The sequence below is a fragment of the Nuphar pumila genome, chromosome 4 (assembly GCF_984573655.1).
Source record: "Nuphar pumila chromosome 4, dmNupPumi1.hap1.1, whole genome shotgun sequence".
NCBI lineage: Eukaryota > Viridiplantae > Streptophyta > Magnoliopsida > Nymphaeales > Nymphaeaceae > Nuphar > Nuphar pumila.
In genome coordinates this window covers 141,531,283-141,593,845 of record NC_143252.1, presented here as the reverse complement: position 1 = coordinate 141,593,845, position 62,563 = coordinate 141,531,283, and the positions used below count along the sequence as shown (strand labels likewise).

General features: G+C 39.8%; 4 protein-coding genes across 7 annotated transcripts in view; 1 reads left to right on the top strand and 3 right to left on the bottom strand.

Moving 5' to 3' along the window:
* The window catches only part of LOC149841376 (UDP-glucose 4-epimerase GEPI48-like), a 9,621-nt gene extending 8,458 nt beyond the window's left edge, over window positions 1-1,163 (bottom strand). For 2 of the 3 annotated variants that reach the window (XM_090003788.1, XM_090003790.1), the window contains exon 1: window positions 796-1,161. In XM_090003788.1, the coding sequence (XP_089859914.1) occupies window positions 796-978 (183 nt within the window). In that variant the 5' untranslated portion in view covers window positions 979-1,161. Of the gene's footprint in view, window positions 1-795 lie in introns of all 3 variants that reach the window. The other variant, XM_090003789.1, reaches the window with a different exon arrangement.
* A 4,738-nt stretch (window positions 1,164-5,901) lies between these two features.
* LOC149841375 (uncharacterized) lies at window positions 5,902-14,277 on the bottom strand. The gene is made up of 8 exons (XM_090003802.1): window positions 13,972-14,277; window positions 13,669-13,873; window positions 13,434-13,524; window positions 12,587-12,735; window positions 8,371-8,614; window positions 7,156-7,443; window positions 6,878-7,076; window positions 5,902-6,551 (listed from the first exon to the last, which is right to left on the bottom strand). The coding sequence occupies exons 1-8, from the start codon at window positions 14,207-14,209 to the stop codon at window positions 6,025-6,027; spliced, it is 1,941 nt and encodes a 646-aa protein (XP_089859928.1). The 5' UTR covers window positions 14,210-14,277; the 3' UTR covers window positions 5,902-6,024.
* A 16,407-nt stretch (window positions 14,278-30,684) lies between these two features.
* Window positions 30,685-42,138, top strand: LOC149841374 (disease resistance-like protein DSC1). Its single transcript, XM_090005251.1, has 4 exons — window positions 30,685-31,205; window positions 32,019-33,123; window positions 40,537-40,848; window positions 40,906-42,138. Exons 1-4 carry the CDS (start codon window positions 30,685-30,687, stop codon window positions 42,136-42,138), a joined length of 3,171 nt encoding a protein of 1,056 aa, XP_089861377.1.
* Window positions 42,139-44,999: 2,861 nt separating this feature from the next.
* On the bottom strand, window positions 45,000-54,444 carry LOC149841373 (uncharacterized). Of its 2 annotated transcripts, XM_090003800.1 has the most exons (8): window positions 54,225-54,444; window positions 52,106-53,628; window positions 49,929-51,300; window positions 49,467-49,746; window positions 47,918-48,025; window positions 47,537-47,815; window positions 46,156-46,299; window positions 45,000-45,599 (listed from the first exon to the last, which is right to left on the bottom strand). In XM_090003800.1, exons 2-8 carry the CDS (start codon window positions 53,493-53,495, stop codon window positions 45,411-45,413), a joined length of 3,762 nt encoding a protein of 1,253 aa, XP_089859926.1. In that variant the 5' UTR covers window positions 53,496-53,628; window positions 54,225-54,444; the 3' UTR covers window positions 45,000-45,410. The 2 variants fall into 2 exon arrangements, with proteins under 2 accessions (XP_089859926.1, XP_089859927.1); XM_090003801.1 differs by lacking the exons at window positions 45,000-45,599; window positions 46,156-46,299 and having other exon boundaries at window positions 47,612-47,829; window positions 54,225-54,443.
* Between the last annotated feature and the right edge of the window lie 8,119 nt (window positions 54,445-62,563).

The window sequence follows — 62,563 nt, the reverse complement described above, 5'->3', positions numbered from 1 at the left end:
TCACTATTTCCTAGCCAAAATAGAATGCTGACGAGCAAACTAGAAAAAATAACAAAACACTGTTCTGAAACTCCAAAACAAAGCAGAACTTGCAGAGATATTGATCAGCCGCTTGATGAACTTAACATTCAAGAGAATCGCAAACGTTAAAAGAATAACAAAAATAGTCTTTGGATTTTCCAATGAAAAAGGAAGCTACATAGAATTATTGAACTGCAACACGGCCATTAAAATTTTCAAAGTCCGTTAATAAAATCAGATAAGTGAAGAAACACTCTTAGGGAACTTATTCTAGAAGATGAAATTACACAGAACGCCCAAAAAAATCAACCGTGTAAGCAAAAACAGAAAGCCAATGGAACAGTCTTTTGAAAGTTCTAATGAAAGAGAATTTTATGCAGAAATACTGTTCCGCGGCTTGACGAACCAAAAGTTTAAGTAATATCCCGTTCCTTTACTAGGATAAAGCCCAGAACCAGATCAAACAGAACGCACTCCATGAAAGCTTCACCCGAATCAAATACTATAATATAATCACCTGAAATTCTGCATAGGCGAAAACGCCAAGTGTGCGTTCTCATCCAGAAACATGAAATAAAAAGCCCTAACTACACAACCTCATCCAGGAGTACCAAAACGGCAAACCACAAGAAACCTAGAACCCGTGCATCCGTCCAACTCCGATCAAAGAACACATCCGAAAGAAACTCCAAGGGATCAAACTCTCACTAAGTCATTCCGGAATCGAGCATAACGCAAACTCATAATCGTTTCAAATAGGAAAAAAAAAATCACCTTATGAAACGTTAGATTCCCGCCGAATTCCCCTGCGAGCTCAGCCACTCTGGGTATGACGGCTTCCGACGAATTGTCGAGGTTGTCGACGACGACGACCTTGAATCCTCCAAGAAGAAGCTGAAGTACGGTGTGGCTGCCGATGTAGCCCGCTCCACCGGTCACCAGAACGTTCTTGTCCATCCCTTTTGAGATAAGAGTACCCGGGAGTCTTACCAGATCCGAGTTGCAGAGAAAAACGAAGAAGAAGAATAAGATGAAGGAGAAGAAGAGAAAAGGGGGAAAGGAGGGAGAGAAACGTGAATCTCAAGAGAAAGGAGGGACTCGGAACGCGGGAAGGGGAGCGTTGAACAACTGCACGGGACGAGTAGCGGTTTAACTGTTACTTATAAGATCACGGAGGGAGGGAGGGAGGAAGAAAGAGGGGGGCGGGACGACTATAACGGACGGTTCATAATTCATATCATATGCGCCACCTCACCATCTTCTTTTTCTGGAAAATTTTCAAAACGGATCCTTATGTAACCTATACTTAATCAGTTGCCACCCTTGCTTTCTAAAAATCTCAAAGACAGACCCAACGTTTGGTGCAAAAGGCTGTAAAAAAGAGAACGTTTTCTTTGGAAAAAAGAAATAAAATTCTTATTAAAAGAATAAGGCCTGTTTGGAATACCGGGGTTGGGATGGGCGTTTATGCATTTGGTAAAAATCTTGGTCAAACTGCTTTGGTGGTCCTATTTGGAACCTGGGCGCTGGGATAAGAAGTGAGAACCTTTTTTCCTTTGTATTTACACTAAATCATGAATTAGGCAGTTGCCACTTCTTCAAATGCATAAACTCCGTAAACTCATATCCCAGCTACAACTACAACTACAGATTCCAAACAGGCGCTAAGAGAATGAGAGAAGAAACTCGTAGAACTTGAAAACGTAGGAAAAAAAAAACAAAGTTAGGGTTTCTTTTTTTTTGGGAGCTTGTTAGATGGAGGTTGAGGATTTGGATTTGGGTTTGGTTAAGATACTAAGTCCATGTTTGAAAACTGCAAGTTGGTGCCTCGGCCAAGGATACAAATACGGAATCCCCAAAATGTGTGGTTTTAGCAACTCCCCATAGTTGTTTGGGATAAGTGAAACAGTTTAGTTGAGAATTTACCGTACTATCGTTGTATAAAACTCATGAGTCATACTCTGAAACTTTGGAAGAGGGTGATTGAGTATAGGTTGAGGAAGGTTGTCATGATATTGGAGAATCAATTTGGTTTTATGCTTGGAAGATCAACTATGGAAGCTATACATCTTCTTAGACAACTTATTGAGAGATACAAAGAGGGGAACAAAGATTTGCATATTGTTTTTATTGATTTGGAGAAGGCATACGATAGAGTACCTAAGGATGTTCTTTGGTGGACAATGATGAAGAAAAGTATCTCTCTCAAGTACATTAGTTGTTGTTGTTGTACTTGTGCAGCTGTTTGGAACACAACTGAAAAGCTGAAAGCATAATATTGGAAAATCATTGAGAAGGCGGTCACCGGTGTGCTGTTATTACCACCTAATCCAGGTGAAAAGTGAAACAAGGAATTGGAGTTATCAAATAGCACTCCAATTCCCTTATTTCTTACAATCGCATTTAATCCCAAGCCACTTTGGTGCTGAGTATTCTCCACTTTCTACTCCAGTTACCTCTAACTGCTAGTTTTCAAACAGGATCTAATCTTGAGACTTGGGAGCTGGTGGGTCGGATTCGGGTTTAGATTTGGTCAAGCTACTATGCTGGTGGCAGTGGTAGTTTGGAGGAACTGGGTTGAAAAAGATAAGTTATAAAACCCCAAAAAGGTCAACAAAGGGGGTTTAGCATACTGAGAAGGGGCCTTGGCCGCTAGATTGGCTGTTTAGGTTTCAAATCCCACGGGCATCAGCCCCTTGCATTATTATGTGGAACTGTGGAAGCAAAGCAACCGTAGTTTGTTAGTCTTAAAAAAGAGGAAAGGAAAAAGGTGAGATTTTTTGTTTTTTAGAGGATTTGGGTTAAATTTTTTTTTTCTGAAAGGCAAGCTGGGGTTAGGCAGACACCTACCCGTTATACAACTATACCATTGGGTTTTGAACCTGCAACGTCGTGACATGCAGTAGCTGCTCCTATTTGGGTTTGGATTTGGTCAAAGCTACTGTGGTGGTGAGATGGCTTCCCCTGGAATTAATAACTACCACCTCTTAAAAGGTCAAGGTCGTGGCTTCCAAACTATTGACTTCCATTTTTTTTTAAATCCATAAAATCTCTGGGATTCCCAGTTTCCAAACAGGGTATTTATGTGGGAGGATGCATTTTATATGATATAATTACATGTTGACATGTTACTAACACATTTGGGAAGTTTGGTGTGTCCACAGAAATAGCTGAAACAATTGGAGCTACATTGGGAATTTTTTTTGGATAATAACAAAACAAGTGATAGGTGGACCTATTTGTTCATTATTTGTGATAAAATGTTTGGATTTGTTCCATGGGGTTTGTCCCATCAGCATCAAACGTACAATATCAACTTTAAGTGATGAAATTTCAATGGAAACACAGTAAGATGAAGACAAGAAAAGATGGAGCCCTTTATAACGTTTCATCTTTCTTTGTAATTATCAAAAGAAAGCTCTCCTTTCTGCAAAGGCAGCCGTGCCTAATTCTGGTTTGAGAAAACGATAGGCGGACAAAAAAGGTGAATTATTGGGGGCAGAAATAGAGAAAAGCTGGGGCTAAGTGCGCGTGAAGGACATAGTGACAAACCATTCAAAAATATCATGAGAAGTTACCCGGAAGTCAAAAACATAAAATATTGCATTTTAAACAAGCTATTTATGTTTTTATCTGCAATTTATCGTGAAAAAACTCTGTGGTTTTTAGTTTTACATATTATTTATTTATTTTTTCTTATAAAAATAATTTTATTGCCAATGTTTTCCCAAAAAAAGACAATTTAAAAAAAAATCAATTTCTTGTGAGTTTTTGGTTGATATTTTGTTGTTTTTAACTTTTGTCACTATGGGGAAGAAAAAGAGAGAATCCCAATTAGGGGGCAATTTTTTATTTTAATTTAAAAAAATATGAAAAAATAATCATACTGTACAAAAAATATGACCTGTTTTAAAAAATGTCATGTAATTTTTGTTATTCTCCTGATGTTAAAAATTGCAAATACCCAACTTCACTATCATCTTTTTAACCATAGCATATGTGAAACTGTTCGCATGATACATCGCTTCACTCTTGAGTAACACAAACACTCACTTAAAAGAAGTTTTGCACATTTTTTCTTGCGGACATCATGAAGGTCGCATAAAATTTATGTGCAGACTTCTTGTTAATCTTGAACTTTAGAACATCTCACATATTTTTTGAAGTTCGCATATATGCTACAGAGTTCATAAATAATTTTATGTGAACCTCATTTTACTCTCAATCTTCAGAACATCGCAAAAAAAAAATCATAAATTTTACACATATTTCATGAAGTTTGTAAATAATTTATGTGTGTACTTTGCTAAAACTTTGAAACATCGCAAAAACTCACGAAGTTTGCACATATTTCATAAAGTTCACAAATAATTTAAGTGCGAACACGTGAATATAAAAACGGAAACATCACAACCTAAAATCTTTTCGTAAATTTTTTTTGAGTTATCTGCGATTCTCAACCTGCTCCCTGATGGTAACTTTTTCGGCAACTATTCCTTCAACAACACCAATAATTTAAAATAATATTTGATTAATACATAGAAATAAATACTTCCAACAACACTAACATCCCCGTCATATTTTTTCTTTTACTCCTCGCATAACTCAAACTTGCATACATGCGTGCAAGTAAGGTTGCTCCCAATGTATAGATCCAAGTCTTGCAAAAACTGCATGGATCGACTTTCCACCAATGTCGATAAATAAGTATGTCCCAAAAAAATAAAACAAGAATGTTGTTACTTCATTATTCAACTTACTACCCGTCTTTTCTCCTATGATAACTTATCTTTTTTGCCCTCACGCCTCTTTTCTGGAGACAAAAAGGTTCTTAAGTCATGACAACTTAATCATTTCTCTGTTGAACACATCCTCCTTCGCAATAGAAAGCAGGTTAGGGAACGCAGATAACCCTAAATTTTTTTGCAAAAAGATTATGAGTTGTAGTGTTTTGGTTTTTATATTTTCAACGTTCGCACATAAATTATTTGCGAACTTCGTAAAATATGTGTAAATTTCATGATTTTTTTTGAGATATTATGAAGATTGAGAGTATGAGGTTCACAAAAAGTTATTGGCGAACTTCGTGACATTTGTGCGATGTTTTGAAGTTTGAGATTAACAAAAAGTTGCACGTGAATTTTATGCGACCTTGGTGATGTTGGCAAGAAAAAATGTGTGGATGTTCTTTTAAGTAGTTGTTTGTGTTACCCGAGGAGCAGAACGATATATTGTGCGAACTTCATCAGTTTTGCACATGTGAGAATTAAGAAGGTCATAGTGAAGTTGGGTATTTGCGGTTCCACTAATATTCACCAGAAAATTTTCAGTTGTTTTTGAATTTCTTGTATTTAGGTTGTGTTTGGGAGCCTGATTTGAGCCGGAGATAGAGTTTTAACTAGTCTTCTATGCTCCAAAATTTTAGAGATGAGAGTGGGGATGGCATCTAATCTCTCCATTTCAACTACAGACACCCTGATCACCTTTTTTTTTTTACTTGAAGAAACTGCCCCAAGCACACAGGCCTAATTGCGCTGGACTTATGGTCTCTGTCCATGTCGGTGTAAAACTGCCCTCGACCCCAATAAATCGCCGAGCTTAGGCTTACACACGCGCCTATGAAATTTTAACGTATACTGCACGTCAAACGATCTAGGCCCCATCCCACCCATTTTTTGTCACCCCTTTCATCATTCATTTGTCTTTGCTCTGATCCCTAAGGGAATCTATGGATCGCTTAAACGACACCTCAGCAAATCACACGACAGCAATCATGGGTCTCACTACAACAAAATGCAGCACCTCTCATAATGAGATGAGTGTCACTTAAGAGATCCATGGATCCCAAGTTTTCCCATCACCCCCAAACATAGCTTTAGCTTTAGTGGAAGTGGAATCTCATAGCTGATATATAACAAAAACACCATTAAAAGATGATATCTATAACATCACTGTTCTTCATGCAAAAGAATAAGAAGGAACCTAAGACGACGATGTCGTCGACTAAGAAGTGGAGATGGGTCGTGAGGACGACCTCCCGGGTCGGGCCAGTAGGTTCATACTGAGCCCGAACCCGAAGGGAAAGAGCGGGTCGTAGTGCGGGTCGCCGACGTTCATGGGCAGCTGGTCGACCCGGCGGAACCACGTCCTGGGTAACCTCCCCTGGAAGTCGTACTTCCCGAAGATGACGTCCGCGATCCCGGTCCCCGCCTCGCTGCCGGGCAGCCAGGCGGCCACCAGCGCGTCGACCAAGTCCAGGTACGGCTCGATGACCAGGGGCCGGCCCGAGACCAGGACGACCAGACACCGCGTTCTGGAGCACACGTCCTCGATTATCTGACCGCCCCCGAGCGGCACCACCAGGTCCTGGTCGTCGCCGTCCGTCTCGGCGTAGGGGGGTTCCCCCACCACCACGACGGCGTAGGAGAAGTTGCCGTTCCTCCGGAAGAATGACTTGTCCGGCCGCTGCTCGTAGACCACCTGCGTCTGCTTGCTCACCCCGGCCTTTATTCCCTCCAGGATGGTCGTCCCTGCAATTGGACAAAGGTGACCAATATGAGCACCAACGAAGGAAGAGACACGAACACGAGGGCACGTAATGCGGGTTCGACCAGCAAGTTTTGAAAAAATTTCAAGAAAACAGGACACGAGAACACACTACTTTTTGGGTTTTTTAAAATCAATAAAAACCTATTTTCTTAATAATTTAACTGCAAAATGCATTTTATTTAAATGAAATTTAAAAAATTAATAAAATATCACTAAACATATCGTTGCATGTACGTGTCCGCGTCATCGTGTCCTAAGGTGTTCTGTCGTGTCACACCAGATGGGAGCCGGGAGGGAGGAATCTTACCAGTTGTGGTGTTGCCGCTGCTGCCCTGCCAGGAGACCGTCCACCCACCGCACTGATGTCCCACGTCATGGGCGTGCGTGCCTGCAACCAAGATCCTTGGGGCCTTAGTGCTGAGGGGCAGCAGGGGCATCCTATTCTTCCCGTTCTTCAGCAAGACCAGGCTCTTCCTTACTGCCTCTCTAGCCAATTCCCTATGATCCTGCACAATTGCGTAGAAAAAAAAATGAACCAAATGATCTTTCTGGATTTTCTAAAAGGGAGGATGCTTTGGCGCTCACCTTGTGACCCACTAGGCTCAAGAGGTTCCGGTTCGCCAGGGGCTGCTCGAACAGCCCGGCCACAAACTTGACCCTGAGTATCCGGCTGACCGCATCGTCGATCCGGGTCATCGTGATCCGACCCTTGGTCACCAGGTCCGTGAGATCTCTGATGAACCGCTGGTAATCGTAGGGAACCATCACCATGTCGATCCCGGCGTTGATGGCTGCAAGGACACTGTTCCTGTAGTCGCGACCCGGTGGGCTGGTTATCCTGTCCACGCCTTTCCAGTCCGAGATCAGCAACCCCTGACACGCATCAGAACATTTTCAACACAATGTGACCGCCCCCCCACAAAATCTAAAAGTCAAGGCAACACTATCAAGTCAACACTGTGGTGCCAAGAAGACATGAGCATGAAAGAACAAAAACTGACCCTTGCATTTTTTTTAAAGGCAATCTGGGGTTAGAGGGATTCGAACCTGGGCCTTCAGCTTGGCACAAGACCCCGCTTACCATATGGGATACCACCTCGGTGGTCACCCTTGCATCTTGCTATGTTCTATTTCTACTGTTTCTATATGCTAAGACTGACCAACGTAATGATCTAGTGCATTTTACAAGTTATTTTTAATTTATACAGTTAATTGTTATTACTTTGAAAATAAATCTTACAATGTCACTGCACTAAGTAGATAACCTACGCCAGACATATCTGAAATATTCCGTGGCTAGACTCTGATGCAAACAAATTTTTTTTTTTTTAATTTATACCCAGCACGAAGACCCGGTTGCGCTGGCTCAGCCTGCCATACTTACGGTCATCGTGCCAGCAGCGTAAAACTCTGAGGCTAGGACCCCCTATGCTATGCATTGGCTTGGGCAGAGACGCCCAAGAAAATCGAACCTTGACTGTCCGTCTAGCAGACAAGGCCTCACCGCCACTACGCCAACCCCCCTTGGGGCAACTCTGATGCAAACATGCTAAATTGATTTTTGAAAGTCTTTTCAATTTATTTTTTAAATTCTAACCATACAGATGTGATATACATACTCAATTTTATAGGGATCAACTTTTGGAACGTTCAATTCTGATACATGTGTGGGTTTTTATAAGATTCTACAGTCCAAAATCTTTGTAAATTCTCGAGGCTCCAAAATATTGTTTTTTCATAAAAAAAAAAAAACACGATCCTGGACCCTGGTGAGCTTGTTAGAGAGAGAAAGAGTATAACCTGAAAACCCATTTCTTGTTTGAGGAGGCTGGTGAGGAGGTAGGGATTGGCATGCATCTTGATGCCATTCCAGCTTGAGTACGAGACCATGACGGTGGATACACCCATGGCAAGGGCATCGAGGTACGGCCTTATGTGAACGTGAAAGAGCTCCGGGTAGCTCGCAATTGTGTTATTCTCGTTGATGCCGCTCACCGTCCCACCATCACCTGTGAAATGTTTAGCGCATGCCACAACGTTGTTGCTGCCAAAACCCATTTCCTCAACATTAGAATGTTTTTTTTTGTGACGAAGGAAAACCTTCACCCAGAACCGGGTCACTTAATGGACCCACCTCTCTGCAAGGTAAAACTCCAGGATGAGAACACGACCCAACCATGATAAAACAATGGCAGCCTCCATGCGCCATTAATTTCAACATCATATATGATTCACAAATAAGGGATGCAACAGTCGGGTTTGGGTCTGAGTCCCAACCGAATCCGAGTCCATTTAATCAGATCCAGGATAGAATGCCAAGTCTGATTACCAGTCCCATATTTGGTTTCAATAGGAATTGTAGACAAATTCTCAAATATAAATCTCAGACCGTTGTTAGGTACCTCACTCAATTAGCTAAGGGGGGACGTACATAAAATGGAAAGATCGATTGGTTCTCCCTTTAAGAGGGTGATGATACATTGACAATATGAAGTTTTCATTTTAAAATCTATATAGAAAATGATCTTATTGTACAACAAATATAATGCATTTCTTGAAATACTCATAATTTTCGTTATTCTCTAATGTCCAAAATTATAAATATCTGATTTTAAAAAGGCCTTTTTACTTTTGTTACAAAAAATTTTCTAAATATATGTGAATTTTCTCTCAAATATGTGGCTGTTTTTTGCAGAACAGTCTATATTATCAATTTTGTATATCTTTGATCTTACGTTAAACATTTATATTTTTATAGTCAGTGAAAAGCTTAGGCATAGGCCTATAACTTTTCTGTTTTGAGTCAAAACCAAAAACTTCTCTAGAGTTTCTATTTGTAGATTCTAAAACTAGAATAGAAGCATGTTTTATAGATTGAAACAAGCACGACTGCACGTTTTCTTTTCTTATGCTATTTTCTACTGACATGCATTAAAAATTGAGAAAAAAAAAAGCAAAGATAGAGACATTAGCTTTCCAACGCCATCAAGATCACATTGATTTGATGAGTGATTGGGGAGAAACACTATCTGAAAGTTAGACTGCTCGATTGTTTTAAACTGTAGAGCATGCTCCTGTTCTAGTTTTGAATCTAAAAAACGGAAACCCTAGAGGGATTTTCAACTTTGACTTAAAACAATAAAGTTATATGCTTATATCTCAGCTTTCTAATGAATGTAAAAATAGAGGTCTTTGATGTCAGAGCGAAGAGATATAAACTTGAGAACAAAGACTATTCAGCAGAAAATACATATATATGATTTTTGCATATATTTTTTGTGATTTTCTCTTAAATATATGTAGAGTTCCTTCTATATATGCAATTTTCTCTCATATATTAGATTTTTCAACTAAATAAGCGATTTTCTACTAAATATATATGATTTTTCTCTTATAAATGATTTTCTTCATAAATATATGAAATTTTTTGCCTTTACATGTGATTTTTTCTTAATTATATATGTTTTCATGAATAAAAATTTGTATATATATAGGAGAAACTCTAAATACATTTAGAAAAAAAATTATATATATATATATATAAGATAAAAATCACATATATAAGAGGAACTTCACATATTTTTAAGAGAAAATCACATATATAAGAGTAACATACGATTATGATGCCTAAGTAGGTTTTTCAGGTCTTTATAATTCAAGATTTCAAAATGTATCAAAATTTCAGACACTACTGTATAGGAGTGGCAATCGGGTTGGGTTGGCGGGTTGGTGGGTCAGCATACCCTAACACGAACCCGACTCGTTTATTAAACGGGTCAACTATGGCAAACACGAACCCGACCCATTTATTAAACGGGTAACCCGACACGACATGGTTAACCCATTTAATAAATAGGTTGGGTCGGGTAAATGGGTTGGTGGGTTAGTGGGTCGGGTTCGGATTCACTATTGATGCCTGAATGGAACGTACTGAAGAAAAAAAATGCACATTATTTTAGACGCCGTCTGTAATGTGGAATGAGATTGACGCCGTCCAAAATACACACTACGTCATTAATGTGGATTGAGATTGACGCTGTCCGGATAGCAAACCAACAGTCTAGATGCGATCCAGACCATCGATCCCCCTTCTTTTAAGAATGAAGGTTGATTTGGCACGTCAATCAGAATGCTTCTGTCTCCTTTTTTACACCCACAGTTATTATTCAATCGTACCATTGGGGACAAAGGTAGTAGTAGGTCCAGACCATCAAAATTGGAAATCGAACCGTCTAGATGCAAAGTTGTCATAATTTTTAATGGATTGTTTTACAGAAATGCAATACCTAAACGGGTTGGTGGGTCGGATTCGGGTAAATGGGTTGACCCGCCTGCCTAACCCGTCGGGTCAGCCGGGTTGGCGGGTTGGCATACCCCTAACACGAACCCGACCCGTTTAATAAACGGGTTAGGTGGGTCGACCCGTTTATTAAATGGGTTAGTTTAAGCCAAACCTGAACCCGCCTAAGAGGCGGGTTGGCGGGTGGTGTCAGGTTTTGCCACCCTTACTACTGTAGATAGCAACAGGTATTATTTGTTTGGATAAGCAAGCTGGGGTTAGGCAGACCCCTACCAGAATACAAGGCTATGCAAAATACATATCAAGAAATTAAGGATACTAATCTGGTGGTTTTATCAGATATTTGTAAAGGAAACATAATACCAGATATTTTCCCTATACGAACTGTTTGTACGTCACACACATAATTAAGAGTGTCAATGAGTCCAACCGGTACTAAACCCTGTGGGATCAGGTTCGGGTTTAGTGATAAAAAAAGGAGGTCCTATTAGAAACTAGATCTGACCCAAAAGGTCTAATTAGTATTTGGATCCGAGTATGGTTTGTAATTTTTTTAAAACAGATCCAGGTCTGACCCGAATTTCAATTAAGACCCATGATTTTTAATATTAAAAGATAAAAAAAATATATTGGGTATGGACCGGATCTAGTTTCTATAATCCGTATAAGGTTTGGGTATGGTTTTTCTTATAGCAGACCCATAAGATCTGGGTCTGGAACCGGTACCCACACCTCAAAACAGATCTGAGTTCGGACTCACCTCGGTCTGAACAAGATCCGATCCACACACACCCCTACACATAATATGGGAAACTGTTTGTACGTCACAAAGGGGGGGACACACATCCTATAAAAACATGATTTTTGTGCCATGTGATGGCACGTGATCCGGACTCTCCACAAAGGGGAAGCAGATCAGGTCATGCTGAAAATGAGCGTTTTTGCTCATGCGGACATCGTGGCCGTCTGTTTGCATTTTGGATGAATGCCACGTGGTTTTGTTGACTTTTGAGCTTTTTAAAATGCAAATCGGATGGCCACGATGTGAGCATGAGCAAAAACGCTCATTTTCAGCATGACCTAATCTGCTTCCCCACAAAGGGGGCTTGGGAAATGATGGTGAAAGGACTCGCTTGGTTGGTACCATCTACAGTTTCGATTTGTTAAGTGGCCAACTTGGCCAAAGTACTATGTCTGTCAATCAATTGGGGTGGTTTTCCTGTTCTTATAGGGAAAAAATGCCAAGTATCGAGCAAAAATTCCAGAGTACAAACCGGACCCATATATCACTCAACTTGGGATCTAGTGAATCCGATTTTGGGTCAGGTTAAGTACCCGACACATTGACAGTCATACCCAACGTAGAGTCACCAGACTCTCTTTCAGGGTCTGTTGTCTGATGCTTGGCCAAGAATCGCCGGATCGACCCATCTCCAAAACCGGCCAACCTGATCCAAGCCAAGCCTTCCGAACTGATTCGGCTCATATTAACTTGGGATCTCTTAACTGATCCCCTTATGTGACCCAGACAACCACATGACAGCATTTTGACTGTTGTTGTGAGGGCCCATGGAATTATGTCATGTGATTGGCTGGGGGCACATAAGAGATCAGTATAAAGACCCCAGCAGAATCCCCCTCTAGGCTCTATCTCATCTTAGCCATCAATGAACAACATCATTTCACAGATGGGTAAGAGTGCAGAAAATATCATACCCTCCTTGAGCTACAAAGGGGTAACCCCTGGGGTGGCCCGGTGGTGGGGACCCTTGCAAGCCAATTATTATCTCGGCCATGCTCCTCACTACCTCCGTATCCTCGCTGTAGCTTTCGTAGCACCGTCCCCATCTCGGGTCCCTGCACACCTGTGGCGGGGGAGCAAATCAACAACCAAATCGCCCACTCATCATTTGTTAATCTTTCTAAACAGTTCTAGTGAAAGAAGATATCCAGATAATGACTATTCCCATGGTTTTGGTGACGGGCCAACGTTTTATTTCTTGAGAAAAATGTGGCAATCATTGAGAGACATGTAAAGCGATCCTTCTTTTTAAGGTTTTTGCTTTACGAAAGCAAGTTAATGATTGTACCGGTGAAAAGCGACAGCTTGGGAAAATTGATGAAAATCACAGTGGGAGCATTGGAAATAATCCAAACCCTTTTGAAGAAGGATGGATTTAACCATTTAATAATCTTCTCGTCCACGTGTGAAGGAAGAAACCCAAAGACACGAGCTTCTTGTTTCACAATTCAACCAATTTATTTGTCCTTGGCTTCTGATCAATATTCCAATCCTCTCCAGTTTCTCTTCAACTCCTAATTCTAAAGACAAGAAAAAGAAGGTGAAAACAAACAAACAAACAAATAGCAAGAGGCCCTCCAAACTTGTAAAAATGCGGAGCAGATCAGATTTTGGGGGGAAAAAAGAACCGCATGGAAGTATTTTTTAAAGGTTCTTGATTCACGGGAGCTCTTCGTGTATTCAAATAAAAATCGAAACTCAACCTTTTATTTGATTTTTGGCTTCTACTTGGAATTAAAGGATTCTCAAGAAAACTCTTACTGCAAGGCAAGGGGCGAAGGTGTACGGGATTCCGGTGGCCCGGACTTCAAGCGCCGTCGCGATTCCGATCCGTCTCACGAGGTCTTTATCCCTGAGACGGGGAAGAAACTTGGATTACAAAAACGCCCTTGGAGAGGTGGACCGATATGACAACGACTTTTTGTCGGTAATAGTGTATGTATGTAAGGACGATAGTGGAAATATCGGTACGATTCTTTCTCGCGCCGCGACTCACCTGGTCGCGCCGAGGCCGATGTTGTGGGGGAAGACGGTGGCGCCGACGACGTTGTTGTGGCCGTGAACAGCGTCGGTGCCGTAGATGACGGGGATCCCGAGGCGAGTGGCCATCGCGGAGGCCTGGAAGCCGTCGATCATGTCCGCCCACATTTCGGGAGTCGCGTCCGGCGCCGGGGTGCTCCCTCCCCCGTTCAGCACGCTCCCTGGTCGAAGAGGATGAGTGTTAACAAAACACGCAAGAAAGATCAACGCCCAATCTCCGGCGACGATCTTCATCAAGAGAGAGAGAGAGAGAGAGAACCGATGAAGAGGGAGCGGAGGACGGCCGGAGAGGCGACGGAACGGTCGATCTGAGTCATCTGGCCGATCTTCTCTGCCAGAGTCATCCGAGAGAGGAGGTCGGAGACGCGGGCTTCGACGGGGAGGGCTGGGTCTTTGTACGGTGGTGGCGGGTTCGTGATTTCTGCGAATGCTGGGGTTGGTGATAAGAGTGAGAGGAGGAGGAGGAGGAGGAGGAGATGGTGGTTGTTGGCACCCATGCTTTTTCTTTGTTTCAGTGGTTACCTGAGAGAGGGAGGGAAAGTGAAAGAAAGAAGAAGAGTGGTTGAGACTGGAGAGTAGGGAGAACACGCGCTTAAATAGAGAAACCGGGCTTTGTATTTTTGTGTACCCAAATTGCCCTTGATCATCGGATTTTGGTTTCCATCATGCCATCTGCGTGTTGCCCGCACGTAACGTCAAGAACGAACGGTGGATCTTGGTGGAAATTCGAATTCTTTTGGCAGCTGCGGTTTCCCATAGAAAGCCAAAATTCATGGATTTGGCATTTCTCGCATTATTTGTTTGGAATGGTTTCATCATTCCTTTCCCTTTTTTTTCCCAATGAAGGGTGTTTGAGTAGGGGTGTCAACGGGCCTGGTTTACCCATCCTATGGGGTCCGGGTATGATGATAAATAAGAAGACCCGATTAAGATCCGGGTCAGCATCCGAAGGTCCGATTAATACATGGACTTGGGTATAGTTTGTGAAATTTAATACAAGACTCGGGTCCGACCCGAGTTTCAATTAAGACCCGCAAGTTTTCAATGTAAAAATGACAAAAAATATGGTTTTACCAGGTATGGTATGGGTTTGGTTCTTGTAGTTCTCATCGGGTCTAGGTATTTTTTTTCTTATAATAGACCCGAATCCAAACCCAATACCATACCTGAAAATCTGGTCCAAGTCTGGTTTCATCTGGGTCCGAACCAAACCCTACCCATTGACACTATGTTTGAGTAGGAGTGTCAATGGGTGGGGTTTGACCTGGACCTGTGCCATACCTTATAGGTCAAGATTTGGTGATAGACAAGAAGGTCCGATTAGAATCTGGGTTGAATATATAGATTCAAGTATGATTTGTGAAATTTCATGCCAGATCCGGTATTGACCCAAGTCCGGACTAAGATCCAGAATTTTTCAATGTAAAAAAAGATAAAAAATGTAAAAAATGTATTATATTATCGGGTTTGGTTCATGAAATCGTTATAAGATCCAGGTATGCTTTCTCTTATGGTGACTGGTGAGTTAGATTAGACCCGTGATCTGGACTTGGTAACATAATTTCATATCAGGTCTGGGTTTGGTTTCACCTGAGTCCAAACCCGTTCCATTGACACCCTTAATTTGAGAGAAGAGAGACAGTCAATTGATGCACTCTTAAAATTGAACTACGTGGTAGTTAAAACCACCTCTTTGGTAGTTGATTTAGGGTACGTTTGCATGTCACGGAAGAAGTCTTGGAACCTTCTTCAGCGGTTTCCTTTTCTGCGGAAACAGAATCGGATCCCTCCCTTCACGAGAATGCTTTTCGCAGAAAAGGAGGGTCCAATGTTGAAAATGGCCACATTTTCCACGGGAAAAATGGTTTGCAGTGTTTCTTTTGTTACTGTGGGCCCTGCAGAAAACACACGCCCGTCAATGCGTTTTCGCAAAAAACGGCCCACTTTCCATGACATGCAAACGGGCCTTTAAGGATTTGGAGGTGGCATTTCCTACGCCAACACCCTGATGGTGCTTTGACGGTGGGCTCCCAAAAAGAGGCTTATATTTCTTGCATTTTTGTTTTAAAAAATATATATATATATATTGGCAGAAAAAGTTTATTAAACTTAAAGAAATATATACAAAATAAAAATAAATTTAATTTTTTTTTAATTCTCTAACCTGTTCTGCCACGTGTCATGGGTCCCAGCTTCCCCAGGATGATGGTCGATCGGTCATGGAGAAGGGTAGGTCCCACGATGGTTAGGGCGCACCCTCCCTAGAACGGAAGCAGATCAGGTCATGCTGAACTATGAGCATTTTTGCTCATGCCCACATCGTGGCCATCCTATTTGCATTTTAAAAAGCTCAAAAGTCAACAAAACCACGTGGCATTCATCCAAAATGCAAACAGACGGTCATGATGTGGGCATGAGCAAAAACGCTGATATTCATCCCTGATCCAAACAGAACGGAGAACGGGCCCGTTTCCTCCCCGCTGCCATCCCTAACTACAGGTCAGCATGATTAGGTTGTGACTCATCGTCGTCATCATCATCATCATCGAGGTTGTTAATCCGTTAACCGTACGTGTGGTATGGAAGTTTATCCATACATTCATATTCCACACCATCATCATGGTCATCGTCAACATTCATACATTACTGCCTATGGTCTACCCAAGTTACGTGTCATCTATTATAATTTAAAATTTTCAAACAAAGGAAGTGTGGCGTGTGTATCGATACATTGAACACCGTGAATATCAACGTCATCAGGGCGGTGAACGTGTGAGATCAGGAACTTTTCAAATATATACGAAGGTTTTCTGTCTCATATTTGTATCTCTTTAATCCGACATTCAAAACAAGTGTTTTTTTTTGTCATTGCAAACCCTAGACACAATAACTTTAATGTTTTAAGTCAAAATTTAAAACCCTTTTAGGTTTTTTGTTTTTGAGTTTCAAAATTTAAATAAAAATATATTTCGCAAACAGAAACAATAGAATAATAGGTAGTTTCAGATGATGTTTTGATTCAAAATTTTTAAAAAATATAAAAAAATAAAGAAACTAGACAAAAATACATTTTGAACGATACCTGAATTTTGTCAAGTTTGTTTTTTCTTTTCTATTTTTTTCAGAATCCTTTATTTTTAAGATCGAAACGAAAACTACTCATTATTCGATTGTTCTAATTTGTAAAACATGTTTATATTCCAGTCTTGAAATTTAAAAACGAGAATTCTAAAAGAGTTTTCGATTCTGACTCAAAAGATGAAAGTTATAAGGCTCTCTCAGCTTTCCAACGATTGTAAAAACATGAGTTTTATAGAAAAATACATATATGAGAATAGAGATTGTTGTGTAAAAAATAATTATATATTTGAGAGGAAGTTCACGTATATAAAAGAAAGTCCACATGTCTGATTACTAAAAAAAAGTCTTTTTAAATTTAGATATTTACGATTTTGGATACAGAGAATATAAAAAATTATAAAGTTTTTAAAAAAACACATTAAATTAACCACGAACATTTTCAGATTTAAAAAGCCTTCAAAAGGCAACACATGCTCAATAACTACAACTCGGATGAAGAGAGACAATATTTGCCCATTCTTTTTTTACAAAGCAATTGCATAGCTCTTTGCAATATTCTCACAAGACTCATTCTCTTGCAAGATCAACTCTCATGAGAAAATTCTTATAAGATTTAAGAGTCATGAATGCCAACCCTTGACCAACTCTTCCTAGCCTCAGAGTTTTACGCTGCTGGCATGACGACCGTAGGTATAGCACACTGAGCCAGCGTGACCAAGTCTTCATGCTGGGTGCAGTTTCTTCGATTTATAAATCCAAAAAAAGTCACATTTTATTCATTTTCACACCCTCATTTTATCACATTTGCAATGGCATGGGCAAATGAGACCTTGTGAGGATCATTCTTTCACATTAATTTGTAAGAAAATGATTCTCACTAGGGGCCAAGCAAACATGCCCTTAATGGTCTAAAAAGGTGTATGGCAGAAACCAAAATGCTTTTGATTTTTTTTGTCAACAGAGACTATTTTATCTCAAACAAGGTAAAAAGATATGAAAATGTTTCCCATTAAATTGTTGGATGGAGGATTTGGCTGAACTAGGTACATGCCTCCCTCACTCTCTCGCTGTTTCTCTCTCAATCCCCTGTCTCTTCTCTCTCCCTGTGCTCTCACCCTCTTTTCGGCTGGCAGACCTCCGGTGAGCTCCTGTTCAATGAACCCCTCTCACCCTCGCCTGACTCTCTCTCTCGTTTGTCTGTCGATGCCAACGCCGGTGACCACCAGGTACACCCCTAATCCCCCTCTTCTGCTTTTGTCTTCTTTCTTCTTCGTCTCTCTTTTTCTCTTCTTCAGCAGGACGGCAGGGGCAACACCCCCTTGTTGTCTGCTTTGCGTCGATCGGCAAGAGTAAAGCCCATGCCCCAGTCCTCTCTCCTTTAGCAGTGGAGGGGCCGAGCCCTCTCCCTGTCTTCTCAAAATGCGAGGGAGGGGCTCGGCCCCCTCCCTATTTTCTTTTTCGCCAGGGAGGGGTCGAGCCCCCTCCCTGTTAATAGGGAATGCGAGGGAGGGGCTCAACTCCCTCCGTTTTTCCTTTTTCCTTTTTGCCAGGGAGGGGCCAAGCCCCCTCCCTGTTCCCTATTTCGCCAGGAAGAGGCTGAGCCCCATCCCTGTCTCCTTGTATGGGTTACAGGGAAGAGGCTCAATTCTTCTCTATTTCTCTTTTTCGAAAGGGAGGGACTGAGCCCTCTCCATGTCTCTCTGCTTTCCTTTTTATGCAAAGGGAGGGGCTGAGCCTCTCCCTACTCTTGTTTGGGCTTGGGGTCGGGTTTGGCTCATCAGTCGAGCTCACCCTTCACCTTTGGTCGTTGGCAAGGTTGAGCCTAGTTTGACTGCCGAGTTCACCTACCTCTCCAGTTTCACCTTTCAAGCTTGTGATACATATTCATGCTTTGCTATGTCGCAACTTGCATGGCGGATCTCGCTCGCGCAACGCGGCCCGAACCTTTCATTACTTACACACGAAGGCAGGCACAACCCTGAGACTCCTCAAGGTAGGGAAAAGTTGCGCAATGAACTTTGAAAAAACTAAACTAAGTTAAAACACTAAAAATATAAATTAAATAATTAAATATATGCTTAAGTATCAGCCTATACAGCTGAATCAGTAGCCCTACGATTTAGAGCAGATACTGACAACATTGGTCTCGACCAGTGGTAAGAATCACATCCAACCCAGATTTGATAAATAGGATCAGTGTCATCAATTAAACTTCTTTCAAAAAAGATAAGAAGGATCAGTGAAATCCAACTCTGAAAAGGTAAAAAAAGGTCATGGTTGGGTGCGACTGTGAATTTGTTCACTTTATAATATTCATGTTAACCAAGATGTCTCTCCAATGGAGAAGTTCAAATGCAAGAGGGAATGTGAGTTGCCATTAAATTAATTTAAAAAACAATAAATTTATTTAGTGTAATTAATGACGCTTTTGATTAAGTCAAACTTCATAAAAAAAGTATATATTATATTGTCTGGTATCTTTCGCTCTCCTACCTGTTCAATACATTTCTAACATTTTATGAAAGCTCCATTTTTATGGCGTTGCTAAAATGTAGTGTTTTTTTTTCTATGAAGGACGAGAAATAACCCTTGGAATTAAAGACCTAATCATGTTGGCTAAGCCTATCGTACTTATCATGAGTTATCATCTCTTTCTCTAATTGTAAAGTCATTGTGCAATTCTTTCCCTTAAGAAGTCACCTGGCTTTATTTGAGTTAGAGATAAGGCTTATCCCTTGTCCCTTGCCATCTTGTGAATGATGTTGAAGTGTGATGTTGGGGTAGGGATGGCAGTGGACTGGGGTGGGGGCGGGGGACAAGGTCTCCACCCCTGCCCCGTTTCAAAATCTGAACCTTCATCCCTGCCTCCATCCCCGCACGGGGATGGATTTTAACCTCCACCCCCGCCTCCATCCCGGTTTCATGTCCTCCATCCTCAGTCCAAACGGGGGTGAGGCAGGGCGGGCCCCCGTTTCCCGTCAGTCTATAGTCATTCCTTAAAGGATTGGGGACGGGGAAAGGCGGGGATTGATGGGGACGGGGCGGGGGAAAGCGTAAGTCCATCTTTGCCTCCATCCCCGCATGGGGATAGATTTTAACCTTCAGCCCCGCCTCCATCCCCATTTCATGCCCTTCATCCCCAGTCCAAACGGGGCGAGGCGGGGCGGAGACCCGGTATCCTCCGGTCCACTGCCATCCCTATGTTGGGGCCACCAACTGGGAACCACAACACACTTCCAATTTAAGGCTCCCAAACAGAGACTGAATGGCAAAGAAGGCACCTTTCGGAAACTCACTTCACAACCAAAAAAGTATCTCATGTAGGGATGGCAGTGGACACCCCACCTTGACTCATCCCGTTTAGACCGGGAATGGAGGACATGAAACAGAGATGAAGGCGGGGATAGAGGTTAAAATCAAAATCCATGCGGGGATGAAGGTGAAGATGGAGTTATGCTTTTTCCCACCCTGTCCCGCTTGGTCCCCGAGATCCTCGTTAGTAAAATAACTAAAATACCTTTAGGGATGACAGTAGACCAAGGAGAAACGGTACCTTGCCCCGTCTCATCCCGTTTGGACCCGAGATGGAGGACATAAAATGAGGATGAAGATTAAAATCAAAACCCATGCGGGGATGGAAGGCAAAATTTTGAGATGGGTCAGGTGTGGAGACCTTGTCCCTCACCTCTACCCTGGTCCACTGCCATCCCTAATTCCATGATAGTTTTTTTTTTTTATAATTCAAGGAAAACCCCCAATAACGGACCTGACCTTGGCTAGTCTCTGGTTGGTAAAACTACCCTTAAGGTACCCTTGCCTACTGGGAAGTACACCCAGCTTCGACCTTGCGGCAAGGGATGTCACCTGTGGCTTTGAACTTGAGACATTTAGTTAACTTGATTACATTCACAAGTCGCCCCTACCGGATGAGCGCAGCCCTTGTGGGCGGTATCCTATGATAGTTCTTAAATATTTATAAAGGAGTGAGTGGTAGCTGCACAGCTACCAGCTCCGCTAGCTGTCAATCACAGGTGTTATAGAGTATGGGGATTCCAATCTCTCATTAAGAAAATGAGTCACAGTTAATGCCAACCTCCAACCACACTTTCTTAATTGATATGATCATCCCTCATTATATAATATTTTTAATTAAAATAAGATTCTAAAAATTATAAAAATGATGGGGATACAAAAAAAAAACTTAACAAATACAACAATTATAAATATGTCTTAAAAACAAGATTTAAAAAAAATGGTTTAGCAAATCATGACTTTGACTGAATATATATATATATATATATATATATATATATATATATATATATATATATATATATATATATATATATATATATATATTAGAATACTAACTAGGACTACATTGAAAGACATACTAAAGGTCTGGCTTTAATATAATGTGCTCACGCTGGTCACCATTATGAGCATCAAAAAAACTTTGTTCGCCTAATACATAAACATACATTACCAATAAAGGACACAATGATTGTTTAAGACTAAAGTTCATGCAGTCAATCCTATTTTCAAGGCTACTAAAGAGTGTGATTATTAATTATTGTCTCTCAATAGAGATACCAACCCCCGCACATATCAAATTGCCTATTTGGTAAAGAGATAATGTCGGGTCTACTTCAAGCATGTGTGTTGCATGCTCCAGTGTCCCTGTCGGGTCCTCAGGAGATTTTCTCATACTAGCATCGTGAGTAGGTCTATCTCTTGAAGGCTTCATCTTTAAGATACCCTACTGCAGAAAATAAATAAACTGAACTCATATGAATTTATGAGGTAAAAAAGTATTGGAAGCCTCAACGAGATGATTATACTAGAAGTCGACTGAGCATATATGAACTTGTGAGCTAAGTAATTATCATGAGTTTACAAATGTGAGCTCGAGCCGAGTTGAAACTCAACATGTCAATGTCACACGAGTTGTTTGTGAGACAAGCCTGAATAATTCATGTTAGTGGCAAGACAATCCAATATTCTAGGCTCATCATCTATACCAGATGAGCCACAAGCTAAGCTCATATGAATTTATAAGCCAAAAAAGTATTGGAAGCTTCAACGAGATGATTATACTAGAAGCCGACTGAGCTTATATGAACGTGTGATCTAAGTAATTATCACGAGTTAAAAAAATGTGAGCTCGAGCCGAGTTGAAACTCGGCATGTCAATGTCACACGAGTTGTTTGTGAGACAAGCCCGAACAGTTCATGTTAGTAGCAAGGCAATCCGATCTAGGGTCATCATCTATACGAGATGAGCCACAAGCTGAGCTCATATGAATTTATGAGCTAAAAAAGTATTGGAAGCTTCAACTAGATGATTATACTAGAAGTCGATCGAGCTTATATGAACTTCCAAGCTAAGTAATTCTCATGAGTTTACAAATGTGAGCTCAAGCCGAGTTGAACCTCAGCATGTCAATGTCTCACGAGTTGTTTGTGAGACAAGGCCAAACAATTCATGTTAGTGGCAAGGCAATCCAATCTAGGCTAGTCATCTATACGAGATGAGCCACAAACTAAGCTCATATGAATTTATGAGCTAAAAAAGTATTGGAAGCTTTAATGAGATGATTATACTAGAAGTTGACCATATGAACTTGCGAGCTAAGTAATTCTCAAGAGTTTACAAATGTGAGCTCGAGCCGAGTTGAAACTCAGCATGTCAATATCACACAAGTTGTTTGTGAGACAAGCCCGAACAATTCATGTTAGTGGCAAGGCAATCCAATCTAGGTTCAACATCTATACAAGATGAGCCACAAACTGAGCTCATTTGAATTTATAAGCTAAAAAAGTATTGGAAGCTTCAACGAGATGATTATACTAGAAGCCGACCGAGCTTATATGAGCGTGTGAGCTAAGTAATTCTCATTAGTTAAAAAATGTGAGCTCGAGCCGAGTTGAAACTCGGCATGTCAATGTCACACGAGTTGTTTGTGAGACAAGCCCGAACATTTCATGTTAGTGGCAAGGCAATTCAATCTAGGGTCATCATCTATATGAGATGAGCCACAAACTGAGCTCATATGAGTTTATGAGCTAAAAAAGTATTGGAAGCTTCAACGAGATGATTATACTAGAAGTCTACCGAGCTTATGTGAACTTGCGAGCTAAGTAATTCTCATGAGTTTACAAATGTGAGTTCAAGACAAGTTGAACCTCAGCATGTCAATGTCTCACGAGTTGTTTGTGAGACAAGGCTGAACAATTCATGTTAGTGGCAAGGCAATCCAATCTAGGCTCGTCATCTATACAAGATGAGCCACAAACTACACACATATGAATTTATGAGCTAAAAAAGTATTGGAAGCTTCAATGAGATGATTATACTGGAAGCTGATCGAGCTTATATAAACTTGCGAGCTAAGTAATTCTCAAGAGTTTACAAATGTGAGCTTGAGCCGAGTTGAAACTCAGCATGTCAATGTCATACGAGTTGTTTGTGAGACAAGCCAGAATAGTTCACGTTAGTGGCAAGGCAATCTGATCTAGGCTCGTCATCTATACGAGATGAGCCACAAACTGAGCTCATATGAATTTATGAGCTAAAAAGTATTGGAAGCTTTAACGAGATGATTATATTAGAAGCTGACCAAGCTTATATGAACTTGCGAGCTAAGTAATTCTCATGAGTTTACAAATGTGAGCTCGAGCCGAGTTGAAACTCGGCATGTCAATGTCACACGAGTTGTTTGTGAGACAAGCCCAAACAGTTCATGTTAGTGGCAACGCAATCCAATCTAGGTTCGTCATCTATACGAGATGAGCCACAAACACAAGTATGTGTTTGGCAAGCCAAGCCTGAACATGCATTGTTCGGTTCATTCGGCTTGTTTCCCAGCCCTATCCCCACCATCCCCCACTCTCCCGGCCCTTTACAAATTTTTATGATCACTATTGTCATTTATTTTCTTATTTTGAATATTTGCTTATACTATTACATACTTTTTACATTTTAGTTATTCATGATCACTATTGTCAATTATTATCCCGAAGGCTCCTTGACTGACCCTGGTCGTCTCCCTCTCGCTGCAATTCCCGTCGCCAAACCACCCCTGTGGCCTGTTGGCTTCAGCACCGGGCCAATTGCTTTCTCCTGCTCTCCAATACGGGACTCTCTCTCTCTCGCAGGAAGCTCGTCGAAGGTAGACGAAGCTCCCACCGCACATCTATCTCTCCCTCTCTCAGCAGCAGGGAGGGGGTTTTCATGCTTTGGGAGATCCGACACGGGCGACAGAGGAAGCCCTCATCGATGAGCGACGATTCAAGGTATTTTTTACGTACTTCCGCCAAATTCTCTTTTTGTTGGTGTTTTCATGTCTTTTTCTTTTAAAAAAAAAAACTTGCTTTTTTTTATCCTGTGCATAACTGTTTAGTTATACATTGTCTATCCCAAGCCCGGATAATGGAGAAGGGTTGCGGTAGGCCAGTGACAGCCAATGTAAAAACTTAGTCACACCTTATGAATATGAACCAATATGCGAATTTCGTTGGGACGTTCCCTACTAAGCGACGCTCTGTACTCTATAGGACTGGAGGCAGTGATAAGTGGGAAAGGGTAGCTAGGTCTTTGCCCAGAAGCGATGCGTCAAACCGGCGCCCGGGGGTGGGGTCAAATAGGCAAGGGTTCCCGCACTTTGTTGGACGGATGAGGGTAAAAAAGATAGTTCAAGACCATACGATTAGGTTAGCCACTTGGAACATAGGGTCTTTAACTAGTAAGTTGGTAGAGTTAGTAGATGTTATGTGTAGGAGAAAGATTGATATTTTATGTTTACAAGAGACCAAATGGGTAGGTGAGAAAGAAAAAGTGATACAACCTTGGGGATATAAGATTTGGTATACAGGAATACATAGGAATAGGAATGGAGTTGGGATTGTTATTAGTCGTGAGTTTATAGATAATGTAGTTGAGGTCTGTAGGAAGGGGGATAGGATTATACTTATTAGATTAGTAGTAGGTACAAATATTATTAATTTTATTAGTGTTTATGCACCTCAAATCAGTTTAGACGATTCCATTAAGCATCAATTTTGGGAAGATTTAGACGGAGTAGTACAAGGGATATCTCATGGAGAAAAGATTTTCGGCGGAGACCTTAATGGACATGTAGACATTAGTAGGGATGGACTTGAGAGTATCCATGGAGGTTATGGTATAGGAGAAAGAAACAAAATTGGAAAAAGGATTTTAGATTTTGGTTTGTCCTATGATTTGATCTTAGCCAACACGTGGTTTAGGAAGAGAGAGTCTCACCTACTAACGTTTAAAAGTGGGGTTAATAAGAGTCAGATAGATTTTTTCCTACTCGAAAAGAGAGATAGGGGTTGTTGCATCGATTGTAAGGTTATACCGGGAGAAAGTGTAGCTACACAGCATAGAGTCTTAATTTTAGATCTTAAAATTGGAAAATGCCACAAAAGGGATAGGCATATGATAGATCCTAGAATTAAGTGGTGGGCATTGAAAAGAGCTAAACAAGAAATGTTTGTAGAACAGGTAGCTAAGAAAGCTAATTGGTGTCTCGAGGAGGATGCGGAATCAATGTGGTATAAGATAGCGGGTTGCATGCGAAAGGTGGCGAATGAGGTTTTGGGTGAGTCTAAAGGCGGTGCACTGTTAGGTAAGGATACATCATGGTGGAACGAAGATGTCAAATTAGCTATTAAGGTTAAAAGAGAGTGTTATAGAAATATCAGTAAGAGTCGTGATAATGAGAATTTGGAGAAGTATATGGTAGCAGAGAAGGAAGCTAAAAAAGTAGTTCGAAACGCGAGGGATAAGGTATATAAGGAGGTCTATGACAAGTTGGATACCAAGGAGGGCGAAAAGGATATTTATAAGCTTGCAAAGATTAGAGATATGAAATCGAGGGATCTGGGTATGGTTAGATGTATCAAAGATGAAACACAAAGGGTTTTAGTTAAAGATGAAGAGATTAAGGAGAGATTGAAAGATTATTTTGATAAGTTGTTTAATGGAAGGCATGCCCAAGATCTTGGCGACTTCTCAATTTCTTTACATGAAATGAATCATGACTTCATGCGCAAGATTCAAAAGAAAGAAATTACAGAGGCTTTGAAGAAAATGCAATCCAGAAAAGCAGTTGGCTCAGATGGTATACCTATCGAGGCTTGGAAATGCTTGGGAGAGAAAGGTTTTGTATGGTTGGCAAATCTTTTTAACAAGATTTGGCGGACAAATAAGATACCTAATGAGTGGAGGAATAGTACTTTGGTGCCTCTCTATAAGAATAAGGGTGATATACAAGATTGTGCAAACTATCGTGGTGTAAAACTCATGAGTCATACTATGAAACTTTGGGAGAGGGTGATTGAGTATAGGTTGAGGAAGGTGGTCATGATATCAGAGAATCAATTTGGTTTTATGCTTGGAAGATCAACTATGGAAGCTATACATCTTCTTAGACAACTTATTGAGAGATATAGAGAGAGGAACAAAGATTTGCATATGGTTTTTATTGATTTGGAGAAGGCATACGATAGAGTACCTAGGGATGTTCTCTGGTGGACAATGATGAAGAAAGGTATCTCTCTCAAGTACATTAGTATAATTAAAGATATGTACGAAGGAGTAGTAACCAATGTCCGCACTTATGGAGGGGTGACAACCAACTTTCCTATAACGGTTGGGTTACATCAAGGATCTGCATTAAGCCATTTCCTTTTTGCTATAGCGATAGATGAACTTACGAGATCAATTCAAGAAAATGTGTCGTGGTGTATGTTGTTTGCTGATGATATTGTTTTGATTGATGAGTCTAGAGCTGGGGTTAATGCTAAGTTAGAATTATGGAGACAAACTTTGGAAGCAAGAGGTTTTACGTTGAGCAAGAGTAAGACAAAATATATAAAATGTCGGTTTAGTAAGCAATGAAGTAGTGATGAGAGTGTAGTGAAGCTTGGTGAGCAACAAATAGTGGTGGATGACTGTTTCAAATATTTGGTATCTATCATTCAAAAGAATGGAGAAATTGATGGTGATGTAAATCATAGGATTAAGGATGGGTGGATGAAATGGAAAAGTGCAACTAGAGTGTTGTGCGATCGTAAAATGCCATTGCGATTGGAGGAAAAGTTTTATAGGACGACAATTAGACCTGCTTTACTATATGGTACGGAATGTTGGGCTGCCAAGAGACATCATTTGCAAAAAAATGAGTGTAACTGAGATGCGTATGCTTCGATGGATGTGTGGAAATACACTAAAAGATAAGATTCAGAACGAGGAAATACGTAAGAAGGTAGGCGTTGCATCCATTGAAAATAAGATGAGTGAGAATCGTTTATGATGGTTTGGCATATTCGGCGAAGGCCTAATGATGCTCTGGTTAGAAGGATGGAGAAATGGAAAAATCTATTAGCTAAAAGAGGTCGGGGTAGGGCTAGGAAGACTTGAATGGAGATGATAAGGAAGGATATGAATGCTTTGAACCTCACCGAGGACATGACATTGGATAAAAATGATTGGGGGAGAAGGATTCATGTGGAGGACCCAAAATGATTTTCTTTTTGGTTCATATCGTCGACCCCAATTGTTTGGGATGAAGGCGTTGTTGTTGTTGTAATGAATATAGAAATACTCAAAGTTGTGAACCAAACCAAGTAAACATAAACTTGGGTGTTATGAGAAGGATAGACCCGATATTTTGTTACTAGTCAAACCTAACCAAACCTAGACCTGACTCAAACTCTATAGATACAGGTCAGAGTCAAATAGGATGTAGGCATTATTGAATTCTATATGATCAAACGTGGGCATAATTAAATTGGGAAGTTGGACTTGGATATAGATGGCAAAAACCTATATGCAATTTGTTTTTTATGCAAATCAGATCCACATTTATCGTTTATACATGTTCAAATTTTAATTTGAGGCGAACTTTTTATATTTGGGTGTATATCTATATAACTAATCAAGCCTAAAACCTTACAAAGTGTAACTACATGTCACAGAGACATGTCATTGCTACCTTAGTGACACGACAAAACATGCTGACATGGACATTGCACATACAACTATATTATTTTAATATTTTTACTATTATCTTAATAAAATGTATTTTTAGTACTAAAATGTCAAAATTTAATTTTTTATTGATTAAAAATAAAAAATTTGTGTCCTCATGTCCTATTTTCTAAAAAACATTCAAACTTGCGAGTTGAACCTGCGTCATGTGTCGTTGCATGCACTTGTCTTTGTGAAATAGGCATAACTAAACTGGTCCAAAACAGCCTAATATGTATATAGTTGTATGTGTAATGTTTACTTATTTAGTGTAATATATAAAGAGAAGAATGCACATAATATAAGTATAAAGAGAAATATCTCTCTCTCTCTCTCTCTCTCTATATATATATATATATATATATATAATTTTAAGTGTAATACACTACATTCTGTGTAATAATTAACATGGATTATTTTACAAGAGCAAGCTCGGCTCGGCTAAACACGATCATGAGGTAAGTCATGAGCTCGGTCAACTGGTAAATGAGTCGAGCCCGAACTTGCCTTGTTTGGTTTTTCGGCTCATTTACCAGCCCTATTTCTATATAACATAATTTCTAGTTTTCTTTGTCTATCACTAGATAATATAGTTTACAATATGGGTTTAGAGTATGGATTCTCTTGATTGTTTGAAATTTAAAAATATAGCTTAAGATCCATATCCAAAATAAAGTCTCACATTGGTATCAAATGTTCGACTAAACCTGCCCCATTTACAGTCCTATAATAAGTTAGGGTGCACCATAAATGACTGAGATAAAATTCTGGCTTGGTTTTTAGAGTAGTATGCTATTTGAACCAGAACCAGAACCAGATCCAGATCAAAAAACATAATGGATCTTATTTTGACATAGTCCACAGTGTAACTGAGGCTCTGCACAGATCCATTTAGGTTTAACTTTTGGATAGGTATGATATATTAGGACGAAAATATTGGCTCTAGTTTGACCAAAAAGGTTTAAGTAAGCATTTAAGTTAAATTGGATTATACATGGGCAGGCTTTAGATCCAAACTGGATCATAATTAGGTTGTAAGGGTTGAGGGTTATAACCAATTTTTAAACTATGAACCAAATTTTAGAACCGGTTTTAATTATTTGAAGGTTAAGTAAAGATTGTAAAAGCCAAGGAGGGTGATAGAGAAAACCGGTTCAGTTTGGTTACCCATCCTCATCCTTATGATGGTCCAAGGGTGGAGGAAGGTTGGGTTAGGCTTTTGAAACCATTTTCTTCTACCAGCTGCCGTGTGGGCAGTTGACCCACATCCAGTCTGAATATCATGAGAGAGAGAGAGCTTTAGAAGTTTCATCGGAAGGCATCGGACCACAGTGACAAATATCGCGAGATTTATGAAAATTTTGCAATAATATCACGAGAAATTGCCTGAAAGTTTAAAACGGCAATTTCTCGCGAGATTTTCAAAATATCACGAGATTTATGAAAAAACATAAATACCGCAATTTAAACGCGATATTTACATTTTAAAATGCTATTTATCGTGAGAAAACTACGTATTTTTATTTTTAAATCATTTTATTAATATTTTATTATAAAAATTATTTTTATATATTTAATTTATTGCTGCGATTTTGCCCAAAAAAATGCGAGAATTATGAAAAAATTTCAATTTCTCACCAGTTTTTGATAAACGAGATTTTGCCTAAATTTTTTTTTTGACTATGCATCGGACCTTCAAAATGTGGAGATGTAAATACCTTTTCATTTCCAAGGAAGTTCAAAGAAGTGAAAATCTATTGTTGGAGAAGCTGATAAGCAGCTGTCATTTTGTCAAAATCTATTTTCAGTCAAATTTTTGGATAATTTAAGAGAAAAAAAAAACTCACCGATCGTACATTGTCTGACCTCCTTGCCCCAGAGTACACCCAGCTTTAACCTTACAGCAAGGAACGTCACATGTGAGTTTTGAACTTGTGACATCCCGTTCACTTGGTGACATTTAGAAGTCTCCCTAACAAATGAGTGAAGTCCTTTTAGGTCATTTTCAGTCAACTTATCACAAAAAAGTCATAAAAAAAAAATCATCCAAAAAAAAAGGTCATCGAAAAAAAATGTTTACTTGTTTTGTTTTCATCATATTTTCAGTGAAGGATTGTTTAGAAATAAACAAAATTTTCTCTATATTTTGGTTAGCCATGGCTGAAGAATCCCCGACCGATAAATCTGGCCATGAGTTGCTCTTCATGAACACAAATTATTTAACTAAAAAATAGAGAAAAAAATTTGTCAAAAAACATCAATGAAAATTTGGTTTTAAAATTTATTTTCAGATTTTATTTTTCAAAAATATTTTAAAAGGGTCATGGTCTTGAGAGTTGGATACTTGGAGCTAGGGGTGTCAACGGTCGGGTTTGGTTCGGATTCAGGTAGAACAAGACTTGAGTTCGATTTTAGGGTATGGTATCGGGTCTTTACCTGGGTTTAATGGGGTTTACTATAAGAGAAACCATACCCGGACCTCATAAGAACTACATGAACCACACCCGGTAAAATAATAATTTTTTTTCCATTTTACATTAAAAAATTGTGGGTCTTAATCGAAAAATTGGGTCAGGCTCGGGTCTGATATAAAATTTCACAAACTATACCCGGATCCATCTATTAATCTGACCTTCAGGTTCGAACTCGGGTCTTAATTAGGTTTTATTATTTATCACTATACCTGGACCCTACAGGGTTTGGTCCGGGTAAACCAGACCCGTTGACCCCCTTACTTGACATGTTCTTTGCAACAAGAAGACTGAAGCAGCATACAAGAAGCAAGGAAGAAGCATCATTTTAGCAAGGAGAGTAGCAAGGGAGCAAGAGATAAGAATGGAGAAGAAGAGAGACGTAGCCAAGTTTGGATCACCATCTTCGGTAGCATCAGAGGGTGGCATTGGTCGATCCGATTTCGACGTCTTCCTCAGCTTCAGATGGGAAGACACCCTCAATGGTTTCGTTGGCGACCTCTACGAGGCCTTGAAGCTGCGTAACCTTCGCGTTTTCTTCATCAACAAAGAGGGTCTTCTGAACAAAGGGGAAAGGATGGGAGAGCTGCTGGGAGCCATAGAGAGGTCAGAGACCTTCGTGCCCATCTTCTCCAACCGCTACGCCGATTGCAGGTTCTGCCTAACGGAGATCACTAAGATGGTCGAATGTGGCCGGTTGATCCTTCCCGTGTTCTATGACGTCGAGCCTCGTGAAGTCAGGAATCAGAGAGGTCCGTTCGAGGCAGCGTTCAGGAAACACGAGGAGGATGGCGGTTTGGATGACAAGAGGGTGAATGAGTGGAGGGATGCATTGAGAGAAGCAGGGGAGATTAAAGGATTCGATGTGAAAAATGAGGCTGATGGGTCTCTCTCTCTTTCTCTGTGTGTGTGTTATTTGATTTCTAAGAGATTGAGTTTTGGGAAAAAATGGGATTCAAAATGGAAAGAAAATGCATGCGGTCCATTATTTCTAGTAGATCATGCTAGCAATGTCGTTGTGATGGTATGGAGGGGACTGGTAGATCTTGCAGTTCGGTTCCACTCATCCCCTATGTCATCCCCCATCTTCATACCCCTTGAATCTATGATACAAGTTGTTTTGATCAAATCTGACCTCATAGATGGATTCAGCATGCTCGATTTAACAAGAATCAATCTTTGGATCGTACTTTTTCAACAAAAATATGATCTTTTAAATAACAAATTTTTGTTGTTTCGTCAACCGCTGATTTTTGAATCGTCAAAAAATCCTGCACTCAAGTCGGATTTGGTGATTTAGATGTCAATATTCACTAAATGAATGATGTAGATCACATCTATGGAGTTCAATTTGATCAAAACAACTGCATCTACGAAATCCCGAGGAGGGGTATGAAGATAGGGATGACCTTGGAGATGAGCGGAACCGATTTGTAGATCTTGCAGGCATCCACGCTGTGATGAGCTTCGTACATTGTCTAGTGGATCCAATATCTTCACTATCTTGTGGGTTTAAAATGTCAGTAATCTTGAAATGTGGAAGGCAATAGGATCAAATTGTGTTTCATGAATGCCAGGAAAGGCATGTTTTGGACACAATTTGTGTTCATTATTTGCTTCTTTAATTATTTGGCTCTTTGGCTATTGTTATTGTCACCAGAATCTCTTATTTTGTGTTGTTGGTGATCCTTTTTATAGACAAGAGACCAAGATAATTCAATTCATTGTTAAGAGGGTTTTAAGTAAAGTAAACAAGACCCTCTTTGATGTGACTAATTTCCCGGTTGGATTTGACTCTCGCATAAATCATATGAAGAAGTTGTTGGATCTTGAAGCTGATGGTGTCAGAATGGTGGGCATGCATGGCATCGGGGGAATAGGAAAAACAACTCTTGCAAAGGCCATCTACAATAGAATCTCTACCAGATTTGAGGCCAGCAGCTTTATTCCAAATATCAAGGAAGTAGCAAAGCAATACAATGGACTTGTTTCTCTGCAAAATCAGATCATCCGTGAAGTTTTGAAAGATAAATATACATCTATAACTAGTGTTAGCCAAGGAATCAATCTTATTAAGAGAAGAATCCATAGCAAGAAAGTTCTTCTTGTTTTGGATGATGTTGATGATGATAACCAGCTTAAAGCGTTAGTTGGAAGCCGAGATTGGTTTTCCCCACGAAGCAGGATCATTATAACAACAAGAAATAAACATGTATTAAACGTGCAAAGAGTAAAAGAAGATGAGATTTATGAGGTTGAAGAATTGAATCCTGTAGAATCACTCCAGTTGTTCAGTTACCATGCTTTTGGGAGGGACAAACCGATGGAGAAGTACACTAAGTTATCCAAGAAAGTTGTTCTTGCCACCAGAGGGCTTCCCTTAACGCTTGAAGTATTTGGATCACTTTTTTTTGATAAGAGTAGTCCAGCGGAATGGGAAGCTGTGTTGGAAAAGTTGAAGCAGGTCCAACCCAAGGATGTTCAGGAAAGATTGAAAATAAGTTATGATGGACTTGATGATTTTGAGAAACAAGTATTTCTAGACACGGCGTGCTTTTTTATTATAAACGGTAAGGAAAATGCCATTTACATGTGGAAGGACTGTGGTTTTTTCCCAAGCATAGCAATCAAAGTTCTCTTGCATAAATCTCTTATCAAAATCAGTGATATCAGGGATGGGTTTGAAATGCATGATCAAATTCAGGACATGGGTAGACAGATCATTCTACAGGAAGGTTGCCTTGGGCTCCGTAGCAGGTTGTGGAATGATGACGAAATATTAGACGTCCTACAAAATATGAAAGTAAGGCTTAAATCATATACTTTTTATTGTTTAATTCTTCTTCTTTCCATTATACTACTGCAGTGCTAGACTAGATACTGATCAGGTTGGAATCAATCAGCTCTGAATTAAAGTCTATCTAACTTAATATCAGCCCCATTGGATTTGTACTTTGTAAACATGTGCCCCTTACCATCTTAAGATGACTTACTTTATCAACTTGAATCAAGAGTCAGTTTACTTGACTTGAACTGAGTCAGCTTAACTTGGTCTTGCCAAGTCTCTAACAGGTCGTGGGGGAAACTTTTGATTCAGGAGACCTGTGGAAGACTCTCTTGGGGTTAATGGATTTCTGACATTTTATGCAATTTTTTTGTGGTTTTTGAAGGGCTTCTTGTTACTATTTCACCAACTTCACCTTTTTCCTTGGTTTTCAATTGGTCCTTTGATTCTAAAATGCATGTAAAGTTTACATGATAGGTGCATTTTCTAAACCTTGTGAAGAGTGTAGTTGGTTCAGTCACTTCTGTTGAACTGTATTTGGATTTGTCAAATCAGCTTGCCCTGCTGAAACTTCAGCTTGTAGGTTGAAGTCGGAGTGAAGAGTGGAGTCTAATCCATTCATTGATCAACTTGGTTGATTGTCCCAGTTCTTGATTTACTTATTCCAAGACATACCAAGTATATAATTGGTTGTGTAAGGACCTTCAAAATCCTTTTTTACTCGGATAACTCCGTTCATTCTTATTGTGACTCAAGCAAGTTATCAGAGTCTTGCTATCATGTGGAACTAGTTCTCTTATGTTTATGGAATCTTGAAGGCCAGTGAACTGCCAGCATCTTGTTTTCATATGAATATCTTTCTTGAAGAAAATACAAGTTTGTAATGTGAGCAAAAAAAAAAACCAATAAGATGTTGCCTGAAAAATCATGTTGTGTCTGTCATTTCTATGTGCTTTCAATCCTATTCGATTTGTGCCTACCATGCCAGGTCTACATTCTGCCATTTTCATCGCACAAAGGAACAAAAAATACTGTACTCTGAGGTGGATAGATAGAGAGGATAACATTTTCTCCATTCGATATTTCTCATCCTAATACATAATGTGTCAATAATTGCTCTAAAGTTTTAATATCTCTGCAATATCTCCTCTACTGGCATTCTAGTTTGTGGATCTCCTTGAAAGAAAGGCAGTGTTTAGTAGATATTAACCATGCCAAGACTGTTCTATGATTAGCTGCCAGTGAATAGATTTATCTGGAATGGTGGCATAACATGCACGGAGTTACAAATTTCCAGAAGAATGATACCTCCACCTCATCCCATCATCCCATGAAAATGTCTAGCTGCATGAAGCTGACAACTTCCTGTGGTTTAAATTTCTTCATCTATTCTTTTCAAATTCTCTCAAGAATTCCTACAGCATTTAAAGATGTTTTCCTTTAAGCAGATTCGAAAAGCATAACGTAAAGTTTTATAGAAGATTGTGTGAGAAAGAACGCTCGTTATTCCCTGCATAGACCTGTCATCGGCAGAGAGAGAGAGAGAGAGAGAGAGAGAGAGAGAGAGAGAGAGAGAGAGAGAGAGAAAAGGGGGGCAGTCCATCGTGACTGCCCTCTCATTCTATTAATACAATTAGTGTATAAACTAGGGTACGAAAATACCCTTTAAAAGAGAGTTAATATACATTCTACACTTATTGGGTCTGGACCCGATCCATTATATAAATGGATCGGGTCAGACATATACAAATGACGTCTTCTTTTCAGCCTCCCTCAAGTTGTGCATGGTGTTGGACCATGAACAACTTGTTCTTCAGAAACCAAAATCTATGCTTTGTCAAGCCTTTAGTGAGGATGTCAGCAACCTGTTCTTCAGTTGGCACATACATAGGCTCAATCTCCTTGTCTTCAACCTTTTTCCTAATAAAATGTTGATCTATTTCAATGTGCTTTGCTCGACTATGGTGGATGGGATTGAATGACATGTTGATGGCACTTTGATTGTCACACAACAACAGTGACCGAGCAATCGGTTCTCCCATTTCTGTCAGGAGATGTCTAATCCATGTGCTCTCGGCCGTGGCAGTGGCCATCGATCTGTATTCAGCCTCGGTGCTTGATCTAGCAACCGCCTTTTGTTTTCTACTGCTCCAGGATACCAAGTTTGGCCCAATGAAGCTGCAATAACCGGATACTGATTGTCGTTCGTCTGGATCACCTGCCCAATCAGCATCAGCATAAGTGACGATCTCATGGCCCTCATGGCCCCCGCCTGGATCTAATTCTCTTTTCTTGTATACCAACCCATCATCAACTGTACCCTTCAGGTAGCGAAGTATACGTTTGACTGCATCCATATGTGACATACGAGGTTCATGCATAAACTGGGATACTTGATTAACCGAATATACTATGTCAAGTCTAGTAAAGGTCAGGTATTGCAACATGCCAACTAAGCTGCGATACTTAGTGGGATCTCCATATATATCCCCTTCCTGTGACCTCAATTTCTGATGAATGACACTTGGAGTTGTTAACGGCTTACAATCTGTCATGCCTGCTCTGCCGAGAATGTCCAACGTATATTTGTGTTGAGTAAGGGTAAGGGTATCATTTCTGTTATCAACTTCTACCCCAAGGAAATATCGCAGCTCTCCCAAATCTTTCATCTTAAATCTCTGATTTAATAACTTCTTCACCTGCTTAATGTGACTTTTACAGTTCCCTGTGATGATGATGTCATCAACATATATCAACAGAAGAATAGTGACTCCTTGTTCATTGTGAATAAATAATGAGTGATCCAAAAGAGACCGAGAGAAGCCATGCCGTTGTATTTCTAGAGAAAAACTGTCAACCCAAGAACGAGAAGCTTGTTTCAAACCATAGAGTGCTCTCTTTAACTTGCATACATATTTTTTTGCGTCTTGTTCTGCATATCCAGTGGGTTGTTCCATGTAGACCTCTTCTTTTAAATCCCCGTGCAAAAAAGCATTTTTTACATCCAGCTGGCTCAATGTCCATCCATGTTTAATGGATAGACTCAACACAATGTGAATGGTCCCCATTTTAACCACAGGACTAAAGGTTTCATCAAAGTCTTGGCCTTCCTCTTGTGTGAATCCCTTGGCTACAAGTCGAGCCTTGTACCTTTCGATGCTCCCGTCTGGTTTATACTTTATTTTGTACACCCATTTTGACCCAACAACATTTCTGTTTAGTGGTCTAGGTACAATCTCCCATGTCCCACATTCATGTAAGGCCTCCATTTCTTCATTCATTGCTTCTACCCATCTTCTAGAGCTCGCAGCTTGGTAGAACATGAGAGGCTCTTCCTCTTTACTTATGGATGTCAAGAATAACTGAAAATCCAATGAAAATTTTTTATAACTTACCCACCTGTCAAGTGGATGTCGAATTCGTGAGGATCTTCTGATATCCATTTGCTGCGAAGCGGATGATCCAGATGGATCCGTATTCGTACAAGAAATGAATGAAGGCTCTTTCTCTCGCCGGGTGTACACAATACCCTTATACCTTGTTGGCTCCAAGTCATATGTAACAGTCTCCTCCGTTTGAGTCTCATTGGCTGAATCCTCATGTGGCTCCTTCTGACTGCAATTTTCTGGACAGTCTACTTTACCATTGGCGAAGAGTTCTGAATTTAACCATGGGTAGTAGACCTCAAGGCTGGAGCTTAAGTTATCAGTATCCAGCATAGTTGAATTAGTATCCTGATCAGCAAAGTTCATTTCATCGAAAATTACATTCCTTGATATTTTGACACGCTTACTCAGGGGATCGTAACACCTGTACCCTTTGTAATCTTCTGCATATCCTACAAACCTGCATTTTAAGGCCTTATCTTGGAACTTGTGCCTGAGTGAGCTGTCAATGTGAACATAGCAAATAGACCCAAACACACGTAATTCATGGTAATCAGGTTGTATGCCAAAAAGAGAGAAGTATGGTGACTTATTTTCTAAGATACTCATGGGCAATCGATTTATCACATGAACTGTGGAGTGAAAGGCCTCAGTCCATAATGATATAGGGAGATTGCTCCCGTGCATCATGCTCATTGCAGTCTCAACAATATGTCGATGCTTCCTCTCAGCAATCCCATTTTGTTGAGGTGTATGAGGGCAAGACACTCTTCTTTTTATCCCGTTATGTTGAAGGAAATTAACAAAGTCACTCGAGGAGAATTCACCTCCTCCATCACACTGCAAATTAAGAATGTTGGTAGAGAAATGATTTTGAACAAAAGAGTGAAATTTTTGGAACAATCCAAAGACTTCTGATTTGTGCTTCATAAAAAATATCCAGGTATAACGTGAGTAACTATCAATGAAAATAAGATAGTATTTACTGCCAGAAAAAGAAGTAATTGGAGCAGGACCCCAGACATCCGAACAAATGACCTCAAATGGCCTTGAAGCTCTTTTATTAATAGAAGCAAAAGGTAAAGCATGACTCTTATATAAATGACAACTAGAACACTTTGTATTAACGACTTCTGAACTCAGACTGGACTTAGGAATAAGATTATTCAAGACAAGTTTTTCAATGAAATGGCGACCACAATGACCAAGACGACTATGCCAAAGTCTTGGCTTATTACTTTCAGAAATAGTAAATATAAAATCAGAATCTAAAACTTGACGTTGGTGAGGCTTCAAGGATGAATAGTTGGAATGAATGGAGGAAGGATCTTCTTGAAAGATGTACATGTTGCCCCATCGTTTTCCTTAAGATCCTTGACATAAACAGAAGAGGGAGTAAATTCAACGGAAACATTAGCATCATCAACAAGTTTTGAGACAGAAACAATGTTCTTTTGAATATTAGGTGCATGGATGACACTTGGAAGTTTAAGAGAGGACTTTAACATGTGTATAATGGCATTTCCAGTATGTGAGATTGCATGATGGGACCCATCTCCTGTGACTATGCTATTCTTTCCAACATAAGGTGTAAGAGTCAAGAGTTTACCTACATCACCCGTAACATGAGTAGCTGCTCCGGAGTCGACATACCAAATTCCTTTGTCATTTTGCTTCATATTCAATCCTGCCAAGGCCGCCAACAGCAACTCTTTTACTTCTCCATCCTTCCTAGCCTCTGCTTGTGGAGCTTTCCCTTTGTTTTGAGGATTAAACCAGCAATTTGCTTTAATGTGCCCTTTCTTGTTGCATAGGAAGCAGGTGGGAATAGGTCTTTGTCCCTGCGTATTGGGTGTTGGAAGTATGCCACGACCTCCATAGTTATTTCTTCCTTGACCTCCTTTTCCTTGAAAAGAACTCCCTCGTCCTCGACCATAACTCATTCCCATAGCTAGCACATCTTGGGTTCCTAAATTTCTATGAGAGTCTTCAGGAGATCCTTTCAGAGTCATCTCATATTGCAATAATTTCGCACGAAGATCTTCAAACTTTGGGAGTTCTGGTAAACATAGTAAGGTTGTCGTCATGACATGGTAGTCTGGCCCCAATCCACTCAAGGTTTGTTGTACTTTATCTTTTTCACTGACAAGACACCCAACAACGGCCAACTGATCTGTGATGCCTTTCATTTTGTTCAGGTATTCCATAATAGACATGGAATCTTTCTTTAGCATTTGAAACTCTCGCTTAAGAAACATAATTCTTGCCTCAGAAACTTGAGAATATGTTTGAACTAACGTATCCCATAGCTCTTTTGCCGAACAATCATCAGGAAGAGCAATAAGGACCTCTTGTGAGAGAGTGGAAGTTATGTATGCCACTAGCGATTGGTCCCTCTTCATCCAAGCAACATATTCTGGATTCTTGTGAAGAACAACAGATTGTTCTCCTTTATCATCGGCTTTTTCTTGCGGAAGGAATTCTGGAGGTGGTGGAATCGATCCATCCAGATGACCAGAGAGGTCCTGACTCTTTATAAACGGGATGATCTGTCTTTTCCAGGTTAAGAAGTTACAGTTATTCAGTTTTTCAGAGACTAGTTGGCCGAGAAAACTTGAGGACAGGCATGAATTCTCATAAGTAAAATCCATTTGTTTGAACTGACACTTAGGTATGAAAAACAAAACACTGCTTTGAGCACTCGACCAGTGAGAATACTCGGCTGACAGATGTCAACAGAGAGAGCAACAGTGATTAGCAGACACTTCTTTTCAGAGCCAACGAAAACAGAAAACAGCAGGCACTTCTTTTCAGAACCAACGAAAACAGAAAGCAGCAGTGATTAACAAAGGAAAATCACAGATTAACAGAAAAGGAAAACACAGTAATCTGAAATGAAAAACAGAATCACGATGGTAGAATCTCAAAGAAAAAGGAAAAGGATCGAGTTTCACAGAAGTAGAATCACACAAAGAAAAGGAATCACAAAGGAAAAAGGGTATCGAGTTTCATAAATAGGAAAGAGGGAACCTGTTATCGTGAAACCGACATCAACCAGCCTCGTTTAGATCCACACAGATCCACTCACCTGTGCCTTACGTTCCCTGATTCACGTTAATGCCTTAGTCGAGTTTTTCAGAAATAGGAAAGAGGGAACCTGTGCCTTACGTTCCCAGATTCACACTGATGCCTTACGTTCCCAGATTCATGTTGATGGACAGGAAACGATGCAGCCCACGCAGATCCAAACCGAGATCAACCAGCCTCGTTTAGACCAACCACACAGATCCACGCACCTGATGCCTTACGTTCCCAGATTCTTGCTTTGATACCATGTGAGAAAGAACGCTCGTTATTCCCTGCATAGACCTGTCATCGGCAGAGAGAGAGAGAGAGAGAGAGAGAGAGAGAGAGAAAAGGGGGGCAGTCCATCGTGACTGCCCTCTCATTCTATTAATACAATTAGTGTATAAACTAGGGTACGAAAATACCCTTTAAAAGAGAGTTAATATACATTCTACACTTATTGGGTCTGGACCCGATCCATTATATAAATGGATCGGGTCAGACATATACAAATGACGTCTTCTTTTCAGATTGGACATCCCTTAGAATGGCCCTTGAAACAAAAACTGATAAAACTAGGTTGAGTTGATAATTCTTGGATGAAGTTTCAGTCAGCAAGGTGTCAACCAAATGCTAACAGTCTGATTTATATTGCCTGTCACCATGTCTTGGATGGAGTTGGGCGAACTCCTTTTGCAAAGCTGAAAAGAGAACACGTCTTCAGTTATTGTTTCCAAACTTCAACAACCCTTTTGGCTGCTAATTAGTTTTTTTTTTTTTTAATTTTAGTACCACATTGCTAACCTATCAAATATGCATGAAGTTGGGTTTTGAGGTCTACTAATCTTTTCCATTTTAAATGTGTTGACTTACGAAAATCATTGGATCAGCTTGCCCTGCCATCAATTTTTTATGTGGTAATGCTGCATTTTGAGTCAGGCCTGGGTCATATTCAGTTGATTTTCTTGCTATCTTACAGGGAACAATTAATGTGGAAGGCATCATTCTTAATTTAGAAGTTGGAAACCAGACGCATTTATGTACAGAAGCATTTGCAGCAATGTCAAAACTTAGACTACTGCATGTTAATTATGCCAACTTTCGAGGTGAATTTCTGCACTTCCCAAATGATCTCAAATGGTTTGCATGGGAAGGGTGTCCATTGAAATCACTGCCACATGACCTTTATCTCGAGAAAGTTGTTGTCCTTGACCTATCTCAAAGCATGATTAGCGCATTGTGGGATAAACAAGGAACCAATGTGAACAAGCAGCCACAATCGAAGAATAAGGTTAGCTGTAAAATCGGATATCTCCTCAAGTCCTCATTCTGTTTCTTTCTAATGCAGTGTCCTAACAGAAAGGAAATCATTTCACAGATGTTTGACAGATTGAAGGTCCTCAATCTACGTTACTGTAGAAGCCTCATTGCAACTCCTGATTTTACCAGTCTCCCCTTCCTAGTGAAATTGATACTTGATGGCTGTTCTAGCTTGGCCAAACTTGATGAATCTATTGGGCATCTTAAAAGATTGGCTTTTCTTAGTATGAGAGCTTGCATTTCACTGAAGGGGCTACCCAAGAGTATTTGTCAGTTGAGTTCTCTTGAATTACTTATCCTAATGGGGTGCTCCAATATTTCCACACTTCCAGAACAGTTGGGGAGCATGGAATCACTAAAAGAGCTGAACTTATCAGGCACTGGGATAGAAATAATACCTGACTCCATTGGTTGTTTGACCAACCTCCAAGTGCTCAATGCTAGCGGTTGTATGGCACTGTGTGATCTACCTGATTCAGTTAGTGGTGCAAGGAACCTAAAGAGTATTTCCGTTAGTGGCAACATTAAACATTTGACCGAGTCAATTGGATTACTGGAAAAGCTTGAGGTATTAGAGGTATGTCAGTGCAAAAAACTGAAAACAGTACCTGCCTCCTTAAGTCAATTGAGATGTCTCCAGGTTTTGGCAATAATCAGCACTGGCATCCAAGAATTGCCCAAGAACATTGGGAGCCTCGTGAGTTTGAGGACTCTACATCTGACTGACAATGTGGATTTCACTTTGGACTTGTCTTGTTTCACTTGTCCTTCATTAGAACATGATTCTTCTAGCTTGTACTTATCAGTTGGCAAAGTTCCTGGTCGTTGTGGAAAATTTTCATGGTTGAAATCCTTGTACTTGATTCGCTGCAGTATCAGTAATCTGCCAACAAGTATTTGTAGCAGTTTTACTGGACTTGAGGAACTCATGTTGAACTTCTGTCATGGGCTTCATTTTCTTCCTGAACTTCCTTCATCCTTGGTCTTTCTTAGTGTTGCCTATTGTCAATCTATGGAAACAATCTCAGATGTGTCTAACTTGAAGTATTTAAAGAAGTTGGATGTAGCAAGATGTGGGAACCTTGTTGACATTCATGGCCTTGAAAACCTGAAATCTTTGGAATCATTGCACATAGATGGTTGTTACAGCCTTTCCAGCGATTTAACGAATAGTGTATCTAAGGTAACTTATGGTGTTGGTGTTTTGAATTTGCATAAATCATTTATTTTACCACGGTCCTCCCCTTTTAGATGGGCCTGAGACATAATGTGTCTTAAAAGCAACAAGGACCATTTAAAAGAAAACTTTTGGTCAAAGCATTTTACGATGATACACTTTCTTTATCTATTAGCTGCATTAACTTGTTTAGCATTTCATGCTTATTTTGATTCATGCTAATGTTTTGAGACAGGTTGTTGCATTTGAACAGTTCAAAGAGTTATGGTTTAGCGGGAATGTGACTCATGCTAACCTGATTGACCCACGATTATCTTTTCACTTACCAAGAGGATCCACAAGGAAACACCTGCTTATAAACCACTTGTACCTATATGGCCATTTTAATGTGGGTCGCAACTCAGACTCGAGCCACAGCCCAGTGTTCGTCCACATTGAAGTTCTGGCAGATGGACAGCTAGTGTTTGAATATATACAGGATGCAGTGTGTTTATCTGACTGTTGCATGATTCAATTCGACGAGGATGAAGAGATCTTCAGGTACTTGGCCAATGGAGGTATGATGGTCCAAGCATCTATAGATGGTTACCAACTGAAAGGGGGTGATCTCCATCTTGAATATAGAGGTTGATGCTGTGGTTCTGTTTTTTTTGTTTAACCATTTATCTATTTCCTATTTGCAGCCTTAAGCAGGGAGAGTAATTTTCTGTTTGGCCCACATGATTAAAAACTACCTAAACACTGGGTTACTGTTTTAATCATTGCTCTATGTTGGATTTGGTTTGTAATTGGAATTGATGTTTAGGTTTATGATATGTTAACCTATCACCACTCTAGGAAAAGTCATTTGTTTTGTAAATTAAGATTGGTGCTTTGGTCTCTGACTGGTCAACCTATCACCACTCTTGTGAAAGTCATTAAGCGTTCAAAGAATGCCTCTTTAAGGTTCTGTTTGGGAGCCTTGAATCGGAGATGTGTTGTAGTTTCCCCCAGTTTTCTCATGCCATCTGCTGTTTGGGAGCAGTGGTATTGCCAAAACACTGCATTGGGGATGGAGTTGGCAGCCCCAACACCACCTTTGGACACCATTCACAAGAGGATGTTTTTGGCAACTCCATCCTCAACACCACATTTTGGCAACACATGGAAATGGTGTTTCCATCTCAATGCAACACTTCCAAACAGAGCCTAAATGCAAGTTATTGTTCCGATTCCTCATGTTAATCTCAAGATTTGGCAACTTTTTCTTAAATTAGTGCAGGCAATGTTGCTTTATAAGTTATGTTAGCGATTGTATGCTATTCATTTGCTTTTGTTTGTTTGCTCATGGCAAACGTTTTTCATGTTTTTGGTACAAAACTAGTGCAATGTGTTCGAGTGGATGCAAGTGGACGAGATCTAGGGAGGCAGTTCAGACTCTAGGGCTTGGATTATTCTCACTCAAACTTATCACATATTTGCAAAGGCTGCACAACATTCGGGTTAGTTTCAACCACCTACTTATCTCATTATCTGAATGCTTTTCAAATAACCACCTCAGGTATACATTTGCATTTCTATGGGAGTTTTACATAACAAATCATCCTATGCCATCTTAAGGTCTTTTTTTTAAACAAATCAACGAATGAGGGCATTTTAGACATTTTGACTAAAGAAAGGCCAAGTGATGAGTTTAAGAACAAGCTCGTCTTTGAAATTATACAAAACAAACAGCTCAGTGTAATTATGGAAATATTGGGTGGCTTCCTAAATAGTTGATAAGTTAGGTGGCTTTCTGTAAATTACTCAAATTGGTATGACATGAAATCGAAAAAGAATGGCTATAGATTCAATTCTCAGGTTTTCCAATCTATAATGGTTTTGTCACAAATTTACTAGGATTTTAATGTGAAAATATCGCAGGGTTTATTTGCCAAGAAAATTATTGTTTTCAATGCGGATGACTATTCGTTTGGTCAAAAAACTAAATATAAACTCAGAAACTCGTAATTCATCCACCAAGTTACACTCTAACCATCCCCAACAGGCTCACCCAGTTGGATAGGGCGAGCTTCAGGATGGCCAGAGGCCCTGAATGTCATGAGTTATATTTTCCATGTGATCAAATCCACGACAGGTATGGGGGCAGCACCGTGGGTTTGGACTAGTCTCTTGTGGTTTACCACTATAAGGTGCAGCCAATTAGGGCTTGATCCTAGTGGATTCTTTGGCATTTAAAAAAAAAGTTACACTATAGCCTCTGAATGATTCTCAGGCTTGGTCTTAGCTGAAGTCATAGCAAATTGTTTGAAATTTTGCAAATTTTTTAGAATATCGCAATTTCAGATGTGATTTTGTTGACGAGTTTCATGGGTGTTATTTTAACATCATGACATGCAAAACTCAAAAATTCACACTTGCGAGAGGTAAAATCGTTAAAAAAATTTGAGAGCCTTTGATATTGTCCATTCAGCAAATTTGATAAATTATGAGACATTTTCAAAAAATGCATTATTTTTGCCGTACAGTACAGTTATTTTTTGAAAAAAAACTATGAAAAAAATTACATATTCGAGAGGAAATTTGCAAATCTAAAAAAAAATTGCACATGCTTAAGGTAGAAAGGTCATTTTAAAGCAAAAAAAATTATGGATTTGAACATGAGAATTTGAAAATTGTAGAACATTTTCAGAAACACATCATTTTTATTGTGCAGTATGGTTATTTTTCGAATGAATGCACTTATGAGTTCAAACTAAGTACACCCAAAACTTTGTCCTTTGAAGCTGTTTCGAACAGTTTAGGAGACAAGGTTGTTTATGTGTGTGTGAGAGAGAGAGGGGGGTAAGGGGGATTGACACAAAGAAAGGAAGAAATTGCCTTGGAGAACAACTCTTGCCATTTTAAAATAATATAAAAAACACAGATGCATATATACCACCAACATCAGCATCATCCAGATCAAAGGGAGCAAGCAGCCAGAGCATCAGCTGTTATCCAAGCCTGGAGAAAAAAATAATGATAGCATATACACAAATAGTTTACCACAATGCAAAGAACCCAGGGGAACAATTGGTGCATGCCAGATTACAACCTAAATTACAAGTTAGGATACAACATTGTTCCTGCACTGAGATTGGATTCTGATATAGCCATGCAGGCACAGGTATGAATCATGCCTACTTGCAACAAGAGCTGGGATAGGTCAGCATCTAATATACAATTCTCAGCTACTTTTGAACGGAGCTTGCATGCTTACATGTTTAGGATACTCACACCCATGCAAGAACCGACTCCACTGGGGCAGCATTAGGCACATCATCTGAACAGCAGCATCCGATCCACCACCCAAGATCACCAAAGCAAACCCGAACATATCAAGAAGAAATTGGTTCGTACGGAAATGACAGCCATGGGTGTTTAAGAGCTTCAGTTGCTGTGGGGCGCTTCTTTGGATTGATTTCAAGGAGGTGACCAACAAAGTCTATAAAACCATGATCCCCCATAGGCAACCGGTGTCGTAAAGATGACTTCTTTGGAATCAAGTATTCTAATTTGTTGGTATCCTGAAAAGAAAGAAAAAATCTTGAATGATTTAGAGGACAAAAAATTTGGTGACACTGTTTGGCCTGAAAAACCAAGAACTTGATGAATATGGATAGGACGGTAGAGTGTACACTGCACAGTGTCCTGGACAGAAACAAGTTTGGCATGATTTGGGCCGTAGCCTACTACTTGGCTTGAAAAATCTATAATATAGGTTGCAAAATGCACAATGAATCTGAAATTTGAATACAAATGCTCAGGCCATCTCATATTTTTTAATATTTAATTTAATGCATTTGAAGAATATTTCTGAAAGGGATGCATATCTTCTGAAAATGAAAAAATATGATTCACTGATTTATCATTCATAAAAAAGGGTTGCTGATTTTCTTGATATCAAAACTTTTGGAACTGGGAGTTTTGTAAGTTTACTTGATATTAAGATCCCTCAATGTTTTACGGGAATTAAAAACACAAGAATCAAACCAACAAGAAGCTATACAACATTATTTATATCAGCATCATTCTCATGAATAGAAGAACTTCATTCAACTGAAGCAAAATTAAAAAAAGTACCTGATTGCGCTCATACAGCATGTGGTTTTTTGTAAAATATTTGTATGTATCACGTCCCGTTGCAAGCATGCTTTGGTCAATTGGCCCAATGATACCAATAACTCGAGCAAGGAGTGTCGCTGGCGAGTCATTTTGGAAGAGCACCTGCAGCAATGGAAACCATTTGTCATTTGGCAGGCATCGGTGTACCCATGCAGCCCATTGTAAGTGAGCGAAACATGAAGAAGACCGTGAACCTACACTCCATAGCTGATAAAACTCCAACATCTAGACCAAATAAGTGATTACTCTGGATAACAGTCCATCAAGAGCTGCCCATAATGATCATTACAAGCTACACCACAGGATAACTATCTATGCAAGTTAAAAACAATTTCATATTTCCCAAATTAAACATGATGTTGGCCTCTGGGATATCAACCAACCCTCATAAAATAAATGATGGTCAAACAAGCAGGTCAATGTAATATTTGGAAGTCATGAAAATGTGATTTTCATCAATCATGACTTCCAATAGAGGAGAAATCAGTGTAATGAGTTCGGTCATTTTTTGACCATAAGCATCTCATACAATGACACATAAGAGGAGAAAATATTGTAGGAAATTCATCATGGTATCACTCATGATACGCAATACAAAACCACCCATTTAGATTTTAGACCCATCCAACAACATTACCCATTTCTATGAAGATACCAACCATCTTGAAAACTGACAAGCACCCCCCCACTAATTGATATGACAACACAGTCATATTAAAGTACACATTACACTAGTAAGTAACTGGGCTAACCCTGACTGTTCTGGCTAAATTAGCAAGTCAAGCATCCAAATGCAAAGCCAAACACTAACCATTGATTGAAATCGTTGATCATCAAAATGATAAATGATACCAAATAAACATGGGCCTCATATTGTTCTTGGAGGGATTATCCCAACAATTCTTACAGTTGCTTCCCCCCTCATTAGCACATGACTTTCTGAATTTTATTGCTAGAGAAGTCACATCAGTTTATTACTTAATTAACATGGGATAAAGTAATAACAATTTGCAAATTGGCTTTTTTTCTTGTTCTTTTGGTATTTGTAAAAAAGCTTCCCAACACAGCCTTGCCTAGTCTATGGACACACCTAGGGGAAACCCAGTTCCCAGGCTCACCAAACACTTTTCACTGCATAGGTGCTCATCAATATCCTGTCAAACAAGGGAGACTGAACAGAGCATTGTGTGGATGGAAAAGAGAGATCAAAACCAGATGAGCAGGAATAAAATACCACCAGGGTACCATAAGAAGGCAAAATTGAGATGTATCATATGTAGAACTAATATTAAAGCAAACAAACAAACAAATGATAAAAGGTAAAGCATAGCCAACTTACATTTCCAGTGCAAAGTTCTGACAAGATACAACCAAGAGACCAAATATCAATTTTCTTGTCATAGGGAAGGCCCAAAATAACCTCTGGTGCACGATAAGACCGAGACTGAACATAGGAGCATAAATGATCTGTTTCAAAGCAACTACTGCCAAGGTCAATGACCTTAACTTCACATCTACTATAGCTCTTCACTAGAATGTTCTCTGGCTTCAGATCACAATGGATAAGACCAAGACCATGCAAGAACTGAAGAGACTCCAAACACTGTATAGTAATAGACTGCAAGCCGAATCCTAGAATTAGATGGAAAAGGAACTTCAAAGGCAAAACAGTGAACTGAGGGATCCATTGGTCCATCTAACAAGCTTCAAGTAAATATACCTGCAATCTAGGCATCGTAAAGTACACCTCTCCTCCAGATTCTCTGTTAAATTTGTGAAATTCATACAAGTTTGCCTTGAGAAGTTCACATACAATTAGCAAATGTTCCTGTTCAACAAGGGAAAAAAAGGATCAGAGAAACTTGATGGAAGATTTCTGAAAACCTTTTTTTTTATTTTTGAAGAACCATCTAATTCATAGCATTTGACATGATTCATCAGAAAAACAATAATCATTACATGCCAAGATGTCATCTTGCTGATATGTATATTCTGCATGTGTAAAGCTGTAATGCGGAAACATATCTCATGCTCAACAGAATATGTCGCATTTTCTTAAAAAAAAAAGAGAGTTTAACATGGACGCTAAAAGAAAATTGCCACATCCATGTCAGAGATTGCCAAACACCTGAAACAATCAAGCAAATAGCCACTAATGCGAATAGGCAGGAACCCTAATGACTCAACAAAGGATGGGCATAGGCTCGACAAAAGTAGAAAAAAATATTCCCCAGGTTTACCTCAGCCACCAAAAGTTGAATGCCGCTACCAACAAGAACAATCCACAAAACGGAAACAAATGGTAACCATGGTTACGAAAATCTCATCCTGTTTGTCAGTGGGAAACATATGTATAGAAGCAGAAGGAAAGTTTCCTATTAAACTTTGTGTACATGTTGCTATTTAGTAGGGCATAGTTGTCACAATGTCACTTTGTCCACGAACGGACTAGGCAGCCATTGTTAACAGTATAGGCATTAGTTTGCCATCCCAATGCACTATATAACCATTCCATAATATGGGATTTTATTTCAAGAAATGTTCTGTAGCAGCAAAAGGAGTAAATAATGTAATCCAGAATACAGTAACATTCACCTTGATTATCACTAAGATGATTATTTTTGTTAAGGCATTATCATTAAGATGATTATGATTTGCACTCCAGAATCTTTCATCTAATGAATTTACAAAATGACAGAACCAATACAAGACGCATAAGCAGAAAATGTTGGGTGAAAATGCATTCGGAATATGCGGGCAAAGGCAAGGTCCACTCCTTGTTCTTGCAAGAATATGTTGGTCTAGGAGGGAAAAGGCTAGAAGTAGGTTGAATGATTTTCATAAATGACAAGGACATGAAATCTTATACACCAATCTGTGCAGGAATAGTTGGCTAAAGATCAGAATTGCCAATATAGGCCAACAAAACAGGAATACCATAAAAATAAAAAATGAGGTGTAGGCAGCATATGCTACTGATAAAAGAACATTGGTTATACAAGATCGGACAAAACATGAAAAAAAGAAAGAAAAACTAGAAAGGTGTAACTTGAATTAGGTTATACATATAAAGATATTAGAGGAGCAAGTAGACATCATGAAAACCAACCTACAAATATACAGCCCACAATTTAAATCTCTCTACAAGTGGCACTACTTCAAAGTGACTGGAAGTAAATTGAAATTTAACTCGCCAAGACACATGCATATGAAGTTCCATTTAAGTTTATAAACCGTATAAGCAGTGACAAAGAATGGATTATACTCACTCGGTAGTAGAAGTAATCATAGAGACGAAGAATGTGGTACTTGTCAGCAGGATCATGCTTGTTCACAAATTTAAGAAGCTTTATTTCATCAAGACTCTGGTCGAAAAAATCTTTATTGTTCTTGATGATTTTGACACAGACATCCATCCCAGTGTGCAGATCGTGTGCTTGAATAGCTTTGCTGAATGCAGCAGAGCCTAAATACTCAGTAACATGATAACGCCCAGCTATCACCGAGTTTAGGACAACATGGAAATTTTTGTCTTCCTCAAACCCCGTCCTAACCATCAAGATAATAAAAAAAATTAGACTAAACTTCAAGAAAATTGGCAAAGTAGCTAAAACAGTCACTGTACTTGCTGGATCTACTTGGTATAACAATTACCAAAGTTCATGAACACAAAAATATCAACTAACTAACCAAAAAATCATCCAAAACACCAAAATCAAGACAGAACTCACCTATTTTTTCTATGGACAATCTTGAGGTTGAAGGTTTCAAATTCCTCCTCCTGAGCTTTTATTTGTCGCACTTGCTCTTGTACAGCAGCTGCTTCTTCATCCTCCAGGGTGGTTGCTGCATCTTCTTCCCTAGTATCACTTACTTTCTCATCTTGCGCATTGTTCATATGCTCTCTCTCCGTGTAATCATAATCTGAATTTGAAACTGCTGATGATGTAGATTGTGCTGATCTTCTTGTGTTACTGATATCTTCATCTCTTGAGCTCTTAAGAGGTGACGATTCACTGCTTTTTCTCCTCCATGAAGCCACAATGTCATCTGACTCAATCAGCCCATTACCACAGTCATCAGTGTCATCATCACCAGTTATCCCATCACCTTTTGTTGACCAAAAAACCTTATCAGATTCTGACTTCATCACATCCTCAGTACCCAAAGGAGATGGAAAAGAAAACCCACCATCATTATATCCCATTCCAAGAGTACAACCATCATTTTCAGGTCCAACAATGCTTTTATTTGAAACTGGTTTAGATGCCCTTGTCTTGTCCATGCCTAGCCTCTCATGTGACCTTATAACTTTTCCCTTATGTGCTTGTTTAGATCCACAAACATTTGTGTCCTGATCAGGGAAATATTCCAAGCCCCCTTCGTTACTCTCTCCAACCAAACTTTCCTGCACTTCACTGCCAAAGTCAGCCACATCACTGTTAATCCCTACACCTATTGATCTGACAGAACCATGTTGGCCATCATCAATGCACGGATCTTCATGTCGAGGGTGTCCATGCTCGTTTAAATCTCTCCCACTGCCCAGCATAATGAGTTCACTTGTTTGAGTAACAAATCCCTGCCAAACAGGTTCAGTACGCATCAGGTTTAGCTCTTCCTCATCCATCAACTGCCCATCATACTGAGAAATAAGATCATTTTCATCAGTTCTTCCATACATTTCAGTCATAGATACTATTGGGTCTTCAGAAACAGCAACCTGCTCAATGTTCTTGGCCTGAATATACTGCTCCCCAGAGAAGTAAGAGTCCTCTTCTGCAAAAGACTGATCATCATCATCTTTTGCTGGAGCTCTTTCCTGATGATCAGGGCCACCATTGTGCCCAGTCCCCTTTTCATTATCACTTGGATAATCTATTTCATGGGCCAGAAACCAAGACTCATCTTCAATGGGCTGTCTCATGTATCCAACATCATCATCATCTTCATATTCATCTGAATCCCAGTACTCATTTGGATAGTCAACAGACACACTCAATCCATCACCAGCTGTAGCAAACACAGAAACAAAATCAGAAGTATCCTCAGCAATTCCCTGACTTACCGACAACCAACTACTTCCAGCTGTCTTCCTTCCACCTGTTTGATTAAAAAAAACATCAGTGCTTGAGAAAAATTAAAAACAACTAATACAAAATGACAGAGTTCCAATAAATAAGACTGTCAAATATAGAGCAATATGGAATGACAATCATATTATCACATAAGGATAATTAAAGGCTTTCAATTTACATGCGATTAATTTGAGCAACCACCAAATTCCTAGCTCTTCAATTCAATGCAACAAACAAAGCCATCAGTAAGCAAATATAAATCATGAAAGTGGAAGTATTTTCTGCAGTAAAATCTAACAGCTGTCACATTGATTGAAGTTGTGTTTCTAATTAGCAACATGGTTCAACAAACTCATGAAAGATTGAAAGAAGCAACTAAAAATTAGGAACCACTTTTTGCAAAAAATGGACCATTCAAATGGCATGCAGATGTGACACTTGGCTGCTGAATAATGTGTCCATGTCAAACCGCATCGTTAAAAGTGTTAGGACGTTCCATTTACAAGTGATGTATGTTCAAAACAAAGGTATGGGAGGCAAAATGTAATATGTGGATGTCTACCTGTTAGAGGTTTAATTTTGGAGGGAAAAGAAAGAAAAAATGATTTAGGAAACAGATTGATGCTCAATCATGTTTTGGCAGCATCCAACAAACAGCTACATACATATTACAGGTTAAACAGTTTCAATTATGCTGGCTTTTCCACAATGAAAATTTCAAACATGTTTGAAAAAGAGATCCAAAAAACAAAAGGAAAACAACATAAGTTTAGGCAAAATAACACTAAAACTAATAGGCACAAGAAGATATAATTAGTTACTGAAAGAACCTGAAGAATTGATGTCTTGCCCAACAGGAACATCCAGAAAGGATCCGATTGAGAAGGTGTTGTCCATGTTTGAAGGTTTTGGTCCTAGTCCATAGTGGTCCACCTTCTCCTCCCAATGAATGTTCGCAGACTTCTCTTCCGACTTTAGCCTGACAGGTGGCAACCTTGGCAGCTCTTCTTTGTGACTTTCATTGTTGATAGACACACCCAGGTTTCCAAAATTTGTCTGTTCAAAACTGGATTTAGACATGCTTATAAAGGAAGCTTGAGCGGCATGTATTTTGTTTGAAGTCGAAAAATCTGCTCCACCGACGTCTTGTTTCCCTTCTTTGCTACTACCATCAGAACGCCCAGAAGTTGAACCAATAAAGTTTCTATATTCAGATGATGCTTCAGCTGTGGGGAATGGGAAAACCGTCTTAATGGAGCATTCTTTCCATGTCTCTAGAGAAGGATGAGAAGTTCCAGAACTTTTTGACCACGTATATTCTGGTAGTTGATCTTTAAAATGGAGACCGCCATGCTTGCTCCCATCTGAGCATGACATTTCGAAAGGAACTGTATCAAAGGATTTACGTGTTTTATCAACTTCATTATGTTCCCTCTCGGGATTTCCTTCAACTGCATTACTTGTACACCCAGGCCATGATGGCATTGCTTCCAATGTATCAGCCTCCCCAGCACCATCTTTTGAGTCAAGAGGTCTAGATTGATTCAGCAGGCTGTTGCTATTCTGATACCATCCAGAGCTATCTCCCGCAGTCTTCGTGCTTTTCACAGAATTACTTTTCCTCAAACCATAAACAGTATGATGCTTTGGATGCCCAGATATTTGAAGATCTGAAAAGTTCTCCACAGTGGTGGCAGAATCTTTCAAGTTTGTGTCAGCTGCCATGCTAAAAGTCCACGGGTAAAGATCTGCAGATTGGCCCGGCATGCTGAAGCTTTGCAGGTTTGATGGCCCTTGCTGGAAATCAAAGTTCTTCTCACTTGTCCCTGCAGATTCATTAACTGTGTGTCTCTCAGGCATGCTGGTGCCCTTGTCCGCAGTGGCAGAACCGTTCTTCCATTTCCTATCGGAACCATTTCTGATACTCCCACACTCAACCTCCTTAACTATAAGTTCTGCAGATGAGTCGCTGCCTCGGAGGCTGCTCGATATCGGGTTTGCAGGCTTTCCTAATCTACTAGACTCAAGAGCATATTCGCCTCTATCTGCAACACCATCATCTTTCCCTTCATTCGAGTTTCCCAAATCTTCGGCAAGAGGATGCGCAAGGACACCGTTTGATTCCTGACGACCAACGAGCTCCCCCCTCAGGGCAGCCTCAGCCCTTGTAAACCGATGCCTTTTCAGGTAATCCAATATGACATCGATCGTGTCTCCCATTGTTCAACTGCCACCAAACACTCCGTAACCAAGCTCACAATGATGAACTTCAGATTGCCGAAAACGAGTCGAACAGTTCATAGTTTTCTCTCAATCTAGCATCCAAACTAGTCGACCTCTACGTCGAACATTCCTAGGAGACAATGAAGCCAAAAATATGCCATATTTAGGAGAAAAAACACCCTCCAAAGATCTACAAGCAACGTTAGGAAAAAAAATCCATTTAGAAAAGGGATGATCCCCATCATGTCATACTAATTTCGCCATCAATCATCAGATTCACACTAAAAACAAATACTCCTTGACGCATAACATATTCTTTACCGTTTCTTCTCCAATTTATACGAAAAAATCACGCAAATAAAGAAAGTGAATGAGAAAAGAACGAGAATATCCCCAACAAGACCTCCCCCCCAAAACGAAAACCATAACCAAATCCCTTCCGCAACAGGAACCCTAACCAAACGCCAAAATCCCAAAAAACCAACGCCACCGACACCAACACCAAGGCCAAAACTTCACCAAATCGTCGAGATCGGCAACCCCAACCAGAACCAAAAACGAACGAAAAAGAAAAAGAAAAGAGAACAACCAAAAACTGCATTCACGAAACCCGAAAATCACCTCAAATAAAAAGATTTCAAAAGCAATAACCAAAAAAGAAACTGAATTAGAAAATAAGAGAAACGAAAGGGAAAAGAGCCAAGAACAAATCGATGGGGGGCTTACTACAAATCAGAACAAGAACGCCCATCAGAAGGACGACGACGAGCGAGCGACCGAGGGACTCCCACCTCAACGGCTAGCGGAGGCGACAGCAACGTAAGCGGCGGAAGCAGCTGCCCAGAGACGCATTTGGTGGCCCTTCTCTGCACCAGAAAAAATAATGGCGCAGATGCCACAACCATGGCGTCCTTGGTTCCCCCCCAATCCCTTCGCAACGTCATTTTTACCCTTCTACCCTCAATCTCCTTGTATAATACCGATATTACCCTCGCATGGACATCCTTAAATACCGAAACTACCCCTCCACGGCTCGTCACGGGAGGAGACGGCGGGTTTTTTGTTCGCACGAGAGGAACAAGGCGACGCCTTTCCGGGGGCTGAGAGAGCAACCGTTCTGGGGGTATATGTGTTTATATGGGGGTGTTTTCGGTATTTGAGGCCTCGGGCTCTCGTTGGATGCGAATATCCTATCTGGATCTTTTCCATGAATGTCCAAATAAATAACATTATGACTAATTTATCCTTAATAATCAATACCGTGGATTTCAAATTCTGCATGACCGTTTGGCAGATGGGTATTCGGGTTCGGACCCAAGTCTCACCTGATCCAGTTCAAATTATTCACCGTTTGTGTTCAAGTACTTGATATGCGATAAAAAACTATGTTATAATCAATGAGATAATATTATGAAGGACTAAACAACAAGCTTTGCATTGAGAAGGGAGCGAGTTTGCAGCACTAGCTAGGTACGACACTTATATTGGGAATGCAAATGGGTCAGATCTATGATGAAGGTTTTAGCTGTTCTGACCAGATTCCGATCTGACTCTCTTATGTATTTAGTTGTTTGAAATCCGATCCTTTTTGCATCTTGATTGATACTAGGGTGCAAACGGTGGGCTGGATCCTGATCAGACAATCAAATTATTACCTACATGATCTGATCCAGTGAGTATTGGTGCAAATAGGTCAGGTTTGGCTAGATAACCAATCCCAATAGCACCTTGCTTCAGAATATGGATCCTTAGATAAGGTCCAAATATGTATTTGTTTCAGACCAAGATTTGGGGGCACGGATTGGATTGAGAAAAATGCTTTATGTAACATATGCTTGGATTGTAATAAAATACAATTACGTGAAAAAAAACTGTTTCCAATCTTTCTTTTTTTTCGAAATCCAATATCTCCATATGCATCTTGGATTTGGTTTCAAACCTAATTCGTTGGATCTCATCAGGATCAACAATATGATTTGGATTCATTGCATACAATACAAATTCAAATATTGATTAACCTCTATCCAGCCCATATCTGATCCATTTGCATCACTATTGAAAACTACATGAAAAGTCCTGGTCCAACATTATCTAATTAGACTTTGGTCTGATTGGGGTTCACGACCGCACCCAGTGACAGCTTGTGCAATGGTTGACTATATGGGTATACTCCTATAAAAGTTCAATTAAGAGACGCACAAGTGAGAGAGGTCCCTAGTCAAATGCCAAGCATGAATTGCAGTCCAACTGAGAGAGAGGGGTGAGTCCCAAGCAAATGTCAAGCTTGAATTGCAGGCCAAAGTAATTATATATATATTAACTAACCAAGTAGTTATTAGGGGTGGCAAAACCTGACACGACCCGCCAACCCACCTCTTAGGCGGGTTCGGGTTTGGAAAAAATGAACCCGTTTAATAAACGGGTCGACCAGCCTAACCCGTTTATTAAACGGGTCGGGTTCGTGTTAGGGGTATGCCAACCCGCCAACCCGGCTGACCCGTTTAATAAATGGGTTCGGCGGGTGGGTCAACCCGCCAACCCGTCTGCCAACCCGAGAACCTGAGAACCCGTTTACCCGACCCAACTCATTTATTAAATGGGTTGGCTGGTCGTGTCGGGTTACCGGTTTATTAAACGGGCCGGGTTCGTGTTTGCCACAGCCGACCCGTTTAATAAACGGGCCAGGTTCGGCTTGAGGTATGCTGACCCGCCAACCCGTTGGGTCAACTCGCCAACCCCACACGATTGCCACCCCTAGTAGTTATGAGTAAAACAAAACAGCTTATGAATTCGTAGAAGATCAAGTTTCATTACCTATGTACGAGAGTAAAGTGGAGCTAAACATAAGCACTGAAAGTTTTTTACCCCAAGTATCGATTAGTCACTTGAAGGGGGCGCAAAAGAACAATCTGCATGGAGTTTGTACTCTTGTATGTATTACCGGACTGAAGATCAAAGGAAACTATATATATATATATATATATATATATATATATATATATATATATATATATATATATATATATAGAGAGAGAGAGAGAGAGAGAGAGAGAGAGAGAGAAAAGGTGTTGGTGCATGATCAAAATGAGCTTGACGGTGCATAATTTTCATCCAAACGAGGGTGGCACAGATGTATGTATGTGTGTGTCTACTAAAATATTTTTACTGAAAATATGCTGCAGGTGGTCTGCGATGGTTGGTCAGCATCTGTTTGGCCTTGCAACAGCCACCCAATAGGCAATGGCAGAGAGAGAGAGAGAGAGAGAGAGAGAGAGAGCACAGCAGTGAGAGCACTGCTCACCCAAACCCTCTCATTGGGAACACTGATCCCATCATTTGAAATATGATGGATTCCATCATACATACAATCCTTGCCATCCAATCAATCCCTAAATGGTTATGCTCGATGACTATAATTGAATGAATGTAATGTATGATGCAACCCATCCTATTTCAAATAATAGGGATCCATAATTAGAGTGGAGACTTTTCATATCTAGTTTTAGAGAGAGAGAGAGAGAGAGACAAAGAAAAACATGAGGCCCCATTTTCCCTTCTAGGTTTTAAGTGTTTTATGATAGATCAGATGTGTTCATCATGATCAATTTAGTGGAGATCTACTTTTTTACTCTTCGATTATGTTTTTTTGATGAAAAAATATGATCTTATGAGTTGAAAAAAACTGGTACGTACCTTCATAGCCATTGATTTTGGATTACCAGAAAAACCAGATTCCGGCTATCCAAAAGCCAGTTTCCAGTAAACAAAACCTATAGATCACATCTACCATGTTAAATGTGAGAAAAAATACTTAAAATTCTGATTTTTGAAAGGGCCTAACGAGAGCTAATGAAAAAAGGGCCTAAGGATCGTATTAAATAAAGAGAGAGTGAGTGACATGGGCCCATGCCCAAACAAACGCGAAGCTTGAATGGTAGGCCAAAGTTTTATTCTCGTTGTTATCAATCACTATTCTCGCTATTATTGTAATTTGTCAGTGTTTGTAGTGTAGCAACCTAACTTGGATATCAACACTTGGGATGCCTTTCGTGCATTTAATATCTAGACTTAATGGATGCCCTTACACATTCTGTCTCAGAATTCTTGTGGGCATTTTTTGTTCTTCTCGCCAGATGCCCAACTACACCATAGTTTTCCCCCTACCCCCCCCTTTCCCCATGCCTAAGTTGGATCAGTCACGACAGCGACCCAAGACAGTCATTTATAATGTCCTGAGATGAGGCATCCCATTCAGGTGCAATCCCATTGCACACTTTGACCATGCGGCTCCACAGCCTATCAGCTTGTGGGACCCAACAGAAGATGGAGGACAAATCAGGTGCAGCGGCACATTGAAGTGTGAAACGTGATTGCGCATGATCTGCGGTCTCCCATTCACCGTTGAGATATGAAGAGGGTACGAATGTAACTGGTTCTGATTTGTGGGTCACGCTCATGAATGCTTGTGTTCTGTCCACAAATGAAACTGTCCAAAACGGTGATCATCACAAGCAATTGTTTCCAAGCCCTTTTTTTGCCGTTGCTTCTATAAGGAATGGCAAGCAAGTTAAGCATGCCTACCGTTGACTCCATCCTTTTTTATTGGATAAAATGCATTAACCATACCTACAGGGGCTTCCTTCATCTGCTAGGAAGCTCAACTTGTGAATGTCACCAAGTTGACAAAACGTCACAAGTACGAAATCCACTGGTGTAAGGGTGGGCATGGGGATGGTCCGGCCGCCCATTAATGGACAAGGCCGTTTACTAACAGGCCAGGTTTGAAGACAAGCTCGTGGCCCGGGCCATTGACCCAACGGGATATTGTGAAGCAGGCGACTCAAACCCATTTATAAGTTATTTTTTAATAAAATTATTACATTAATTCTTAGAATATAAAAAAAAAATTAAATAAAAAACATAAATTTCAAAATTATACAAAACATTTAGAAGAGTTTTTGTATCATGCTATGATATTTCCAAAATAAAAGATATAAGGTTGAAATGGATTCAACCATGGGTTTTATGTTATGGATGCAAAATCCACATCTACCCATGTTATTATGAAGCCTAAAAATTCTTGCGCTAACATATTTTATCGGATGGATTATGATATGATGCTAGACCATGTAAGAAAGGTAAATAGTAATAATTTAACAAATAACAAGTTCTGGTGCAACTAATTAGGTAAACAATAATAATTAACAAATTGCAAGTTCCCATGCAACTAATTAGGTAAATAGTAATAGTTATTTAAGTTACTATGTAATAGTTAATTATTAAAATTTTATATTATTAAAAATTAATAAATAACTCAAGCCTAGCCCAGGCCCAAGCCACATATATAACGGGATGGGTTTCAGGCCGGTACCTGACGGATCGGGGCCTAAAATCATGAACCAAACCCAGCCCATGGCGGGCCGGGTCGGCTTGGCAGACAAGGCTGCCCACCCCTACACGGATAGCATTCCTTGCCACAAGGTCAAAGCTGGGTGTACTCTTCGGTGGCCAGAGAGAGTTCAACGGTCTTACCAACCGCAGACCAGCCAATGTATGGTCGATGATGAAAGGATTTTTCTTAGATTATCCAAAACAAACATTATACACAAGGTTGAGTGGTATTGTGGCACAACACACACACACACACACACTATATATATATATATATATATATATATATATATATATAGAGAGAGAGAGAGAGAGAGAGAGAGACTACAAGAAAAATGCTAATTAGCAATGAAAATTTATGACGGATTTTTTTCGTTGCAAATTTGTGATGGAGTAGCGAGAGAAAACTCTTCATCGCTAACATTCGAAATATTTATGAAATTAGTGACGAAAAAAATTCTGTCACAAATCCGTCGCTAATTGGCGACGGATTCGCAACAAAAAAATTATGTTTCAAACTTCGCCGCAACTTAGCAACAGAAAGTTTTTCGTCGCTATTCCCGTCGCTAAGTTGCGACGGATTAGCGACAATATTTTCTGTCACCAAACATTACAAGAAAAAATGCTAATTAGCGACGGATTTTTTCCGTTGCTAATCTGTCATTAATTAGCGAGGAAATTTTTTCATCTCTAATTTGTCCCTAATTAACGACAGAAAAATTCCCTCGCTAATCCGTCACTACTTTTCAATTTAAACCGACCCATCTAGGACGCGAAATTTTTTCTCTCTCCCCGTGCGAAATTTAAACCGACCCAGTCGTTCGATTAAAGTGTCAAACGACGTGCTTCTCTTTCAGATCGCCCGGCTTCCCCGAGAAGCCTCGCAGGTGACGACCGAAATGTGACTTCGTGGCGGAAGAACGCGAGAAAGCAGAGGAGTCAGAGTCGCCGATGCTGGTTGGATTGGGGAGCTCATCATCCCCTTCCTCGTCTCCCTGCATCAATCTGTGCCCTAACCTCTTCCTCTCCAACTGAAGCCTCAGAGTCTTAGCCACGCTTTCCTCTCCGTCGCCCTCGTCATTCACTAGGCAGGATAAGAAATCGATCGAGAACCGGCCTAGCCTCCTCCGCTCATACTTTCCAACCGGCTATTGAACGGTCGCAGGTCGGCGAACTCAAAACCGCGGTGAGATTTGATCGAATCACGTTTCTTGGACGCTCTTTTATTTTTTTGCTGCGTCTAGGGGTTCTCGGTTTGGTTGTCATCTACGTCTTCGTTGATTTATGTGTTCAAAGTTTTTTCTGATCGCATTGCCGCATAACTAAGGTGCTTGCTTTGTTAACTGAATTTCTTTTGTTGTTTCTTGATGGAATTAGGATTACTGGGAGTTGGGTGAGTGTTCTATAATGCAATGCAGCAACACGTACAGAGGTAGTCGACCTCATCGAGCTTTCTTTGAAAGTCCCATTGTAAAAAGGATTATGTGCACCTTGGCTTGAGGCACGCATCGCCTCGAGGCGTGCGCCTCAAGGCGTATGAGGCGCACGCCTCAGGGCTCTTTTTTATTTTATTTTTTAATTTTTACGACGAATTAACAACATATTATATCCATTGCTAAGCCATTGCCAATTTCAAGCAGGTAATGTTTTGCGACGGCCTTTAATCCATCGCTAACTTGTTGACCAAAAGTTAGCGACGGTTTATATCCGGATATAATCCATCGCTACGCCATCGCTAATTAGCGACGAACATAAGCCATCGCTAAGTAGCGACATATAAAGTCTGTCGCAATTTAGTGACTAGGATTATGCGGCGGATACTATCCGTCGATAATTCGTTGCTAATTCGTCGCTAAACACGTTAGCGACGGAGTTTGCGATGGATAACGTTCGTCGCTAATACACATTTTTCTTATAGTGTGAGATAAAGCAATGGGTATGTGCTAAATGAGCTTTTTCAAGGTTTTTTCATTTTATTTTTAAAGTATGATCATACAAATGTGATTTAAGTACTTGATTTTATAGGGATTAGCTCTTGAAGTGTTCAATTCTGACATATGGGTGGGTTTTTATAAGGTTCAAAAAAACAATGGTCCAAAATCTTTGTAAATTTTTTAGGCTCCAGATGCCATTTTTACATCAAAAACACATGATCCAGGTGTGGATTTCTCGTAAATTAACCATGCCCAATACATTTATGGGGTCGAAACAGAGAAAAAAATACCAGAAGAGCAGAAAAACTCATTTAGCATGAATCAATTTTGCACCTACACATCTCTCTCTCTCTCTCTCTCTCTATATATATATATATATATATATATATATATATATATATATATATATATATAGAGAGAGAGAGAGAGAGAGAGAGAGAGAGAGAGGCAAGTGTGCATAAATTTATCCATAAGCACTTAAAATTTCACTAAAATTTTTGTTTTTTTTAATAATAACCATACTGATGTGTTTTACATGATCGAAGTAACAGGGACCAGCTTTTGAATAATCTTTTTAAGTGTTGAAAAATCAATGGCCCGCAAATTTTTAAATTTGAAACATAATAAAATTGTGTTTTTTCGTTGAAAAAATAGGAACCAAGGGTTGGTTCCTAATAAATGAACATGTTGATGCTCAAATTGTCGAAAAACAGTGCCTAACGCCATTGCACTTGGGTGTGCACTCCTAAGCCATGTTATATATATATATATATATATGTGTGTGTGTGTGTGTCTAATGTGTCAAAGTCTAGCTTTTCATTTCAAGAGTCCAAAAATGGGGTAGAAAGCAACAAATATGCAAAGAATCAAAGAACAAAGCAGCAAAGGTCATGTTAGAGTCGATCCCTCGCTATTTGGGGAGGAAAGACAATTAACTTGAAGGGCGAGCACCCATATTTTTTAAAGTCTAAATTTAAAATATTATTTATCTTTTTAAAACCTTTTTTGGTGTGATATCCACTTTATCCACAATTTTGGCATGGCCGGTGGAACTTGATGCGTATCCAAAGCTTTGGGAAGTTGGATCCAAACATATCCGGCAAGTCAATTCTTGATAGACTTTCATATTTTCATCATATCCTCAGTGATCTAGCAATGAAATCTAAATATTTTTGTTGTGTAGGAACCCTGAGATTCTGCTCTACATTGTCTCTTTTGGGTGGAAGGTCAAAAGGCCCCTCTAAGAGGTTAAAATCTTTAGTGAAAGAAATCAAGGAACTTGGGTTTCCCAATTTACCAGACTGTGCCTTAATCTTTTTGTGTTTTCTCTCTCGCTCTATGTCCTCTTCCAACGTGCCATATACCATTGGAAAGCTTTGAATTTCCTCCATCTTTTCTTTGTTGGCATTTTTCAAAAAGCTTTTTGTTTTTATTGAAAATAACTATTAAACAGAGAAGGATCAATGGATAGATTATTCAATTTCGCATGTACAATTTTAGATCTGGGCTGCATATCTCCATGATATGATATTGTATCCCAGCGAAATGTGGTGCATTGAAAATGTCGTTCTCTCTAGTTTGTTTGGCATGTTGATCATTGTTTCAAAAAAGTTATGCATCTTTCTCAAATATGCACATTAACAACTAGATATGGATTTTCGATCATGGAAATTTAAAAAAAAAAGGCAATCTTTTTTGGGGCATATATCTCTCATCTAAATTCTTTTTGCAACGTGCCAT

Coding starts and splice junctions, on each gene's coding strand:
- LOC149841375 (XM_090003802.1), bottom strand. CDS start 14,209: ATGGGTGCCAACAACCACCATCTCCTCCTCCTCCTCCTCCTCCTCTCA. Junction 7,444..8,370: donor AACAAGAAATGGGTTTTCAG/GTTATACTCTTT, acceptor GATGCGTGTCAG/GGGTTGCTGATCTCGGACTG. Junction 6,552..6,877: donor CAGCGGCAACACCACAACTG/GTAAGATTCCTC, acceptor GTCCAATTGCAG/GGACGACCATCCTGGAGGGA.
- LOC149841374 (XM_090005251.1), top strand. CDS start 30,685: ATGGAGAAGAAGAGAGACGTAGCCAAGTTTGGATCACCATCTTCGGTA. Junction 31,206..32,018: donor GTGAAAAATGAGGCTGATGG/GTCTCTCTCTCT, acceptor TCCTTTTTATAG/ACAAGAGACCAAGATAATTC. Junction 33,124..40,536: donor ACGTCCTACAAAATATGAAA/GTAAGGCTTAAA, acceptor GCTATCTTACAG/GGAACAATTAATGTGGAAGG.
- LOC149841373 (XM_090003800.1), bottom strand. CDS start 53,495: ATGGGAGACACGATCGATGTCATATTGGATTACCTGAAAAGGCATCGG. Junction 49,747..49,928: donor ATTGTCCATAGAAAAAATAG/GTGAGTTCTGTC, acceptor CTTGATGGTTAG/GACGGGGTTTGAGGAAGACA. Junction 47,816..47,917: donor TTACGATGCCTAGATTGCAG/GTATATTTACTT, acceptor TTCGGCTTGCAG/TCTATTACTATACAGTGTTT.